This window comes from Zingiber officinale, chromosome 9B (genome assembly GCF_018446385.1).
Source record: "Zingiber officinale cultivar Zhangliang chromosome 9B, Zo_v1.1, whole genome shotgun sequence".
NCBI lineage: Eukaryota > Viridiplantae > Streptophyta > Magnoliopsida > Zingiberales > Zingiberaceae > Zingiber > Zingiber officinale.
The window spans coordinates 42,641,531-42,713,619 of NC_056003.1; the positions used below are offsets into that span (position 1 = coordinate 42,641,531).

Sequence of the window (72,089 nt, forward strand, 5' to 3'; positions counted from 1 at the left end):
ATATACTCTATATATTTTCCGTATCAAATCAAAAATTATTTAACCAATAAATAAACTACATCAAAATTAGTACAAGAATAATGGTAACTTATCCTATACCAACAAGAACTAGTTGACAAAAATAATAGCCAAATCAGAGATATGTTGCAAGAGTTATAGTTCTCAGAATCCAGATTGTATCCATTCACCTTCCAATTCCATCAAAGTTTGGCTCTTATTCACTGAATTATAAGTGAAATAAATTTCCCAGAGTATCGGTCCAGTTATACTTACTATAAACAGGCTAAAATGTTTACTATCCTTCTTGACAGACATTTTTATTCGTCAAGGATATTATGCTCGTCAAACAGTAGATTTTTCAAATATTTATTTCGAATATTACTCGTTGCAAAATCCCAAATTGAGCTCTTTAAACACCAAAGTAGCAGCAATAGTGTCATCGGGAATGGTGTTTACTGGCAGAGATTTCTATGGATACCATTCCACGACAATTGGAAACAAGGCAATATATCGCATAAATAATACACAATATAAAAAAGGGATATGACACTAACCATGTCTCCGCAATGGCAGCGAACTTAGCGACCTCGGTCGGGTTCAGAGAAGAGCGGAAAGAAGCGGTTTTGCTACTTGTGCTACCACCGATCCCAGACTCAGGGGCGGCATTTTCCTGGGATCTGCTCTGAAGAGATGAAAAATAGGGCGAGGAGGCCGCCGGCGGGCGAAGAAGAGGAGACGAAGAATTGAGGCCTCGCGGGACAAGGGCTCTGCGGAGTCCACGGTGGATCCACCAGGTCATCGCTTGTTTACAAGAGAGCGCCGAGAGAGTACGCAAGGGTAAATGAAAGGGCTATGGAGAGGGGAGACAAAGGCGATTTAGGGCACTAGTGCCGGCGCAGGCAGTTGTATAGGAAGGCAGCGGAATGGGAAGGGGAAAGAGAAAGGAGACGAAGGTAGCGAATCGGGTCGTGCCCGGGATCCTGCCACACCAGGCCTGGTTTGGACAGTGCCAAGCCAGACCGGACCGAGTTGATCAGATCTGGCTCCGTGTCGGACTGGGCAGAAATGGCTTAGCCCGATATCTGCCGTACAAAGCACACGTCATCAAACTGGGGCGAGCTTGGACCTGGGCAAGGACCCAGATTGAGCCCATTCCACAAGTAGAGCCCAATCTAAACATTAAAAAATAAATTTTAAAATTAAAAATTAAAAATTAAAAATTATTTAAAACATAGACTTGGTTTTGAGCATTGATAATTTTGAACATAGACTTAGTTTGTATTAAATTATATTAAAACCTAAGTATTTAAGGAAATTATTTTTCTTAGGTTCATATCATATAAATAAAGATTTTTTAAGTCTTCATAATATTATTTTTTTAATTTAGGATTTTGAGTTTTCCAAGTTTTGATCAATTAAATTTTCACCTTGGTCACTTAGACGGTCAAAGATGTTGTGCTTGGTCATAGAATATTTTTCTCTCCATTGGTTGATCGAATAATTTATCTTAATCAACTAAATGTAAACTCTTAGTCAATGAAAGACATCAATCTTAGGCACAAATATTTTTTCCTCTCATCTAGTTAGCTGATTAAACATACATAATGACTTACCTAGTTGAACAAAGACCAACCTTTGGTCATCTAAAGTCATGGTGTACCTAGTTGAATAAATACCAACCTTTGGTCATCTAAAGTCATGGTGCACAAGCATAGAATGATTTTCTCTCTCCACTAAACAAAGATCTTTGATGTTTAGAGTCTGGTACAATGGTAAAATATTTAAATAAATAAATAAGAGGAATAAAGTTCAAATCTTAATAGGATGAATATTTTAAATTTCGACCTCTAAATATATATAAGTTATGTTCTAGTTTTACTAAGTAAATGAACTAGAAGAAAGGTTATCTATCTTCAAGATTAATCCGGCAAAACTTAGACACCTCGATTAAAAAAACCCCCCTAGAATATATGGTTAACCAAAAGTGGTGGGTATATAAACTTATACTAGAGTTTGACCAATCATTCACTTAACCTTTTCCTCATTGATTACTTTCCTTCTCCTTCTCGATCATAACCTCTCTTCCAATCCTCTCTAACCCCTAGAGAGACCAATAACATTAGGATATTCAAATCTCTCTTCTTCCTCTCTTATGGTGGAATTTTGATATTTTCATACTAATCAAATTATTATTATTGTTATTGTTGTTTTTGTTATTATTTACAGTTTGATTATCATTATATCATTTTCATATATAATTATCATTCATGACTTTAACTTGTATCTAAGGACATATGCCCTCAGAGAGTGTCATATCATGTGACATCTTAATGCAATCTGTGCTTAGATGGTCTTATGTTGAAGCTTTTTAACATTTTATCAATGTACACTATAAAATTTGATAGATAGTAATATTGGAATATTATTTCCAATAAAATAAGATCGTTGATATAGAAGATCTAACCTTCTTTACACATGATGTGGATATGTCTTGAGGGTAAAGGAGAAATTAGGAGAGTGAGGAGAGGTAATTTTGTGAGGACACTGTTTAGGGCTTAAGAGGGGAGAGGAGGCGCAAGGGCAGGGGGAGGCTTCATTTTCTTCGGTCCGCCGCCACCACAAGCCAGGCAAGGGACACATCTCTCTCTAACACATGTCGTCGCCATCGTCATCTTCTCCCTCATCGTCGACGAGCCACCGCTCCCCTCCTCTCCTCTCTCCTTCTCCTTCTCCTCTCTAACGCCAGACGCCTCCAGTCGCTGCCTCTGCCAGGCATGCCAACGCCACCTTCGCAAGGGCGCTAGCCACCACCCCCCTTCTCCTCCTCACGCTGTCGCTGCCATCGGACGGACTCGACACAACCTTCATCACATAGCTGCCTCACCTCTCGTCGATCTCTAACGCTAGCTGCCTCCCACGCCGGTCGCCTCTCCTTCAATAGCCAAGCGCCGCCCCCCGTCATGCGTCCGGCAGCCCACGCGCTGCCTCCAGCAGACCCCCACACCGTCGACAATCCACAATGTCGTAGCCACCTCTTGTCGGACAACGCCACAACTTCCATGTGGCATTCGGCACTGTTGTCGTCTCCTCATGGGCACGTCGGCAATCCACGCATCATCTCTCTTCTCTCGACACGCTGGTAGCCCGTGCATTGCTGCCGGTACCCTCGTCGTCGGATCCGACTATTCGACACTCTCGCCTTTCGATCTAGTGATCCAGCTCTCGATCTGTATTGTTGTATGCTTTCACCGTCGATCAGGCCTCCAAATCCTAGTTAATGTGCACCTTGTTATGTTCCTCTCTGTCCTATTGATCTGACACCCCATTCAGCCCGGTCTATTTTGAGTCGGCACTTTTGATCTAGCCTATCTCTAGCCTTTGAGCTGATACTATGTTTTCAGCCTTCGAGCCAAGGCTATATTCTAGTTTTATTGTATCCCGGCCTGCGTGGCGCGCGCGAGGTCCCAGCCTATATGTCATCTTCCGGATCCAGGTCGCGCTCGACTAGGTGTCGTCAGATGTAACTCTTCATCCTGCTCAGAGTCATCTGCTCTTTCGGATCACGACAACTCGAGCAGCATCTCGACCAGCTCACTGATCCACAGATGGGGACCCCTGGACTAGGGTACGTTATCGTACCCACTCTACATTCATTTTATCATTTACTATTAGTCTGTTCCTTATATATTCGTTGGATATGCCTCGAGCATTGGGGTACCAGAGACCGGGCGACCCGATCGCTGGCTGTAGGTAGCGTTGACCAGAAGACTTCTAACATCAACATAAAAGTCATCTCAACATACCTCCCTCCGGACCATAGCGATTCGGTTAACATTCTAACCACCTCACCTAACGGTCCATTTGACTCAGTTTTCGGACAACATCAACACACATTTATCTTCAACCCTTGTTTTTTTAATATAAAAAGTCAAACTCTTGATCATTCATCAAAATGGAGATTGTGGCTTCTACATGTAATTGTAGTGTATACATGGACCTTTGCAACTTGAAAAACACTTATTTTCATGTTATAGCTCGGATCTACAAAGTAATGAGCTTATGACATATATACACACATCCTCTGTTAGGATCTTGTTAAGGAACGAATCTATCTTATATATCACATATAATGATCATATACAATTATGGGTGACACCTAATCTACAATCCACATCTAAAAATGTTAACTTGTTGTTTTATTTTTTATGGAGTCATGGGTTGATTCGCCTAATCCATAACTCATGAATTGATTCGCCTAATCCATAACTCATGAATTGGATTGGAAATTTTCCTGTTCATCCGGTTGATAAGCCGAATTGGTTGGAAGGAACATAGTGCTACCATGCCAAGAATATACAAGTGATGCTAGCCTATGAATGGTTTAGAAAACTTCTTTTATTAAACGCGAAGCTATTTGCTACCGGTGAAGCAAACCAAATTGATCTTTATTCTGATCTCGAGATGGTGAAAAGTGGAAACGCCCAAGCAAATGTTTTAGTTATTATCCTTCCAAAAGAGTCGAGTTAAGAAACATTGTTGTGAAGATTTCGAAAAGCATTCACTTAATGATGTCTTAGGTTTGTGAAACTTCTAATGACTGGGTGGTTATTAGCTCTAGCCTCTAGTGTGTTATCACTTCAATCCACACAGCCTTCCAAGTTTCCTAAGCATGCATATTGATAGAAAATCAAAAGAAAAGAGTCCCCCGCATCAATGGAGTGACAACCTTGCTAGATATTAGTCCTTCATTAACTCCAAGAAAGCCCGTACTCAGGAGCTTCTAGTGCACAGTGCTATGCTTCCAGTGAATATGTAAGTAGCTAAACCTGATAAAAAGGTTAAATGTGAAGGATTAAGGGAGCGTTTGATTTAAGGAAATAGGAGTGGGGGAATGGGAATGAAAATGGGAATTATTGATTGTCATTGTTAATGTTTGGATTATAGGAATAGGAATACAAATAAGAGAATGAATCCTTGAAATTGGGTAATAACTCATTCTCATGTATCTCTCCTTCAATGAGTCATTACTCTATTTTCATCAATCAAAATATTTCCTTATTCCAAAAATACCCTTGACCTAAAACTAAAATTTTCTTCCTTAATATCAAATATCAAAATTTATTTATTTATTTTTTCTTTCATATCACTTCTCTCTCCTTGTTCTCTCTCATCATATTTTCTTTCTCATCATTTTATCACACACATTCTCTCTCCTTAATCTCTCCTATCACACTCTCTTTCCTCTTTTTTCTCATTACACTTTCTCTCTCATCATACTTTCTCTCTCCTCAATCTCTTCCATCGCACTCTCTTCCTTATTTTTTTCTCATCATACTTTCTCTCTCATCACACTTTCTCTCTACTCAATCTCTCCCATCACACTCTCTTTTATCTTTTTTTCTCATCACATTTTCACTCTCATCACACTTTCTCTCTCCTCAATCTCTCTTGTCACACTCCCTCCTTTTTTTTCCTCAACACACTTTCTCTCTCATCATACTTTCTCCATCATCATACTTTCTCTCTCTTCAATCTCTCCCATCACACTCACTGCTCTCTTTTTTTCTAATTACACTTTCTCTCTCATCATACTTTCTCTCTCACATACTTTCTCTCTCCTCAATCTCTCTCATCACACTCTCTCTCCTTATTTTTTTCCATTATATTTTCTCTCTCTTCATCCTCTCCCATTATACTTTCTCTCACATCATATTTTCTCTCTCATATTCTCTCATCATGCTCTCTCCTATCACACTCTCTTTTCTCATTTTCTCTCATCACACTTTCTCTCTCTTCTTTCTCTCTCATAATACTTTCTCTCTCATCATTCTCTTTCATCATATTTTTCTCTCACATTCATCTTTCTCTCACATCTATTTTTTTCTCTTATTTTCCTTTAAAGGTAAAAAAGAAAATTTTGATTTATTCCGATAAAAAATATGCAACTAACCAAACATTGCTTTTAAGAGTGATATCTATGTTCATACTTATTCTCATTCCACAATACAATAATTCTCATTCCGATTCCTATTCCTAGGAAAGAACTAAACAGTACCCCCTAAGTTTCCTGGCTAACACGTGATTTTTCCACATGCACACAACAATTCCCATTAAGGAATTAAACAATTAAATGATCTAAATTAATATTTGGAATATAAAAATAGAAATATAAATAAGGGAATGAATCTTTATAATTAAACAATAATTCATTCCTCTCCCCCCTCAATCAGTCATCGCTTTATTTTCAATAATCAAAATATTCCTTTATTTCAAAAGTACCCTTGACTTAATACTAATTTTCCCCCTTAATACCAAATATTCTCGTGCCCCCTTCATCTGCATCCCTCCGTGCTGCAGCCCCATCTCCTTCGTCAGCCGGCAAAGTGGAAGCTAGTTAGAGTAGCTCCGACGAAGGAAATCCAACGTCTGAGTCAAGTACACCATGCTACTTGCTGCCTTCGGCAGCAACAATCGTCACCTGCAAAGTTGTTCCCAGACAGTTGCGTCGTCTCCTACTCCCTCTCTCCCACGGCCACTTCCCCATCCTCCCGACCAATGAACTCATCCAAATGATGCGAAACGGACGACAACTCGAAGAACCTAGACGCCATCAGATCTCCCAAGGCCATCCAGTTAAAGGTCCTCCAACCAGGCCGCAGCTTTCACCTCTTAAACATAAACCACTGCTCAACAACCACCCCGGCTCATCTACCTGTCCCCGATCGATGAATAAAGGACTCACAGCCTAATTGACAAAGTCGTCATCCACCGACCCATAGAGATCTGGAGGAGGAAGCAGAAGCAATCTAGCTTTATTGTGATGCTCGCCAGTGTTGGTTGCTACTCGGAATATCGTACTGGTTCCACTGTACAAAAATTTTGTACAAGTGCCGAACCTTTCCTAACAACCTATTATATTCTTTAGAAATTAAACTTGGAACTGCAAACAGAACTTAACATTATTGATTCCAAGTTCAACTTATTTGTTCTTAGAGGTTTAGACTTGGATCGCAAACGATGCTTAATATTATTAATCCAAATCCGCCCATGTTACAAAGTTGATTAAATATTTATTTCAAAGATCGGCTTCCAGGTTAAACATGACGAGGCACTAGGCCTTCTTGGGTATGAGATCATCCACCACTTCATAGACAAAGTCTTTCAATGAAATTCAATATTTAATCTCCTTATATTAACCCTAGGTTTAACCACTAAGAACAATCGAATCACAAGATCGAAAAACAAAAGAAACACAAAATCGAAACATAAAATCGATTGCTTAAAACCGATAGTCTCTTATATTTGGTATTTCAAGATCCATATAAAGAAAACTAGTATGATGCATAATAAGACAACTAGTTATACCTTTCTTTGTAGCTAAAAACTTCTTGATATTCTGTTGTATTCCTCACCTCCTCTTGGACGTCGTGTGGGTGATGATCTACCAAGATGAATTCCACCGGGACCACTTCTTCTTCTCCAAAACTCTTGAGCCATCAAGGGATGCCAAAATAGAAAATTTCCTTCTTCTTCTTCTCCTTCAAGCAACCGACCACCAAGTGCTTCTCCTCTTCTTCTTCTTCCTCTCCAAGCAATCGGCCACAAGGATATAGCAACCGTTGATGCCGCCAGTCCTAAGGAAGCAAAAGAGGTAACAAGATGAAGGTGGTGTCGCCGGCCACAAGAAAGAAGAAAGGAAAGGAGCATGACCGACTACCAAGGAAATAGAGAGGGAATAAGAATAGGTTGTCTATCCATGAGGCACCCTCACCCCCTCTTTTATAATCCTTGGTCTTGGTAAAAAAGGAAAGTTTAATTAAAACTTCCTTTTAATCTTCTTATGGCCGGCCACATCATGGTATACTAAAAAGGAAAAATTTTTACAACAAAAATTAAAGCTTCATTTTAAACCATGATGTTTACAAAAGGGAAAATTTTAAACATAATTAAAACTTCCTTATTTGTTGTCTGCCTCTAAAAGAGGAAATTTTAATAACAATTAAAGTCTCTCTTTTAAATTTCCTATTGTACATGGTAATAAAGGAAAGTTTTAAAAATTAATCTCACTCTTTTGAAACATATAGATAACTACAAAAAAGGAAAGATTATTAAAACTTCTCTTTTTAAATCATGGTTATATAAAAGGAAAGTTTTATCAAAAATTAAAATCTTTCTTTTAAACATTATAGACAACTACAAATAAGAAAAGATTTTAACAAAATTAAAATCTCTCTTTAATCTTTTGTAGATAGCTATAAAATAAAAAATTTTAAAATCTAAAACTCTCTTTTTAAAACCATGAGGATGACTATAAAAGGAAATTTTAAAAATAAAATTTCTCTTTTAAATTCCTTTCATGAATGGCTATAAAAGGAAAAAATTTAACAAAAATTAAAATCTCCTTTAATCCTATGTGGTCGGCCCCATGCTTGGACACCAAGCATGATTTGGCCGGCCACTACTTGGGTTCCAAGCCTATACTTGGTTGGCCCCTTGCTCCAAGCAAGGTTGTGTCCGGCCCATTACTTGGATAAGAAGTGGACTTAGTGGATACAAGGTTTTATAGAGGCTATAACAGGGACCGAGAGGAGAAATTTGTTTTGGTCTCCCGATGAGCTTGAGCTTCCTGTATTCGCCCCGAACATCCAACTCAAGTTCATCAATAATAACTCATATCACTAAAGAGTTATTATTGAACTGCCGCACCAATCCCAAATTACATTATGAGTTTCTTCTTATTATGAGTGCATTAATCTCCCTGTGTTTAAGATATAGAATGTCCACTAATTAAATGAGTTACTGACAACTCACTTAATTAATATCTAGCTCCAAGAGTAGTATCACTCAACTTCATTGTCATGCCGAACTAGGTCCACCTGCAGGGTTTACATGACAATCCTTATGAGCTCCTTAAGGGGACATCATCAACCTAGATTACTAGGACACAGTTTCATTCTATAATCAACAACACACCATATAAATAATATCATTTCCCAACTTATCGGGCATATTGATTTAACGAGCTAAATCACACCCTTTGATAAATTAAAGAAATAAATATTAAATATACGTGCTTGTTATTATATCATAATTAAAAGCACGTACTTCCTTAATAACAGAGGTTTTGTTTTCTTATATAGTCAGTATAAAAGAAACTACCTCAAATGGCCATGCTCAATACACTTATAGTATACTAGTGTAATTTTATAGTCTAGATAAACTAATACCAAATTACACTACAACCACTCCAATGGTTTGTCCATTCCATCTTGGTTGTGAGCTACTATTTATAATTTATAAGGATCTGATAACATGATCTTCTGTATGTCTCCTCACACCATGTTATCTACAATATAAATTAAATGGACAACTACACTTAGTATAAATGTAGACATTTGACCAATGTGATTCTTATTTCTAAATAAATGTTTATACAAAAAGCTAGGCTTTTAGTATACATTCCAACAATCTCCTACTTATACTAAAAGACTATGCTGCAATATACCCTGTCATACATCTGATTCTTAACCCCTCAATATGTCCATCAAAAGCTCTTGTCTTAAGGGCCTTAGTGAAAGGATCTTCCAGGTTATCATCTGATGCAATCTAGGCGACAACAACTTCTCCTCGTTTATACGATATCTCGTATTAGGTGGTACTTGCGCTCAATGTATTTACTTGCCTTATGGACTCATGGTTTCTTCAAGTTTGCTACTACACCACTATTATCACAATAAACTGTAATAATTTTTGGGCAAACCAAGAATCATATCTAAGTCCATCATGAAGTTTCTGAGCCATATAGCTTCTATGACTGCCTCAGAGGCTGTCATATACTCAGCTTCTATAGTAGAGTCCGGAAAAACACCTATGCTTAACACTCCTCCATAGTTATAGCTTCACCTCCTAAAGTAAACACAAAAACCCTAAGGCTTACTTACTATCATCCCTATCAGATTGGAAATCTGAATCCGTGTAACCCATAGGGAGCAAATCGTCTGCCTTGTAAGCTAGCATATAATCTCTAGTTCCTCTCAGGTACTTTAATATATGCTTTACGACAGTCCAATATCCTTGTCTTGGGTTACTTTGATATCTACTAACCATGCCCACGGTAAAACAGATATCCGGTCTCGTACATAGCATCACATACATTAGGCTTCCTATAGCATAAGAAACTGCCTTCATTTCCTCTATCTCTTTTGATGTTTTAGGAGACATCTCTTTAGATAAAGATACTCCATGCCGAAAAGGTAGAAAACCTTTCTTGGAGTCTTTCATGTTAAAACGAGCTAGGATACTTTCGATATATGAAGCTTGGGATAAGGACAACATTCTTTTCTTGCGATCCCTTATTACTTTGATCCCAAGAATATGTCCACATTCTCCCAAGTCCTTCATATCGAATTGCTTGGACAACCATACCCTTACTTCTGACAGCACTTTAATATTGTTGTCAACTATCAAAATGTCATCTACGTATAGTACAAGAAATACCACCATATTTCTGTCACACTTTTTATATACACAAGACTTATCCGGACACTGAATGAATCCATAAGACTTGGATAATTTCATTAAACCGGATGTTCCAAGATCTCGAACCTTGCTTCAGTCCATAAATAGACCAATTGAGCTCACATATAAGATGCTCCTTTCCCTTTGCAATGAATCCCTCTGGTTGCTACATATGGATGTTTTCTTCAAGACTTCCATTAAGGAAAGCTGTCTTGACATCCATTTGCCAAATCTCATAATCCATATGAGAAGCAATAGATAAAAGTATCCGGATAGACTTAAGCATAGCTACCGGTGAAAATGTTTCCTCATAATCGATTCCCTCTTTTTGAGTATACCCCTTCGCAACAAGCCTTGCTTTGAAGGTTTCCACCTTCCCGTCTGTCCCTCTTTTTCTTTTGTAGATCTATTCACACACAATGGCTTTTACACCATTTGGTGGCTCTACAAGCTCCCAGACTTGATTAGAATACATAGATTCTATTTCTGTATTCATTGCTCTTTGCCAAGATGTTGCATCTTTATCTTGGAGTGCTTTGTCATATATCCAGGGATTAGGTTCATGTTCACCAGGGATCAAGTCCAAAGACTCTCCCAAAACATGAATCTTTCAGGTTGCCTAACAACCCTCCCACTACGACGAGGTATTATCTGTAATTGTGCATCATTTATGACACGTGTTGTAATTTCTTGTGGTATCTCATCTTGAACTATTGGTACTAGATTAGACGTGTCCTTTATTATTTCCTTAAGAACAATTTTACTCATGGACTTGTGGTTCATAACATAGTCCTCTTCTAAAAATCGGGCATTGGTGCCAACAATGACCTTCTGATCTTTAAGACTATAAATAAATGTTTATACAAAAAGCTAGGCTTTTAGTATACATTCCAACAGCCAGCACAGCTAATGCAAATCATAAGTTTAGGTTCTTTTACCTTAGTGAGGGGGGAGCAAAATGGCAAGAGGAAAAAGAGATGTGCCGATGAAAGAAGGAAAAAGAAAAAAAAAGTAAAAGCGCTAAAATTATTGATAAAAAAAAATTTATATTGTAGTTATTTTTTAAGCCAAAACAAGTAAAATCTTATATTATAGTTATTTAAAATAAAAAAAACTCAAATCATTTTTTAATGCATTAACTAATAAGGATAAAATTGAAAATTTATTTGATTCCTATTACTGACGTTGATTTAAACCAAACACCGATAATGCAATCTTGATTTTCATTTCTATTGGCCCCATAATCAAATTCATTACCATTCCGATTCACAAATCTAAACCCAACGGCCCCTAATATTTGATGCACGAAGGGGGATTTATGTTATTGGATATAGATTAAGTGTGTAGATCTAATAATCCAGTTTATTAATATTGATGAACTGTTAATGATTATGGTCTTTGTGTTAATAGTCGTATAGGATGACATTTTGTACAAAAGGAGAAGTCAAAATCAATTACGCATGTTCTGATTTCTTAACTCTTCTTCTTCCTTCACTCTTTCCCATTGAGATCGAGATCCCGTTGTTGTCCAAATCCCGTAGAAGACTTCTGCTACATTTGCAAGAATTGCTCTGGTGACAAGGGATAATGACTCTTACGATGGATCCAAGTCAGCTTTCACTTGCCATTGCATTCAATTTTTCAATGCATCCTATTTTTGACAATTTGATATATATACATCGATTTAGCATTCAATTCCATTTGGAAGAGTGAATCAATGTATATCCATTGAATAGAGAATTGGAAAACCCTAGGATACAACCTAGATTTCGAGTTTTTTTTGCATCATCCGCGAAGAACATGAATAACAATGAAAATTTAGGTCTTTTCTAGTTGAAAAATCATGTGTAGAAATCAATTTTTCTAATATCAATCGACCGATAAAATTCACCAATTGATTAAATAGCATAAAATTAGACACGGAATGAGATGGAATTGATTGAGTAGTTTGACTGGTGTTCACTAGTCAATTGTTATAAGGACTAATCCATTTATAGTCCCAGAGATGCATACAGAGCATGTCAGAATCGATTGGATAGTTCAACTGGTAATAACTAGTATTTTGACATATTATTCTGTTCTTATACTTAACGTTCTTAATCCTTTCGTATGTTTAAATCATTCATGATATCATATTTTAAAAGTAGGATTTATCTTGAATTCATTATGATATTTCTCTACATTGATGACATTAATTCTTAAAATATGAACTTTGTTTTGTAAGATATTGAGATGAGCCATAGACTCAAGTCAAACCGAATTAATTTTAGCCCAAGGAGTTCTTCAAGAAGAAGTTCGGTTCATTTTGATCCGATTCAGTCCAAACCATTCAATGGTTCATCTCCACTACAAAAAAGGACATTTGCGACTAATTTTATTAAAAAATTCATCACAAAAAAATTGCAACGAAAAGTTTTTCATCAGAAATAAGTTGTCACCAAATTCTATGATAAAAGAATACAACTTCGTCACATATTTGGCAATAGACTTGTTTTTCATCGCAAAATTCATTATAATTTTGTGATTAAAATAAAATTTGTCACACAATTCACATCGAAATTCAACTCGTCCCAAATGCAAATCTGTGATGAAAAAAAACTCATCGTAGATTTACAATGTAAATGGATTCGCCACAGATTTGAGACAAAAATTGATTTGTCGCAAATTTATGATGAAATTAGTTTTAGTCGCAAATCGACAACGAATCCATTTTCGTCACAAATTTGCGAAAAAAATAAATTTTGTCATAGATTTGTGATAAATTACTACAGTTATAATAATTCTATAACGAAATTTGTTTGTCGTAAAATTTATTACAAAACTCAATTTTTTTTTTCACAGAATCAGTCCATTTCTACATTCTATCATGTGTATAAAGACAAACATGTATATTTCAAATAAGATACACAATTCCAATTCAAACATACACATATACAACAAACATATGCATTGACACATCCCACGAGTAAGGTTGTCCGACGAGAATCAGACAGCGCGTCCCTTGTAGCAGTGACAAATGAAATATGTATACATTGCCCCAAGGCTACTCACAAGCCAACAACAGCCCACACGACTAGATATAAAATATAACCATGCAGTTATATACACTGCTCACATGGCTGGAACAAAAAGAATATAACCACGCAGTTTTATAGTAAGCATCCCATATAGCTGTAGCAAAACACAACTGAAGTCACAAAATAACAAATGCAAAATCACAATACAACTAACTGCGAGTCAACCCGGCTTGATACGACAACATCAAACCAAATACCAGATAACATAAAGCTAAACTCTATACAAAAGATACATATACACGAACAAGTCTAAAGCCAATAATGTGAATAGAAGCAATAACAGAAGAAGTCGCTCGATGTGACATGGGACTGGCAGACATGATCTCCAAGCAACTCAAATTCTTTACCTGATAACTAGCTAAAGAAAACTAGTTTATGGGGCGATGAGTGCTGGGACTCAGCGGGTAATAAACAAATAGTGCATGAACATAATAAAGAACTAGAGATACAAAGGTATATAGCCTCATAGGGAAAATAATAGATAATATAGTGATATAATAATAAATGTCCATACCTGAAACCATATCCTAGGCTAGTAATAGAAGGTCAAGACTAGTAAAGATCAGCTACAATACTGCTCATAACTACAAAGATAACATGTGAGGTATATACATACTACTAACAAGTAAGGCAGTGTTGAGCCACATGCGACAGGTATATAACTCAACATATGTAAACATATCACATGGATACAATAAAATAACTGCATAAGTAAGCAATCAATAACATATGCAGGTATAATAATAACAACGTATGCACGGATGGTCACCCCGCTCACCCCTCTGCACCACGACCTATGTATGGTTGAGAGGTCGGATCAATGACAATTGTACAACACTCACAGACCGTCACTACTCTTGAGTGACTGAGTGAACAGATGCTGAGTAGCTAACTAGCTACATAGCGAAAGAGGGCCCATGTTGCTTGCATCTCCAGCTACCACTACCCATGAGTGGCCGAGTAGAATCACTATAGAACAAGTGGTATCTCCTCCAGCTATCACTACCCATGAGTGGCCAAGTGTGCGGCGCTAAAACTGACTGACGACTCTCTCACACCATAAGAGAGACAATAGTCATCAGTATGCATGCAATGATATGCTACAGAAATCAGGTATACTATGTAGGTGCAGTGGAGGCTGGCAAGAGGGGGTGAATTGCCTGCACAAATTAAAACTACGCTCCTCGGATCTTTCAACTCAAAAATAAAGCAACTATAATAAAATTAAAAACAGAAATAAAAAGAGACAGAATTTTAACTTGGTTACAACCAAGACGGTTGTTAATCCAAGGCAGTCGAAGATCGCACTAGCAGAGTCTCCTTCACTGTAGGCGGAGAAGCCTTTTTACACACTTAAAATGCTCACTTGTTTCTAGGAATGACTACAGAGTTGATTGCTTGAGTTGTTGAATATTTTCTAGCTCCAGAAGCCTTTATATAGCTTCTGGAAAGTCTATCCCGAGGGTCGAAGGTGCCTCCAATAAGGTTCAAGGCACCTCTAGCTCAGTCTGCGGATAAAACTTTATCCGCAGCGCAAACGGTCACTTCTGCCAGGTCCGAGGCGCCTCCAACAGGCATTGAAGGCGCCTTCAAGCTGGAGGTGCCTCCAAGCCTGATAGAGGTGCCTCCAAGCTGGCTGGCAGCTTTTTCCAGCTTGATTGCTTCTTTGTTTCGTCTTCCGAAGTTCCGTTCTTTTGGGTGATTCCGGCCAACCGAAATAGGGCTCACCCGAACTCAATTTCCGTCCTTCTCCTCGAGCAGGCTTCCGTCCGGCTTCTCGTCCCTCGAACGCCGCACACGTTCTTCTCGTCCACCGGAGTACTCTTCGGCAGCTCTCTCGTTCTTCGGACGCACCGAGCCCGTCGGCTTCCTTCCCGTGCCGTCCTTCTCGCTAGCTGCGTCTTCCGCTCGACTTCCTGCGCTCCTAAGCTCCTGCACACTCAGACACAGGGATCAAACACAAAGCAGGACCTAACCAACTTGGTTGATCACATCAAAACACCCACGGGGACCAACAATCTCCCCCTTTTTGATGTGCATCAACCCAAATTCAAGTTAGGGTTAAAATAGACAGAAAAGTAATTTTAAAAGAAAATTACTAAACTAACATATTAAGCATCAGTTTGCAATAAATAAAATTGCAACTACTAAATTACAAGTTAACCAGAAAAAATATTTTTAATTTTAAAAAATTCTCTCCCCTTAAACATGTACTTCTCTAAACTTGTACCTTTCTCTCCTCCTTTGATCACAGCAAAAACGGGGTAACAGAAAAAAATTTTAGCAAAAAATTTTTAAGTTAGAAAAATTTCTAATTTAAGATGAAAAAATGTCTAAGTAAACTGAATTTATAGAATTTTCAAAAATAGAAATTTCAAAAAAAAATTCTAAGTAAAATGAAATTTTTGGAATTTTAAAAAAATTCTAAGTAAAATTTCTAAGTGACAATAGAATTCTAACTAAAATGATTTGTTTGAATTTTTTAAAATAATTTCTAAGTCAAAAAAATTAATTTTTAGAATTAAAAAAAATTCTAAGTAAAACTTTCAAGAGACATTTTTCTAGATAATTAAAAAAATGAATTTCTAAGGAAATGTTTAAAAACTTTTCAAAGCATTATTTAATTCTAATTTTAATGATTTTATCAGAAAGTTAATTAAACATTTTTATTTTGATATTTCGGCTTCCAGGTCGTGGCGAGACACTAGGCCTTCTTCGTTATTGAAGCAACAACCACTTCCTTAGACAAAGCTTCCATAAAGAAACTCAAAGTTTAATTTTCTCACTGTAAATTTTAATTAAATAAATTAATTTAGCACAGAATTTGGAACCCAATAGAGGTTCCTTCCTACAGGGTTATTCAAAAATTTAGGGGGTACATAGTTCTTGGACACTCTTCTAAGTTGACCCTGATGATTTCTAATGTACCAATTCAATTTTCCATAAATTCTAACTTTTGATTTTGGAAATCTATTTAAGCATGCATCAGTTTTTAAATTCTTAATTTCTAATTTTAGATTATCATTTTCTGATTTTAGATTATCGTACATCTCAAGTGGATATGCTTTTGCTCATTTCATTTTCAATTCAGTATTTTCTTTTTCTAATTTGAATAAGTCTTTAGAAAGAGACTTAATAAAGCGAAAAGACTGAGTCGGGGTTAGATTACGTACCTTACTTACCTGACTTGGTGAGGCTCCCCCTTCACTGTAGCTTTCCTCTTCTAATGTTCCTCCCCCTTCATCTATGCTCATCTCTGAGCTTGACTCTTCTTCTATCTAATGGTTAGCCATTAGCGCTAACCCCGAGAAGGCTTCGATGTTTGATTCGGAAGACGACAAGTCTGACCAAGTGGCCTTCAGGTTCTTGTTCTTGGAGGATTATGGCTTCTTGTACTTGACCCTTTCCTTTTCTTTCTACTTGCTCTTTAATTTCGGACAGTCATCCTTGATGTGCCCTTCTTCATTGCAGTTGTAGCAACGAACCGTTCTCCTTTTTCGCTCATGCTTCTGCGATCTAAATTTGTTAGATTTAAAAAACTTATTAAATCGTCTTACCATTAATGCAGCTTCGGATTCGTCGATCGAGGCTTCGGAGTCAGAATCGTTTGTTCTTGCCTTCAAGGCAATGTTCTGACTTGCTTTCTCCACTTTAATGGGCTCTGCAATCCGAGATTCGTGAAGTTTAAATGTAGAAAATAAACTTTCTAAAGTACTTACCTCGAAGTCCTTAGAGATGTAGTACGCATCTACTAAGGAAGCCCACTTTGGAGTTCTGGGGAAGGCGTTGAGCGCGTACCGGATTGAGTCCCGGTTCGTTACTTCTTCTCCAAGGTTGGTTAGTTGAGTTATTAACTCCTTGATTCTTGCTTGGAGTTGCGCTACCTTCTCGCCGTTGTTCATCCGAAAGTTCGTTAACTGGGTCCGGAGGATGTCGCGCCTCGCTAGCTTAGCTTCCGAGGTACCTTCGTGAAGCTCCAGGAATTTTTCCCCGAGGTCTTTCACGGAGGAGTAGCTTCCGATTCGACTTACCTCTTGTGGTGGCAGCACGCTCAGTGGGTGGAATTCTGCCTTTCCGTTGGCAACAAACTCGGCCTGCTCCTTCTTGCTCCACTGATGCTCTTCTTTGTCTTTCGAAACTTCAAAACCATATTTCATAGTTATTAAAATATCGAAGTCGGTTTTAAAGAATACCTCCATCCGGCGTTTCCACGTCGCGAAGTCTCCGTCGAACTTCGGGGGATGAATATTTGCTCCGGCCATCGTCTTGATCATTGTACTTCAATCGGCGGTTAGTCCTTCTGAGGCGGTCTGGCTCTGATACCAATTGTAGGTGCAGCGAAGGCCGGCAAGAGGAGGGTGAATTGCTTGCACAAATTAAAACTACCCTCCTCGGATCTTTCAACTCAAAAATAAAAGCAACTATAATAAAATTAAAAGCAGAAATAAAAAGAGACAGAATTTTAACTTGATTACAACTAAGACGGTTGTTAATCCAAGGCAGTCGAAGATCGCACTAGCAGAGTCTCCTTCACTGTAGGCGGAGAAGCCTTTTTACACACTTAAAACGTTCACTAGTTGCTAGGAATGACTACAGAGTTGATTGCTTGAGTTGTTGAATATTTCTTAGCTCTAGAAGCCTTTATATAGCTCTTGAAAAGTCTATCCCGAGAGTCCAAGGCGCCTCCAACAAGGCTCAAGGCGCCTCCAGCTCAGTCTGCGGATAAAACTTTATCCACAGCGCAAATGGTCACTTTTGCCAGGTCCGAGGCACCTCCAACAGGCATTGAAGGCGCCTTCAAGCTGGAGGCGCCTCCAAGCTGGCTGGCAGCTTTTTCCAGCTTGCTTGCTTCTTTGTTTCGTCTTCCGAAGTTCCGTTCTTTTGGGTGATTCCGGCCAACCGAAATAGGGCTCACCTGAACTTAATTTCCGTCCTTCTCCTCGAGTAGGCTTCCGTCCGGCTTCTCGTCCCTCGAACGCCGTGCACGTTCTTCTCGTCCACCGGAGTACTCTTCGGCAGCTCTCTCGTCCTTCGGACGCACCGAACCCGTCAGCTTCCTTCCCGTGCCGTCCTTCTCGCTAGTTGCATCTTTCGCTTGACTTCCTGCGCTCCTAAGCTCCTGCACACTAGACACAGGGATCAAACACAAAGCAGGACCTAACCAACTTGGTTGATCATATCAAAACACCCACGGGGACCAACATACTACAGTAAGCCAACATGCTTAATAAGGTATGTAAATAAACAACAAACAAAGTAAGTAAACATGGTATCTAGTATCTGCTAAATATCATGGATGGTAAACAAAAGACTGTATAGATACGGATCCGATCAGCTCAAATATCATGTGGATAAGTAACAAGCTCAGAAAAAATATGAGTGGAGTCAAGGTAAATACAGTTACTATCCAAATATAGCTCATGCACTAAAGTCAAAGAACTAAATGTTGGAGATCTTCTATGGTCGGCTAGAAGGAGGGTTGAATAAACAATGCCCCCAAATCAATCACTTCTTATGTATTTGTTAGCACAACGGAATACAAACAATACAAACACAAATACATAAGCTAAAGATAAAGAAGAAACAAGCAAACCACTACACGTTGTTTAAGGTGGTTCAGAGATAAGACTTATACTCCACGGTTGTCCGTAAGGTGGGCGATCTCGATCCGTCGGTGAATGACTCCTCGGCAAACTCCGGCTAGTTCACGTAGCTTCTTGTGGGTGGAGAAATCTCACCACAACTCTCACAATAACACTTGAGATGCTAGGGCATAGGTAGACTACTAATAGGGGTTAACCACCTCTATTTCGTCAACCTTAACCAACCTTCCAAACCTTGGTTATATAGGCCACGGGTTGGAAAATCTCACCTATCAGTCGACTGGTGAAAGTGTCAGTTGACTGCCCTATGTGGATATTTGACCGTTACAATCCAACGACTCGATACCAGCTGCTCCAGTCAACTATACCAATCGACTATACCAATTGACTGACATTTCCATCAGTCGACTGATACCCCTAGTACAGCCTCTCAGCACTCAGACCCTTATTCTTACGACTCACTTGACTCTTCGTTACAACCTTGACCTCTTGCTTTCAAGCCTACTTCCTTTAGCTCTCGCCCCTCGAATGCAATCAAGCTTGCGGCTCGTCCCCAATGTTATCCTTTATGTATGCCTCGAAGTTACTTCCCTTGGCCCTTGTCCTTACTGTCTTGTCCACGGTCCCTCGGATGCTCCATCCTTCACCGGACCCGAAGTCATCAAGCTGAGTCATATGTGTATCCTACACATATCAAATACAAGGGTGAACCTAACTTAAACTCTTTGCCCAAACACTAAAATACATGGTCGCATGGATCATTAGGATTGCTCCAACACTAAACAATCAAGGTAAGAAGTACCCGCCTTTATCTGTCGATCGTTCTAAGTAATCTCACGTCGAGATACCCATCTTGAATCAAAGTCCTGAAAATCACATAATGTATAGTTTAGCTAATCACACTATATATCAACTAGCTAAACTTAGTTCCCAAAACTGATAAGATTGTTAGGACCAAAAGTAGCTAGAGGGGGGGTGAATAGCTCGTCGCGTTCGCTCGGTGCGCTTCGTTGCTTGGCGTTGCTTGTTTCTTCTTGGATGTGCAGCGGAAAATACAGAAACAAACACAAAACGCTAACACTAGGATTTTACTTGGTATCCACCTCACAAGAGGTGACTAATCCAAGGATCCACACCAACGCACACACCCTCCACTATGAATAACATTCCTTTATGGTAACTACCAAAGGTGGAGAAGCCCTACAACACTCTCAATACAAGAAGAAGAAAGGGAAATACAAGTTAAGTAAAAGCTTACAAGATGTGCAGTAAAAACCCTAACCCTAACTTCTTCCTCTTGCAATAGATCCGCCTCTTGACTTGGAAAGCCTCCAAGAACCTTCAAGAACTGGCGATCACGTGCTTGTAGAGAGCTGTGGAGGAGCTGGAATGAATCTGAGAAGAGCTCGTAAAAGGGATGCCGAAGACCACGCTCGCCTGCGGCTTTAAACCCGACGCAACGGTCGGATCCCGATCGATTCGAATGTTCCGAATCGATCGGGGAGGCTTTGGATCGATCCACGGATCGATCCAGAGCGCCTGAGTTCAGACCTGCCGATCGATCCACGGATCGATCCGGCGCTATCGCGCGAAGCACCCGATCGATCGGCTGATCGATCGGGACCTCGATCGATCCACGGATCGATCCGTAGTCTCCACGAAGAACTGATCGATCTCGATCGATCCACACCCGAATCGATCAATGGATCGATCCAAGACTTGGTTTTGCCCAAAACCAAGTCCCAAACCTCTAACCAACATCCGGTCAACCTTGACCTGTTGGTACATCATGCCTCGCATCCGGTCACCCTTGACCTGCCAGACTCCCACCAGTGTCCGGTCAATCCCTTTGACCCACTTGGACTTTTACTCATCGTGCCAAGTATCCAGTCACTCCATTGACCTACTTGGACTTCCACCAGATGTCTGGTCAACCTTGACCCATCTGGACTTCCTTCCTTGCCAAGTATCCAGTCAATCCTTTGACCTACTTGGACTTCCCAACACCAGATGTCCGATCATCCTTGATCAATCTGGATTTCCTTCCTTGCCTGGCTTCACTCACCAGGACTTTCACCTAGCTTCACTCACTAGGGTTTTCCATCTGCCTAGCTTCACTCACTAGGACTTTCACCTGGCTTCACTCACCGGGACTTTCTATCTGCCTAGCTTCACTCACTAGGGTTTTCACCTAGCTTCACTCACTAGGACTTCCACCGGCTTCACTCACCAGGATTTCCTTCTGCCTAGCTTCACTCACTAGGACTTTCACCTGACTTCACTCACCAGGATTTTCACCTGCCTAACATGCCAATTAGGACTTCCCAGTCAAGTATCCGGTCAACCTTAACCTACTTGACTCTTCTTCGATCAATATCTTATTGTCAAACATCTAAACCCAAACCAAGACTCAGCTTGGTTAACCAGGTCAACCTTGACCTGAGGGATGTTGCACCAACAATCTCCCCCTTTTTGATGTTTGACAATACCACAATAACACTTACAATCCCACATGTAAGTTAGGCTAATCCTATAGCCTCCTTCTTCACTCACCAGGACTTTCACCTAGCTTCACTCACTAGGGTTTTCCATCTGCCTAGCTTCACTCACTAGGACTTTCACCTGGCTTCACTCACCAGGACTTTCACCTAGCTTCACTCAGTAGGGTTTTCCATCTGCCTAGCTTCACTCACTAGGACTTTCACCTGGCTTCACTCACCAGGATTTCCTTCTGCCTAGCTTCACTCACTAGGACTTTCACCTGGCTTCACTCACCAGGATTTTCACCTGCCTAACATGCCAGTTAGGACTTCCCAGTCAAGTATCCGGTCAACCTTGACCTACTTGACTCTTCTTCGATCAATATCTTATTGTCAAACATCTAAACCCAAACCAAGACTCAGCTTGGTTAACCAGGTCAACCTTGACCCGAGGGATGTTGCACCAACAATTCTCCTTTGATGTGATAATACCACAATAACACTTACAATCCCACATGTAAGTTAGGCTAATCCTATAGCCTCCTTCTTCATGCCACTAGGTAATGAACCCATAAATTAAGCTTTTCATTCTCCCCCTAAGAGGGCAAACTCCCTCTAGGTAATGAAAACCTAACTTACTTCCTTTCATTCTCCCCCTATTGGCACACATCAACCTCCTACTAATAAAACACATCAACCCGTCTTTGGACACACATCAACCTATGCTCCAATTTTGGGCACACTTCAACAACTCCATTTGTTGAAGACTCTCCCCTCGAAGAGTTGCTCATCGTGATCACAATTTCACTCATTGTGATCAACTCAATATTGAAGGTCCCATACCCTTCATTATCCTTAACTTCTCCCTCACTGTTGACAAATACCCAACCTTGAGCATTTTCAACCACTTGAGTTGCCACTTGAAATGATGAGGATATCCACTCCCCATTTATCCCCATTTCAAGTTTAAATGCTCAACCTTGAGCAAGTTCACAATGGATACCACCTTCCACGCTGTTCATGAATTTTCATGTCTTTAAAGAGTCCCTCCCCCTAAAGACATGGTGGAAACTTCTGTCATTGCACCAACAATGACTTGGAATCCCTAAACCTTTAGGAAACCCAGATTTAGAAGTTTTGAGGTTCAAATGTTCAAAATTTGAAACAAACCTCAACCTAAACTTCAATTTAGCCTTCCTTTACCATTCCATCCTTGTTTTCAACACGAAAACACCCTTTTTATGTATACAAATGTATTTTAAGGGTTTGGAATGATTGCCTAGACTAAAATAGGTTCAAAGTGCTGAAATCAGGCTTTCCCAGCCAAAATCAGCAACTTGGATCGATTGGAGTTGAGTTCCAATCGATTGAACCTTTCTGAATCGATCCACTGATCGATTCAGACTACTTGGATCGATCGGCTGATCGATCCAGCGAGCTACTGCTCGCGAGATTTGCCTTCTGAATCGATCCATGGATCGATTCAGGCACTCCAATCGATCCATGGATCGATCGGAGCTCTGATAGTTGCTGAAATTCCATTTCAGTCAACTTCAGAAACCCCTAGAAAATTCTACAAAAATCCAAAAATTATGAAATTTCGTGTAGACATTGTTTAGGGCATATATTATCAAGGAAAAATAGTTTTCTATGAAAATACATCATATTTTCAAAGATTGATACAAACTTGAAAACTTGCAAAAACTTTAGTGTTTTCTTCAAGTTTGTGTCTAACTATTCAATGGTGATTACTATCAAAAGGTAGCCTTCACCAAGGTTTTCCAAAATCATTTTGAAAACTTTTTCAAACCAATATCCCACCATATTCCTTGGGCTTAATGCACATGACTTGTACATTAGCTTTCCCAATGATGGGAAAACACATATCTATGTGTTTTGATGAAACTAAAACTCAAAAGAATGCACTAAATCAACATCTTGAGTTTTGTTCATCATCCTAACATCTCACTTGTATCTAATGTGCACTAAAACACATACAAGTCATCTTATAGGTCTTTGTGAGATGTAGAGATTGGTTTTGCCCTATTCTAGAGATCATGCATATCTATCTAGGCATTTTAGATATATACTAGACATCCACCAAGGATGTCACTTGTTAATAATTGTTGTTAAATGCCTTTTGTCCTTAATTACAAGGAATTAAACTAATGCATGATAATGTTATGGCATACATCAAAATAAAATAACTTTCAAAAGAAATACTCCTATAACTACATGATGTATGCATGACATGACATGGTATTTTTGTATTTTTCATAATAAGTCATGAATGCAAAAGTAGACATGATGTCATGGCATATGATGGGCAAACAATCATGGCAAGATTTAGCATAAATAAAATATACCTAGATTAGCTATCTAAGTATCCTTAAAACCTTAGCTAAACTTACAACTTAAACCTAGATTGCCCTTAAGTGCGTCAAGAAAACGCCAAAACCTAAATTGACATTTCTAATTCCCTTGATTAATTTATGCCAATTGAAATTAAGCATATTCCTCAAATGTTGGCATATTTCATTTTTCCACAAGAGTAGCACTTTAAAGTTAAGGCCCGGATTGCCTTAAATTTCCTAAGAACATACCAAAATCCCAACTTGGTAGCTCTTATGAATTTCCCAATATGTGCCTTTTAAGATTAAAATCAACTTTTCACCACTAGGCACATTTTACTCTTTCAAGGAGTAAATAATAGTTCCATTTCATTTTCAAAGGTTAACAAAAACCTTGAAAATGCTCCTTGAGTGTCAATTTCCTCAAAGTTGGGTTAACTACCCTTCTAATCGGAGTTGACACTCTCTAACCCATTTATGGGGTAGAGAAAATGCTCCTAGGAACCCAACACCTATTGGTGCTCCTTGGATGCTCTAGGTACTCACTAGGGATAACTTCCCTAGATACCTTCCTAGTGACCTTGTTGGGCTTCTTAGAAGCCTTGGTCACATTTTCTAGGTCAACCCTAGGGATAGCCTCCCTTGTGACCTTGTTAGTGACTTTCTTAGACTTCTTAGAAGTCTTAGTCACTTTGGTTGCAAAAATACTCTTAGGGATGACTTCCCTAGTATTCTTGACTTGACCACTAAACCTAGGGTTTGTTCCATAACTATATGGAACCCTATGATAACTAGGCACATCCTTCTTAGCCTTTGGTTTGTATCCTAAACCTCTATGGCTATTTGATGGCTTTGACTTTCCTAGCCCTAGGTTTTGCTCATTTTGCCCTTTTAGGATATTTTCCATCCTTTTTAGGGTCTTTTCCATTTTATCAAGTCTTGATCTCAAGACTTGATTTTCTATCATTAAATCCTTAGAATTTGGTTTTTCATTTAGTCCATGAGCATTTTTGTTTCTAGGCTTGTATCTAAAATCCTTGGAGTTATTGCCTAGACTTTTACCTACATTCCTAACCCTAGGAGTGATAGTCTTTGCATGTAGGGCCACATGCTTTTCCTTAAAGCCCTCATGCTTTCTATTCTTATGGTAAATTGCATTGAAATGATAAAAGTTAGACCTATCATGCTTTTTACCATAATGTAAAGGAGTAGGCTCAATAAATGGTACCTTCCTCTTTACCTCAGAGGCTCCCCCTTCACTACTGCCTCCTTGAGCCTTCACCCTCTTCTTCCCCTTGGGGCATTGACTACGATAATGCCCCTTTTGATTGCAAGAGAAGCATATAATGTGCTCCTTGCTCTTCTTTGTGTTGGGGATGGTCTCCTTGGGCTTCACCTTGCCTAGTTGTGCCCCTTGGCCCTTCTTCTTGGCTAATTTAGGGCACTTGCTCTTGTAGTGCCCATGTTCCCTACATTCAAAGCATATAATATGATTTTTATTATTAATTGAAATATTTATACCTTTGCTTGTAGGAGTGGCATCCTTTTCTTTGGATCCGGAGGTAGAAGCTTCCTCTTGATCGGACCTTGATTCTCCTCCATTTGATTTTTCTTGACTTGTGGAGGTAGAAGCTTCTTCCTCCTCTTCGTCTCTTGACCCGGATGTAGAAGCTTCTCCTTCTTCTTGATCCGGCGTCACCAAGGATTGCTCCCCCTCAATCCTAGAGGTGGAGGCTTCATCATCTTGAATATGAAACAAAGAGTATGCTCCCTCCTTGTTCCCTTCGTTGCATTCCCTTGAGGATGAAGCTTCTTGGATTTCCTCTTCTTCGGAGGTTGAGCATCTCTCAACCTCGGAGTCCTCCTCTTGGTCTTGCTCCAAAGAGTCACCCTCTCTGGATACTTCTTGCTCTTGTACAGTGGAGGGGATCTCTTCATGAAGCTTGGCCAATTTGCTCCATAAGTCCTTTGCATCTTCAAATTCTCCAATTTTGCAAAGGATGGTGCTTGGCAATAAATTGACCAAAAGTTTGGTCACTTTTTCATTGGCCTCGCACCTTTGGATTTTCTCCGAGCTCCATTTGCTTTTCTTGAGAAGCTTGCCCTTGGAGTTTGTTGGAGCTTTGAAGCCTTCCATTAGAGCAAACCATTGCTCTATCTCCATCATAAGGAAAGTTTCGATTCTTGATTTCCAAGAATCGAAGCTTGTGGATGTGTATGGTGGAGCCACCCTTGTGTCAAATCCAAGTCCATCTTGGAATTGCATCTTGAAGTTGAGCTTGATAAAATCTTGAACTTGAAGAATTTGCTCCAACTTCTTCACCCTCTAGCTTTTCTTGATATGCTTGACCCTTCCGGTGAAGAGCGGCCTTGCTCGATACCACTTGTTAGGACCAAAAGTAGCTAGAGGGGGTGAATAGCTCGTCGCGTTCGCTCGTTGCTCGGCGTTGCTTGTTTCTTCTTGGATGTGCAGTGGAAAATACGAAACAAACACAAAACGCTAACACTAGGATTTTACTTGGTATCCACCTCACAAGAGGTGACTAATCCAAGGATCCACACCAACGCACACACCCTCCACTATGAATAACATTCCTTTATGGTAACTACCAAAGGTGGAGAAGCCCTACAACACTCTCAATACAAGAAGAAGAAAGGGAAATACAAGTTAAGTAAAAGCTTACAAGATGTGCAGTAAAAACCCTAACCCTAACTTCTTCCTCTTGCAATAGATCCGCCTCTTGACTTGGAAAGCCTCCAAGAACCTTCAAGAACTGGCGATCACGTGCTTGTAGAGAGCTGTGGAGGAGCTGGAATGAATCTGAGAAGAGCTCGTAAAAGGGATGCCGAAGACCACGCTCGCCGGCTTTAACCCGCGCAGCGGTCGGATCCCGATCGATTCGAATGTTCCGAATCGATCGGAGGCTGGATCGATCCACGGATCGATCCGGAGCGCCTGCGGGGACTCACCGGATCGATCCACGGATCGATCCAACGCTTATCGCGCGCGATTTCCCGATCGATCTACCGATCGATCGGGGACCTGATCGATCCACGGATCGATCCAAGCTTTTCCAGAGAGAACAGATGCATCGATCCAGATCCCCGAATCGATCAATGGATCGATCCGGATAGTTTTGCCCAAAACCAAGTCCCAAACCTCCTAACCAACATCCGGTCAACCTTGACTGTTGGTACATCATGCCTCGCATCTGGTCACTCCCTTGACCTGCCAGGACTCCCCACCAAGTGTCCGGTCAATCCCTTTGACCCACTTGGACTTTTACTCATCGTGCCAAGTATCCAGTCACTCCATTGACCTACTTGGACTTCCACCAGATGTCTGGTCAACCTTGACCCATCTGGACTTCCTTCCTTGCCAAGTATCCAGTCAATCCTTTGACCTACTTGGACTTCCCAACACCAGATGTCCGATCATCCTTGATCAATCTGGATTTCCTTCCTTGCCTGGCTTCACTCACCAGGACTTTCACCTAGCTTCACTCACTAGGGTTTTCCATCTGCCTAGCTTCACTCACTAGGACTTTCACCTGGCTTCACTCACCAGGACTTTCACCTAGCTTCACTCACTAGGGTTTTCCATCTGCCTAGCTTCACTCACTAGGACTTTCACCTGGCTTCACTCACCAGGATTTCCTTCTGCCTAGCTTCACTCACTAGGACTTTCACCTGACTTCACTCACCAGGATTTTCACCTGCCTAACATGCCAATTAGGACTTCCCAGTCAAGTATCCGGTCAACCTTAACCTACTTGACTCTTCTTCGATCAATATCTTATTGTCAAACATCTAAACCCAAACCAAGACTCAGCTTGGTTAACCAGGTCAACCTTGACCTGAGGGATGTTGCACCAACAATCTCCCCCTTTTTGATGTTTGACAATACCACAATAACACTTACAATCCCACATGTAAGTTAGGCTAATCCTATAGCCTCCTTCTTCACTCACCAGGACTTTCACCTAGCTTCACTCACTAGGGTTTTCCATCTGCCTAGCTTCACTCACTAGGACTTTCACCTGGCTTCACTCACCAGGACTTTCACCTAGCTTCACTCAGTAGGGTTTTCCATCTGCCTAGCTTCACTCACTAGGACTTTCACCTGACTTCACTCACCAGGATTTCCTTCTGCCTAGCTTCACTCACTAGGACTTTCACCTGGCTTCACTCACCAGGATTTTCACCTGCCTAACATGCCAGTTAGGACTTCCCAGTCAAGTATCCGGTCAACCTTGACCTACTTGACTCTTCTTCGATCAATATCTTATTGTCAAACATCTAAACCCAAACCAAGACTCAGCTTGGTTAACCAGGTCAACCTTGACCTGAGGGATGTTGCACCAACAATCTCCCCCTTTTTGATGTTTGACAATACCACAATAACACTTACAATCCCACATGTAAGTTAGGCTAATCCTATAGCCTCCTTCTTCATGCCACTAGGTAATGAACCCATAAATTAAGCTTTTCATTCTCCCCCTAAGAGGGCAAACTCCCTCTAGGTAAAGAAAACCTAACTTACTTCCTTTCATTCTCCCCCTATTGGCACACATCAACCTCCTACTAATAAAACACATCAACCCGTCTTTGGACACACATCAACCTATGCTCCAATTTTGGGCACACTTCAACAACTCCATTTGTTGAAGACTCTCCCCCTGAAGAGTTGCTCATCGTGATCACAATTTCACTCATTGTGATCAACTCAATATTGAAGGTCCCATACCCTTCATTATCCTTAACTTCTCCCTCACTGTTGACAAATACCCAACCTTGAGCATTTTCAACCACTTGAGTTGCCACTTGAAATGATGAGGATATCCACTCCCCATTTATCCCCATTTCAAGTTTAAATGCTCAACCTTGAGCAAGTTCACAATGGATAACCACCTTCCAAGCTGTTCATGATCATGTCTTTAAAGAGTCCTCCCCTAAAGACAGGAAACTTGTCATTGCACCAACAATGACTTGGAATCCCTAAACCTTTAGGAAACCCAGATTTAGAAGTTTTGAGGTTCAAATGTTCAAAATTTGAAACAAACCTCAACCTAAACTTCAATTTAGCCTTCCTTAACCATTCCATCCTTGTTTTCAACACGAAAACACCCTTTTTATGTATACAAATGTATTTTAAGGGTTTGGAATGATTGCCTAGACTAAAATAGGTTCAAAGATGCTGAAATCAGGCTTTCCCAGCCAAAATCAAGAACTTGGATCGATTGAGTTGAGTTCCAATCGATTGAACCTTTCCGAATCGATCCACCGATCGATTCAGACTACCTGGATCGATCGGCTGATCGATCCAGCGAGCTACCGTCGTGAGATTTGCCTTCCGAATCGATCCATGGATCGATTCAGGCACTCCAATCGATCCATGGATCGATCGGAGCTCTGATAGTTGCTGAAATTCCATTTCAGTCAACTTCAGAAACCCCTAGAAAATTCTACAAAAATCCAAAAATTATGAAATTTCGTGTAGACATTGTTTAGGGCATATATTATCAAGGAAAAATAGTTTTCTATGAAAATACATCATATTTTCAAAGATTGATACAAACTTGAAAACTTGCAAAAACTTTAGTGTTTTCTTCAAGTTTGTGTCTAACTATTCAATGGTGATTACTATCAAAAGGTAGCCTTCACCAAGGTTTTCCAAAATCATTTTGAAAACTTTTTCAAACCAATATCCCACCATATTCCTTGGGCTTAATGCACATGACTTGTACATTAGCTTTCCCAATGATGGGAAAACACATATCTATGTGTTTTGATGAAACTAAAACTCAAAAGAATGCACTAAATCAACATCTTGAGTTTTGTTCATCATCCTAACATCTCACTTGTATCTAATGTGCACTAAAACACATACAAGTCATCTTATAGGTCTTTGTGAGATGTAGAGATTGGTTTTGCCCTATTCTAGAGATCATGCATATCTATCTAGGCATTTTAGATATATACTAGACATCCACCAAGGATGTCACTTGTTAATAATTGTTGTTAAATGCCTTTTGTCCTTAATTACAAGGAATTAAACTAATGCATGATAATGTTATGGCATACATCAAAATAAAATAACTTTCAAAAGAAATATTCCTATAACTACATGATGTATGCATGACATGACATGATATTTTTGTATTTTTCATGATACATCATGAATGCAAAAGTAGACATGATGTCATGGCATATGATGGGCAAACAATCATGGCAAGATTTAGCATAAATAAAATATACCTAGATTAGCTATCTAAGTATCCTTAAAACCTTAGCTAAACTTACAACTTAAACCTAGATTGCCCTTAAGTGCGTCAAGAAAAACGCCAAAATCTAAATTGGCATTTCTAATTCCCTTGATTAATTTATGCCAATTGAAATTAAGTATATTCCTCAAATGTTGGCATATTTCATTTTTCCACAAGAGTAGCACTTTAAAGTTAAGGCCCGGATTGCCTTAAATTTCCTAAGAACATACCAAAATCCCAACTTGGTAGCTCTTATGAATTTCCCAATATGTGCCTTTTAAGATTAAAATCAACTTTTCACCACTAGGCACATTTTACTCTTTCAAGGAGTAAATAATAGTTCCATTTCATTTTCAAAGGTTAACAAAAACCTTGAAAATGCTCCTTGAGTGTCAATTTCCTCAAAGTTGGGTTAACTACCCTTCTAATTGGAGTTGACACTCTCTAACCCATTTATGGGGTAGAGAAGATGCTCCTAGGAACCCAACACCTATTGGTGCTCCTTGGATGCTCTAGGTACTCACTAGGGATAACTTCCCTAGATACCTTCCTAGTGACCTTGTTGGGCTTCTTAGAAGCCTTGGTCACATTTTCTAGGTCAACCCTAGGATAGCCTCCTTGTGACCTTGTTAGTGACTTTCTTAGACTTCTTAGAAGTCTTAGTCACTTGGTTGCAAAAATACTCTTAGGGATGACTTCCTAGTATTCTTGACTTGACCACTAAACCTAGGGTTTGTTCCATAACTATATGGAACCCTATGATAACTAGGCACATCCTTCTTAGCCTTTGGTTTGTATCCTAAACCTCTATGGCTATTTGATGGCTTTGACTTTCCTAGCCCTAGGTTTTGCTCATTTTGCCCTTTTAGGATATTTTCCATCCTTTTTAGGGTCTTTTCCATTTTATCAAGTCTTGATCTCAAGACTTGATTTTCTATCATTAAATCCTTAGAATTTGGTTTTTCATTTAGTCCATGAGCATTTTTGTTTCTAGGCTTGTATCTAAAATCCTTGGAGTTATTGCCTAGACTTTTACCTACATTCCTAACCCTAGGAGTGATAGTCTTTGCATGTAGGGCCACATGCTTTTCCTTAAAGCCCTCATGCTTTCTATTCTTATGGTAAATTGCATTGAAATGATAAAAGTTAGACCTATCATGCTTTTTACCATAATGTAAAGGAGTAGGCTCAATAAATGTTACCTTCTTCTTTACCTTAGAGGCTCCCCCTTGACTAGTGCCTCCTTGAGCCTTGACCCTTTTCTTCCCCTTGGGGCATTGACTACGATAATGCCCCTTTTGATTGCAAGAGAAGCATATAATGTGCTCCTTGCTCTTCTTTGTGTTGGGGATGGTCTCCTTGGGCTTCACCTTGCCTAGTTGTGCCCCTTGGCCCTTCTTCTTGGCTAATTTAGGGCACTTGCTCTTGTAGTGCCCATGTTCCCTACATTCAAAGCATATAATATGATTTTTATTATTAATTGAAATATTTATACCTTTGCTTGTAGGAGTGGCATCCTTTTCTTTGGATCCGGAGGTAGAAGCTTCCTCTTGATCGGACCTTGATTCTCCTCCATTTGATTTTTCTTGACTTGTGGAGGTAGAAGCTTCTTCCTCCTCTTCGTCTCTTGACCCGGATGTAGAAGCTTCTCCTTCTTCTTGATCCGGCGTCACCAAGGATTGCTCCCCCTCAATCCTAGAGGTGGAGGCTTCATCATCTTGAATATGAAACAAAGAGTATGCTCCCTCCTTGTTCCCTTCGTTGCATTCCCTTGAGGATGAAGCTTCTTGGATTTCCTCTTCTTCGGAGGTTGAGCATCTCTCAACCTCGGAATCCTCCTCTTGGTCTTGCTCCAAAGAGTCACCCTCTCTGGATTCTGCTTGCTCTTGTACAGTGGAGGGGATCTCTTCATGAAGCTTGGCCAATTTGCTCCATAAGTCCTTTGCATCTTCAAATTCTCCAATTTTGCAAAGGATGGTGCTTGGCAATAAATTGACCAAAAGTTTGGTCACTTTTTCATTGGCCTCGCACCTTTGGATTTTCTCCGAGCTCCATTTGCTTTTCTTGAGAAGCTTGCCCTTGGAGTTTGTTGGAGCTTCGAAGCCTTCCATTAGAGCAAACCATTGCTCTATCTCCATCATAAGAAAGGTTTCGATTCTTGATTTCCAAGAATCGAAGCTTGTGGATGTGTATGGTGGAGCCACCCTTGTGTCAAATCCAAGTCCATCTTGGAATTGCATCTTGAAGTTGAGCTTGATAAAATCTTGAACTTGAAGAATTTGCTCCAACTTCTTCACCCTCTAGCTTTTCTTGATATGCTTGACCCTTCCGGCGATGATTCCGGTGAAGAGCGGCCTTGCTCTGATACCACTTGTTAGGACCAAAAGTAGCTAGAGGGGGTGAATAGCTCGTCGCGTTCGCTCGGTGCGCTTCGTTGCTTGGCGTTGCTTGTTTCTTCTTGGATGTGCAGTGGAAAATAACAGAAACAAACACAAAACGCTAACACTAGGATTTTACTTGGTATCCACCTCACAAGAGGTGACTAATCCAAGGATCCACACCAACGCACACACCCTCCACTATGAATAACATTCCTTTATGGTAACTACCAAAGGTGGAGAAGCCCTACAACACTCTCAATACAAGAAGAAGAAAGGGAAATACAAGTTAAGTAAAAGCTTACAAGATGTGCAGTAAAAACCCTAACCCTAACTTCTTCCTCTTGCAATAGATCCGCCTCTTGACTTGGAAAGCCTCCAAGAACCTTCAAGAACTGGCGATCACGTGCTTGTAGAGAGCTGTGGAGGAGCTGGAATGAATCTGAGAAGAGCTCGTAAAAGGGATGCCGAAGACCACGCTCGCCTGCGGCTTTAAACCCGACGCAACGGTCGATCGATTCGAATGTTCCGAATCGATCGGAGGCTGGATCGATCCACGGATCGATCCAGAGCGATAAGCGCTGGATCGATCCACGGATCGATCCGGCTATTCCAATCGATCCGTCGATCGGCTGATCGATCGGGACCTCTGAATCGATCCACGGATCGATCCGAGCTTCTGATTGGGAAGAATGGATCGATCTACCGATCGATCCACACCTGAATCGATCAATGGATCGATCCGACGCAGTTTTTGCCCAAAACCAAGTCCCAAACCTCCTAACCAACATCCGGTCAACCTTGACTGTTGGTACATCATGCCTCGCATCCGGTCACTCCCTTGACCGGCTCCCCACCAAGTGTCGGTCAATCCCTTTGACCCACTTGGACTTTTACTCGTCGTGCCAGTATCCATCCCATTGACCTACTTGGACTTCCACCAGATGTCCGGTCAACCTTGACCCATCTGGACTTCCTTCCTTGCCAAGTATCCAACAATCCTTTGACCTACTTGGACTTCCCAACACCGGATGTCCGATCATCCTTGATCAATCTGGATTTTTCCTTTGCTTACATTCATCTCACCACGAGGTTTCCATCACTAACTCACTCTTAGGACTATACTACTCACTCACCATGCTTTACCCAGCTTCACTCACTAGGGTTTTCCATCTGCCTAGCTTCACTCACTAGGACTTTCACCTGGCTTCACTCACCAGGATTTCCTTCTGCCTAGCTTCACTCACTAGGACTTTCACCTGGCTTCACTCACCAGGATTTTCACCTGCCTAACATGCCAGTTAGGACTTCCCAGTCAAGTATCCGGTCAACCTTGACCTACTTGACTCTTCTTCGATCAATATCTTATTGTCAAACATCTAAACCCAAACCAAGACTCAGCTTGGTTAACCAGGTCAACCTTGACCTGAGGGATGTTGCACCAACAATCTCCCCCTTTTTGATGTTTGACAATACCACAATAACACTTACAATCCCACATGTAAGTTAGGCTAATCCTATAGCCTCCTTCTTCACTCACCAGGACTTTCACCTAGCTTCACTCACTAGGGTTTTCCATCTGCCTAGCTTCACTCACTAGGACTTTCACCTGGCTTCACTCACCAGGACTTTCACCTAGCTTCACTCACTAGGGTTTTCCATCTGCCTAGCTTCACTCACTAGGACTTTCACCTGGCTTCACTCACCAGGATTTCCTTCTGCCTAGCTTCACTCACTAGGACTTTCACCTGGCTTCACTCACCAGGATTTTCACCTGCCTAACATGCCAGTTAGGACTTCCCAGTCAAGTATCCGGTCAACCTTGACCTACTTGACTCTTCTTCGATCAATATCTTATTGTCAAACATCTAAACCCAAACCAAGACTCAGCTTGGTTAACCAGGTCAACCTTGACCTGAGGGATGTTGCACCAACAAAGATAACCCACCATTTGCAATAATTATTAGTCAACCCTAATCATTGGTTTACCTCAATTAATCCAATTGATGAATCCTTAATTACAATTCATTCAATGCTACCAACCAGAAATCGTATAAATTCAACCCATCACCACTAATCACAATATCAATCTAATGATTCTGATAACAATTATGTATACTTCTAAATCAACCAATCCACTAATCAATCCAACTAATCCATTATCTCTTATCACCATAATTAATTCCGATTCCATAATCAATCACAACAGACTTAAACTAATCATCCAACATCCTATTTAATTTCTTAATCTAACCTAATATAGAATGTAATCAATCTATACCAAGCAAAACTTACCCAAATCAGATCTGCAACATCTCAATGAAGAACCCAGGAACAGTTGTACAGAAATGGATCTCCCCCTTTGAATCGCTAATGTTGCACTCCTTGAACAATTTGACCAAAACCTTCTCCTCGGAACAGAAGGTAGGATCAAGCATCAGTCACAAGGAGGAAGGTAGAGATAAAAGAACTCACCGTACCCTTTGTGGATCAAGAAACGCGTCTAGTGGCTACGATTTAGGGGATTCACATCGAAGCAGGGGGTGCAATTTGATGGTCAGAGACGCAATGCACAAACGTGCAACAACGAGATATCAAGGCTGGGGCTGGGATCTCCCCTCTTAGCCGAAGATCAACGACTCGAAGAGAGCCACGGCTAGACGGAACTCAGCGATCAGAGGAAAAGAAAGCAGCTAAGCCGGCGGTAGATCAGGGCAAGATGAGCTTGCGATTGGAGCAGGAGAAGAGAGGTTCGGTCGGCTGTGGCAAAACTAGGGCACAACCCTCCGGCGATGGATGAGCTCAGTGGCGATCGAGAATAGGCTTTGATGTGGATCTATGCCAAAGATGAAGAAAGGAGGCTGGCTCTCATGGTCGTCGACGTCGTCAGTCGGTGGCCGACGATCGACGGATCGAAGCGATGCTAGTCACTCGATGGGGGAAGACAACGATCGGGAGAGAATAAGATGAGTCAACGATGAAGAGATGGGGAAGAGGGCGTCGGTGAGATGGGAGAAGGAAGAGATTCAACGATAAAAGATTTGGGAGAGAAGGCACAGTAAATAATGAGCATATATACTTTTGTGAAATTTTATTAAACTCTACTTTAACTCCTAAATTAACTCCCACGTAATATAGTTATTTCAAATTGGCTTTATCAGTCTAATAGCTTTATCCCTTAAACGTATCATATGGACTCCGTCTAACTCTAGAAAATTTTTTAAAAATTTCTGACAAATCCAATAAGATTATTCCTTTGATAATTGAGATGAAAATTGATTTGTCACAAATTTATGATGAAATTAGTTTTCGTCACAAATCGACAACGAATTTATTTTCGCCACAAATCTGTGACAAAAACAAATTTGGTCGTAGATTTGTGATAAATTATTGTAGTTATGATAATTCTATGACGAAATTTGTTCATCGTAAAATTTACCGCAAAACTCTTTTTTTTTTCTTCATAGAATCGGTCCATTTCTACATTCTATCACGTGTATACAAACAAACCTATATATTTCAAATAAGATACACAATTCTAATTCAAACATACACATATACAACAGATATATGCATACAACATAAAAGATCCATATCAAATGATCCAATAACCAAGTTTAACAAGTCACCGTATACAAAATATTCAATAACCAAATTCAACAAGTCACCATATCCAAAATATCCCATAATAAACAATCTCAAAATGAGGGGAGAATACAAATAAAAATCATCATCCTCTTCTTCCTCGGTAGACACTTCCTTCTCTTTCCATGCTTCCTCTTCTTCTTTTCCTACACCAAAAAATAAACAAACAAAAAGTATCATTCTTGACAAGAAAAAAAATCCTATAAACTAACACAAAACTAAATATGTAAAAACTTGCTTCTTCCGACATGGTTTCAATTTCCACCATCTTCCTTGGCCTCACCAACCCTATTCAAAATAAATTAACAATACTAATAAAAAATACAATCAAATAACAAATGTTCAAAAACATTAATTCTGAGACAAATAGCATGCATACACAATAATTCAATCAGCACAATCACCACCACCACCACCATCATTATCATTGTCACCATCATCACTAGAACCGGGAAGAATCTAATTTAGAGCGGAGCTTAACTAAAGATGTTGCATTATAAAGTTCTATTGTTGGCACAATTCACTAATTTCTTGATCTCTTTGCCTCATTTCCTGATCCCTTTGTAATATTATCCCCTTTAAATTATTAACTTATTCAGTCAAGTTATTTGTTTGTGCCTTTACTGCTAGTGTAGTGGAAGAAGATGTATCAGTTACAAGTTTTGCTCAAAGAACTCATTCCCAATATTCTTCTCCCATTTGATCTACCACTCGCCTCTAGCCATATACTCATATTATTACCAACAGAGGGCGTAGATATGTCATTATCATCACTAGCACTCAAACTTCTCTATGCTAACTCTAGTTCATCAAATCTCTCTTGTATCATCATGAGAAAAATTAAAATAAATTTATAATAACAATATAGCTGAGTAATCCAATGTAGTTAATGTTGTTGCAGGAAGCACCAGATGATTAAACCTAAGTTTTGATTATGGCAAAAGGTTCAAAGTTAAGGTTTCTTATTATTGTAACATGTTTGATTGAGTATGCAGGAAAATCCTAGGTGATCTTAGGAAAGGTGAAAGTCCTAGTTGAGGCTAGGCAAAGAAAGTCCTAGTGGATACTAGGTAGGTGGAAAGTCCTAGCTGTGGTTAGGCAACGAAGTTCTGGTCTAGGGACTGAGAAAAGTCTTAGCAGGTCGAGGATGTCAGAAAAAATCCTAGGGTCAAGGACACTAGGTGGAAGTCCTGAGGGTCGCAGACAGAGGCAAAAGATTGGACGGGTCAGGGTTAGGATGTCCATTGGAAAGCCCTGAGGTATCAGATGCTGAGCAAAAGTTCAGACGATTTGGAGGATCGATCTAGCAAAAAGTAATCTCTCCTAAGAGGAATAGGTGAGGACGTGCTCCTCGAAAAGGAAATAGTAGGCGTTGGCCTGACTTAGAGTTTCAGCGAAAGTCAAAGTTAGGATCAAACAATCCAAAGTCTATAAAAACTTATTCTTTATATATATTGTTATCTCGACCAACTCTTTTTTTACAGGAAAGACAAAATTAGAAAAAGGTGGTTCGGGCTCCCAGAGTTGCTCTAGGCACCTAGGTAAGCTTTGATAAGGGAACACCCCCAGGCGGGTGCCTGGCCAGGCACCCTGGCAGTCCGGGCGCCCAGATAGGAAAAATATCATCTTCACATTGAGTTGGAGCTCGATGATTAGCCAATCCACGTCGGCGGTCCAGGCTCCTAGAGGGGGTCCGGGCTCCCGGACGTGGATAAACTTCTAGATGAAGTTTCGATGAGAGCTCACCTCGTCAGCATAGTCCAGGTACTCGGGAGGGGGTCCAGGTGCCCGAACAAGGCTATAAAAGGAGGCTTCGACCAGTAGCTCAAGCACATCAATTCTAAGAAGTTTCTCTCCTGCGCGCTGTTCAAAAAATACTTCTACGAGGCCTAAACGCTGCTATGACGACCATAGGCTTTAAAATTGTTGGTATAATTTTGTGTTGGAGCAATCCCAATGGTCCGTGCGACCATGTATTTTGATGTTTGGGCAAAGGGTTTAAGTTAGGTTCACTCTTGTATTTGATATGTGTATGTGAGTGTGAAGGTTTACAGGATACACATGTGACTCAGGTTGACAGCTTTGGGTCCGGTGAAGGATGGAGCATCCGAGGGACCGTGGATAAGGCAGCAAGGACAAGAGCCGAGGGAAGCGACTTCGAGGCATACGCGAAGGATGACATTGGGGATGAGCCACAGGCTTGTATGCATCCGAGGCACGAGAGCCAAAGGAAGTAGGCTTGAAGGCAAGAGGTCAGGTGAGTCTAAGGGTGAGGGTCCGAGTGCTGAGAGATTGTACCCGGGGTAAAATCCTAGGTTTAGGATTTTATTGTAGCAGTCACTATAGCAATTACTGTAGCAGTTACTGTATCAGTCGATTGATGTTTTCATCAGTCGACTGGTGCAGTTGACCGGGCAGTCGACTGGGAGCGAACAGAATACTTCTGTTCGCTCGACCAGTATGGAGTAGTCGACTGCTAGTTTTAGCAATCGACTGGTATCGACCCGTTAGGATGTAACGGTCGAATTTCCACAGAGGGCAGTCGACTGATGATTTTAGCAGTCGATTGGTAGGCGGGGTTTTCCAACCCGTGGCTTATATAACCAAAGCTTGGGAGCTTGGTTATAGTTGATGAAATTAGTGGTGGTAAATCCTAATTAGTAGTCTACTTGTTCTCAAGTGTTTGTGATGGTTGTGGTGAGGTTTCTCTACCCACAAGGAGTTACTTGAGATAGCCGGAGTTTGTCGGGGGCTAATCCATCGATGGATCAGGATCGTCCACCTCAAAGACACGCCGTGGAGTAGGAGCCCTAATCTCCGAACCACGTTAAACGAACTTGTTAGCGGTTTGGTTTGCTTTCTTGTCTTTAGTTTAACTTTCTACTTGCTTTGTTTGCATTTCCGCTTGCGCACTAATATTATAGAAAGAAGCGATCAATTTGGGGGTGTCGTCTATCTAATCCCCCTTCAAGTCGGCCACCGATCCCCCTCACAAGTGGTATCAGAGCGAGACCGCTCTCCATCGGACTAACCGCCGAGGAAGCTAAGAAGATGACTGGCTTAATAAATCCGCCGAAGTTCAAAAGAGGAAGCTTATGGGACATCACCTTTTGGATGGTGAAGATGAAGAACTTCTTCGAGACGGATTGGGACACAATGATGGTCATTGAAGAGTCATTTGAAGTCCTGAAAGACAAGAAGGGAAAGAAGCTCCGACCACGACATTGGACGGAGGAGTAAACCTCACAATCAAAGGCAAACGATAAGGTAATATCAATTTTGGTAGATATTTTGCCTCCTAACGTGTTAAGTGATGTAGGTGAATACAAGAATGCCCACGATTTGTGGAGCAAAGTAAAGAAAGTTCTAGGTAAAGAACTTATGCCTACACAAGATGAAGAAAAATCCGAAGAAACGGATGAAGAAGCTCAAGTAGAGGAGGAGCAACCGGAAGGTGACGAGCACTCAACTTCCGAGGAGGAGAAAGATGAAGAAATGTCATCCACTAGTGTGGATGAGGAAACATCCTCAAGAGTTGAAGAAGAATCCAAGACAAGTGAAGAGGATGAAAAAGGGGTCTTGGAAGTGGTCAACCTAGAAAGCACCTCCACCGAAGTCAAGTCAAAGGACCACATTGTGTACTTCGGGTGCAATAAGAAGGGACACTACAAGAGTAGATGTCCTATGGGTAAGAAAGAGGTATCTCCTAAACTCAATTCAATTCATTTTAAATCTAATTTGAATTGTAGGAAGAAGAAGAAATGGCACATAGTGTGCTTCACGTGTGGTGAGTGGGGTCATTACCACACAAAATACCCAAAGAAGAAAGAAATCAAGAAGTTGGCGCATTTGAAGGAGGAGAAGAAGTGGAGGAAGAATGGAGACTCAAGTCAAAGGGGAGCTCCAAAGGAAAAGAGTAAGGTAAACCTTAGTTTAAATTTGAAATCAAATTTAAATTCCTCCATGCATGCTAGAAATAATTGCTATTATTTACCCATACATAATTTTGACTTTAGATATCATGATAGAAATAGGGTAATTATAGATCATAACCCTAGGAGACCAATTCATGATAAATCTAGAAATGGTAGACCTAAGGAGAACCATGACATTAATCCTAAGAAGGGGAGACATATGCCTAGAAAGGGTAGGTCTAGGAATGTCCATTGTGGACATGTTGATTATAGGTTTAGGAACCTAGAAAGGGAAAATCAAGCTTTGAAGGCAAAGCTTGATCGTTTAGGGAAAACCCTAAAAAGATTTAATGTTGGATCTAAGGGTTTGGACATGGTGTTGGGTAGTCAAAGACCCAACAATGATAGATCGAGTCTAGGATACCGATCTAGTGTCTCCAATGCTAAGGGAAAGTCTTATGCTAGGGTTGCATATGACTATAGCAAGGAGAAGTCAATAAATGACAAGAGAAAGCCATTTAAAGATAAGGAGAAATTAACCAAGGACAAGGTGTCCAAGTTTAAGAAAGTTAGGTTTGTAGGCCAAGTGTCACCGAAGGTGCACCGATGTGGCCTAGCCATTGTGAATAAGTCACCTAGGGAGGTGGCTAAGGCTAAGAGCTCTAGGGGGAGCTCAAAGAGTCAATTTGGGACCCATGGCAAATGGATCTCAAGTGGATTTTACTTGGGAGCATAGATTGGGTCATGAAATGTGCCAAGTGGTTTGGAGACGGACTTGAGTCTCAAACCTAGGGTTTTGGCATAATTGAGTTATGTTTCATGCTTAGAAATATGACATTGAGGTCATATAGCATGATAATTGATTTTAGATGTATAGATGCCATATTAACCAATGCTAGGGATTTATTGTGGGTTAGTATGGGCAAATACATCAAGAGGAAGCCAAAACTAGGATTTTATGTCAAGGTTCAATTGAACTTTTTAGCTAGTTTAGAATTTTGTGTCAATATTGAGATTTGTGATAACTATACTTTTATATATATTTTTCCCAAGTAGACATTGATATAATAGACCTCTCCACAAAATTTGAGAATTTTTGGAGGTTTGTGAAATTTCTGGTGCATTTCTGAAGTTGGTCAGAAAAGGTTGATTTTTCAAAAATAGCGTACCAGTCGACTGGTACAGTTAGCAGTCGACTGGTAATAGTATTTTTTTAGCACAGAATGTCTCTGTAAGCTCATTTCGATAAGGGCAGTCAACTGGTACTTCTCGCAGTCAACTGATACTAGACTGAAACTATTTTTCAGCGCTGTTCTTGACCGTGTCAACACATTTAGATGTATGAGATTCATGGGGGATAAATACACGAGTTTAGGGTCAGTTGGATGATAAGTTTTCAACAATTGGGATATTGTTCGAAAGTTTTTTGGATGTTGGGCAAAGGGGGAGAAGTAAGGTTTAGTTGGGAAAACCTTAGTGTCTTTGCATATGGGGAGCCTTGTGATAGGTTCTTAAATATCCCTGTTGGAAATTCCTAGCTCATTAGGGAGCATAGGTGTAGGGGGAGCCTTAGAATATATTCAAATGTATGTTGCATTATTTTTCATTCGACAGTGTAAGTCCAAGTGTGTAGCCTTGGTAACGTAAGTCCATTCAGTAGTGTAAGTCCAAGTGTGTAGCCTTGGCAACGTAAGTCCATTCAGCGGTGTAAGTCCAATTGTGTAGCCTTGGCAATGCAAGTCCATTATTTTTAGCATGTTTATTTTCTATTTGTTTTCCCTAACTTAAATGTATTGCCAAACATCAAAAAGGGGGAGATTGTTGGAGCAATCTCAATGGTCCGTGCGACCATGTGTTTTGGTGTTTGGGCAAAAGATTTAAGTTAGGTTCACCCTTGTATTTGATATGTGTATGTGAATGTGCAAGTTTGTAGGATGCACATGTGACTCAGGTTGACGACTTTGGGTTCGGTGAAGGAAGGAGCATCTGAGGGACTGTGGACAAGGCAGCAAGGACAAGGGTCGAGGGAAGCGACTTCGAGGCATACACGAAGGATGACATTGGGGATGAGCCGCAGACTTGTATGTATCCGAGGGACGAGAGCCAAAGGAAGTAGGCTTGAAGGCAAGAGGTCAAGGTTGCAAAGAAACGTCAAGTGAGTCTAAGGGTGAGGGTCCGAGTAATGAGAGATTGTACTCGGGGTAAAATCCTAGGTTTAGGATTTTACTGTAGCAATCACTGTAGCAGTTACTGTATCAGTCGACTGATGTTTTCATCAGTCGACTGGTGCTTTCATCAGTCGACTGGTGCAGTCAACCGGGCAGTCGACTGGGAGCGAACAAAATGCTTCTGTTCGCTCGATCAGTGTGGAGCAATCGACTGCTAGTTTTAGCAGTCGACTGGTATCGAGTCGTTGGGATGTAAAGGTCGAATTTCCACAGAGAGCAGTCGACTGATGGTTTTAGCAGTCGACTGGTAGGCGGAGTTTTCCAACCCATGGCCTATATAACCAAAGCTTGGGAGCTTGGTTATAGTTAATGAAATTAGTGGTGGTAAACCCTAATTAGTAGTTTACTCGTTCTCAAGTGTTTGTGAGTGTTGTGGTGAGGTTTCTCCACCCACAAGGAGCTACTTGAGATAGCCGGAGTTTGTCGGGGGCTAATCCACCGACGGATCGAGATCGTCCACCTCAAGGACATGCCGTGGAGTAGGAGCCCTAATCTCCGAACCACGTTAAACGAACGTGTTAGCGGTTTGATTTGCTTTCTTGTCTTTAGTTTAACTTTCTACTTGCCTTGTTTGCATTTCCGCTTGCGCACTCGCATTATAGAAAGAAGCGATCGATTTGGGGGTGCCGTCTATCCAACCCCCCTTCAAGCCAGCCACCAATCCCCCAATATTTTGTTTTCTGTTTCTAAATCATTATAGTTCTTATACTCAATTCTTGTAACATTTTTTGAACTACTAGTAGATTGACCATCGAAAGCACTCAAAGAGTGCGGGCCTTGGAGTAGGAGTCATCACAGACTTCGAACCAAGTAAAACTAACTTATGTCATTGTTTTCTTTATTTGTTTTTTAATTTCGCTATGTTTATTCGCTCGTGTTTTTCAAAAAGTGAAAAAGCCATGAGCGCTTTCGATCCTACAGTTAAGTTCATAAATCTAAACCTTAATTGTTTTAGCTCTATCCCCTCTCCATGTCTTGTCCTTTTTTTAAAAAAAATGTGCATGCAAAATTGTCGATGAATAATGGATCCTTCCCCATTTTCTTAGTCTAAAAAAACACTGTTATAAATAATGAAATAGTATAAAATAGATTAAAAAATTAGTGCTTGAGAAAAATTACCAATCTGTGTGTATATTAATCGATATTGATTGAACTTCCCATATATGTCATAGATGAGTCTCTAGAATTATAAGCTTAATTTATTTTATTCTGTTGATTCCTTTGTTTGCTCTCATCGGTTTCCTAAAAATTGGAGATTCTGGCCCAATTTTCCTTAGTGATGTAGGGTGACTTTTTTCCCCTAGTTTTTGCATGAAAGATTATGTTAGATGTGATCACCATATTTTTTTATTAAAATTCCTACTTATTTCGAACTCTCTAATTGGCCCCAAGTGAATGTCCATTGCAATGGGGAAAAAAATAATTATATATTAACTTTAATTTCATATATAAACTAAAGGTAATAGCTACCTTAAACTCGTTTCACCAGAGCTTTTTTGTGGGTTCTTAAGTACTTGTTTAAGTCATTGAAGTCTCTCTCGAATAGTTATTCACTATTCTATTAATCTCATGAATAACATGTATATAATTTATAAATCTAACATAAGATTACAAATAAATAATGTTAAATAATTAAGATAGTTGATAAAATATAATATTTTATAAAAAAAAAAATAACAATACATTTAAAATTTAATCTTTAGTACTTATAAATCTCCATAAGGGACTATAGACTCTCAACTATCTTTCCTCTCAGCAAATGAGTGTTTAGGCGAAGGAACTGGCAAAGGTACATGGGAAGGTCATGCAACTGAAGAGGAGGGCATAGGTACAGTACTAGGTGCTGAAGTAGACTGACTAAGAACACTTCATCTATGGCCACCACGTTGAGACTGTCAACCAAAATTGTTATGATAAAGTAAATAAAATTTGATGTATAATGAAGAACATGAAAAAACTTACCATATTTAATAATAGATTAGAGAGTGTGTGAAACAAAATACCAAGATGTCACTTCTAATAACCTATAAAAAGAATACAGTGCATTAATAGATAATGTAGGATTAGAGAAGCTCTAGAGGAGGAGGGGGTGAATATCGCTCATTGCTTTTTCACTTTTTTACAAAACTGACTTAGATAATGTAGGATCAGAGAAGCTCTAGAGGAGGAGGGGGTGAATATCGCTCATTGCTTTTCCACTTTTTTACAAAACTGACTTGAGTTATAGCAGTGAAAATAAGAGAGAGAGAGAGAGAGAGAGAAACAAGCTAACACCTTTTTTTTACTTAGTGCATAGTCCAACGACTGCTAGTCCAAGGCTCGTGATCATTGATTGCTTTTGTTGGAAAATCTACTATCAATTCATTTAAGTACCAAAAGCTTAGTACAAATAAATACAAAAACTAATAATACCGATAACAAGAATTAAGTGTAGGCTTGATCGTAGTTGTCTGTGCAGTACTTCGGCATTATAGTAGACTTTAAGAGTAGTGTAGGAGTCATTCAGCATAGAAGATTGATGATCTGAGTTTCTTGTCGAATGTTTCTTTTATAAGGCATTCTAAGCACCTGAATACCTTTCGGGCGCTTAGAGTTGATTTGATTTGATCTAACTCTGTCAGCCATTATCCACCTCTAGACGCCTTGATCCCTTCCTAGCATTTGGATTGCTAATGTGGCTACTGTTAGTATCCCAAGGTAATTTTGATGTGATCAATCAAGTCAGGTTAGGTCATGTTGTGGTTTAACCTTTGTGTCTACGTGTGCAAGAACTTAGGAGCATAGGAAGTCAAGTGAAAGACCCAACTAGCGAGAAGGACGACACGAGAGAGAGACGACAGGCTTGTTGCATCCGAGGGACGTGGTGCTGGGAAAGAGTACGTGGGCGGACGAGAAGGAGGCGCGCGACATTTCCGAGGGATGAGAAGTCGGAGCAGAAGGTTGCTCGAGAAGGTTGGAAAATGGATTCAGGTCAGCCCTAGTCCAGATGGCTGAAATCACCTAAGTGAGCAGAACTGGAGTAGAAGACCATACCCAAACAAGTGGAACCAGAGCGGAAGACTCGGACCAAAAAGTCAACTAGAAGTTGACTTTACTGGTCAAGGCGCCCAAACTCCGGGCGCCCAGAACCCTTCCGAGCGCTCGAACTAGTAATTTTATCCAAACATGACGTGGCGAGTTCCGTTGTGACGGGGACAAAAGTTTATCCCCCTCCAGGTGCCTGGAACCCTTCCAGGCACCCCGGTCAGGGCTATAAATATAGCCTTGGTCCCAGAAGGTCAGAATAATACTTGTAATTGATTCCTCTTTAGCTTTGCTCTGTAATTGAGTCCTTCAACTCCTGTAAGAGGCTTCTCCGCCTAAAGGAGATTGTTTAGTGAACTTCAACTTCCTTGGATTAGCAATCCCCTGATTGCAAGTCAAGTAACCCTTTTGTGCCTCTTCTTGTTCAGTCTCTTATTTTTTTGTATGCAAGTATTAGACTAATAAAGCTGTAAAGTTTGAGAAGAGATTTTGTTTATTTTTATTGTGCAGGCTATTCACTCCCCTCTAGTCGATCATCAAAGAACCAACAACTGCATCTTGGCAAAGCTTTATCCTAGTCAAGTCTATCACATTTCAGGTGTCTGGATACCTTCCAAGTACTTGGATACTGACATGCACCGATAAATCAAAGATTGCCACCTCATGCTACTATGAGTTGAGGTGATCAGGGCACCTAGATCCTTTCTAGGTGCTTGGATCATCTTAGATCACCTGGATCCCTTCCAGGCGCCTAGGTCAGTACTTCCAAGCTTTTAACTTTTGCATCATGGAGTTAGCACAAAAAAATAATATGGAAATATAATAGTTTGACAGTCTTTGGACTATCCAATCATGACTTTTAGATTTTGCTAAAATCCTAGGTTGGACCGACGCCTACTATTCCCTCAATAGGGAATACGTCCTCACCTACTCCTCTTAAGAGAGTTTACTTATTGCCAAACATCCAGTCCTCTTGACCTCTTTGAATATTTGCTCAGCATCTGATCATGACCTTTGGGACTCCTTGCTAGACGTCTAATCCTTAACCCACAAAGACTTCTGCCTGGTGTCTGCAACCCCTAGGGCTTCCCGCCTAATGTCCTTGACCCTCCTGTCCAATGTATTTTATCTGTCAAGATTTCTATCCAGACCACTCAACCAGGACTTCTTTGCCCAATCCACTCGATCAGAACTTTTTTCCCAATCTACTTGACCAGAACTTCTTTGCCTAGTCTCAACTAGAACTTTCCTATACACTTAGTTAAGCTCGTTAGATCACAATAACCTTTAACTTTGAACCTTTGTCAATATTAAAACACAAGTTTGATTAGTTATTACTTCCAACATCAGCAACCATCCATTTTTTTTTATTTATGACAACCTAGTTCAAATTTAAGTAAAACATAACATTTTTAAGATAAATTAAACACAGAAAAACTTTTCAAAGTAAAATAAGGAATTGAGTTTTCAAGACATGCTCCCCTCAATTTAACACTCTTCCCCTAAAGAATTTTGAAAATATACTTTTGACAAGTTTGCATTTTTTTATTTTCAAAAATACTTTAACTTTATCTTATTTCTCCCCCTTTATATATATATATATATATAGAGAGAGGATTGAAATGCTGCGCGCCTGCACTGTGCGCGCGCAGCATATCAATCGGCGTTTTTATATTTTTTTTATTAGTTTTTAAATTAAAAAATAATTAAAAAATTTCATATTTCCTTATATAAATTTATAATACCTTAATATATCCCCTTAACATATTACAATACTCAATAAATGCTTAAATTAATTTTATTTTATTTTTTTTTAAAACCAAACATTATAACCTAATTGGGAAGCCTAAACCCCAGAGGTAAAATCAAAAAAAAAAAATAGCTTTAACACTATAACCAAAGCCTGAACCCTAGAAATAAACTCTTAAAAAAATCTTTTATTTTTTAATTTTTTTTAATTCATAAATTAAAAAAAAAAAAAATTGAAAACAGTTTTTATCCTGCGCGGCGCGCACAGTCGTGCACTGTGACATCGCGCAGGATAACAAATCCTTTTATATATATATATATATATATAATCTATTTAAAAAAATTAGACTTTGAAAATTTTTATAAGTTTAGAAAAAAATTTGCTCAAGTTTTTGTAAAATGGGGATAACTTTGCAAAAATATTTTCCAAAGAATGTTTAAACATAGACAAGTTTTTGAAAACATTTTTCAAGGCAACTTTTAAAAACGATAAATATTTTTCAAGATTTTTCACGATGAATATTCCAATCCAAGTAACAAGATTGAACAATAATTCACTGTATTTCAATTTAAGCAAAAAATATTAAGCAAGATTTTCTTATAGTCCAGACATACAAAAAAATTAAGTAAGATTAATGTTTTCGTTATAGTACAAGCATACATTATATTAAATATAAATCATCTAGGAAATTGTCTTTATTAAAGTGTCTAACTTTGTTAATTATCAACCACAGATTTTAATTTAGTTTATTGAATTTCAAATTATATTTAGTTAGAGTTTCAATTAATCAATTTAAAGTTTCAATTGATTTTTATTAATTAATTTAAGTAGGTTAATTAATTAGTTTAGATTTAATTGATTAAATTGGTTTTAATAGATTAAGTTAGATTAATTAAATGAATTTGATTAATCAAGTTTTAATTGATTAATTAGGTTAAGTTGATTAAAATTTTGAGTTAGATTTAATTAATAAAATTTTAATTTAATTAAATAATTGAGTTGGATTTAATTAAATTAATTTGATTAATTAAGTTTTAATTTAATTAATTTATTGAGTTAGTAATTTAGATTAATTTAAATTAATTGATTAGAATTTAATTCAATTTCAGGTTTAACCCAGTATAATTAATTATTTAGTTTAGTATTAATTAATTAACTTCGATTAATTACATGAATTTTTGATTAATTTTAAAAAATAGAATTTGATTCATTAAGTAAATTTCAGATTAATTAATTGAATAGGTGTTAACTAAGTTTTAATTAAGTTATTTAAGTTGAATAAATTAGATTAATTAGGTTGCATTTGACTGATTAATTAAGTTTGATTAATCATTTCAATTAAATTAATTAAGTTTAATTAAAAATTTTAATTAGATTAATTAATTTTGATTAAGAGTTTTAATTTATTAATTTGAGTTTGATTAATTAGTTTAGGTTTGATTAATTTAATACTCAATTTAGCTTAAATCCATCTTACCCTTTCCTAGATTTTTAAACCGGGAACATTTTAGGTTTTTGTGAAATGATTATTAATCTAATCTTTATTAAGTTAATTTAAAATCTAAGGATGGATTGATATTTGAGTTAAATTCATGTTTAACTATCAGTTAGTTAAATACACATTTTAAAAATTAGCTTCTAAGTTGTGGTGAGGCATAGGGAGCTTCTTGGGTATCAGAGCAACGACCACTTCTAGACAAAGTTTTTTTAGAAAATTATATTTAGTTTTCTTATTGAAAAACCTTGGTCTAACTAGTTTAGGATGTGGCAAGGTAACTTTAGTTAGTTCCATTTAGCTAAGTAGACAAATAAGGTATGTCTTATCCTACTTAACTCCTAGATCAAACTTTCCTAACGTACTATCATTTTATCCCACCCTGGTACTAAGTTGAGAAGTCTTAATTAAGCCTAAGTCTATATCTAATCATTCTAATTTAAACTAAACATGCAAGGCAAAATAGTAAATCAAATCAAACATGCATACCAAGAAAAGATAGTTTTCTATTAGCCCCCATGATTTCTATTTCAATTTAAATTGACAAGTAATATTTAAATCGAGTGTTAACTTTATATCCTAGTCCGGATTGATTGAATACGACCCTTTATTTTCTAAGTATCATATCAAGATACTTGGAGCCCTCAGTAAACTGTTCCAATGATTTTCCAAGTTCTTTGACTTGAATTTTTAAGGTAGAATTTGTTAGGATCGATGATCGCGGCTAGAGAGAGGGGGTGTGAATAGCCGCCCCAAATTCTTCGTTTCTTCCTACGATTAGGGTTAGCGCAGCGGAAATAACTAAATAGAAACGTAAAGGAAAAAGACAAACCTCAAACTCGATGGATGTAACGAGGTTCGGAGATGAAACTCCTACTCCTCGGCGTGTCCGTAAGGTGAACGAAGCCTATCAATCCGTCGGTGGATGAGTCCCCGGAAACCCGGCTAATAATCACTCCTTCTGGGTGGAGAAACCTCGCCACAATGTCTTGCAACAGCAAGATAAACAGGAGTACAAGAATACAGCAAGAAACTAAGTACAATACAAAAATGTAATAACCCTAGCTTGCCTTCTTGTCGACTGGATGAAGCAGCAGCTTCAAACGATGCCTACAACAGCAGGAACCCAGCCGATGAAGCTCACACGAAGCTTCAAGCAGAAGCGAGCTCAGCAAAGCTCAAATCACAATAGTGAAGAAGAACAGCAGCTCGAGGAGGAAGAAGAAGAGTTGTAGTCAGCAGCCCTCGATCTCTTCTTATAACCTCTGATATCCTGAGCCAACCTGCGAACCTGCAAGCAAAAAGAACAGAACACAGAAGCCCGAAATAACCTAGCCGTTGTCACTCACAACGGCTAGTCCTGGACCGATCAGGCTCCAACCTGATCGGTCCACACTATCCCTGATCGGTCTTGGGGACCGATCAGGCTAAGCCTGGACCGATCAGGCTATGTCCTGATCGGTCCAGGAGGAGTCTGATCGGTCCCTTGGACCGATCAGCCTTTCTCCTTCTTCTCTTCTGTTTGCTTCCTGATCGGTCTTCAGACCGATCAGATAATCCACAGAAGCATTCTGTTTGATTACTGATCGGTCACCAGACCGATCAACCGTATCACTGGATCGGTCCCCAAATCGATCCAGAGCTTGATTTTTGCCCAAACCAAGTCCCAAACCTTCCAAACCAACATCCAGTCAACCTTGACCTGTTGGTACATCATGCTTAGCATCCGGTCACTCTCTTGACCTGCTAAGACTCCCTACCAAGTGTCCGGTCAATCCCTTTGACCCACTTGGACTTTTCTCTTCGTGTCAAGTATCCGATCACTCCCTTGACCTACTTGACCTTCTCAACACCAGATATCCGATCACCCTAGATCCATCTGGATTTTCCCTTGCCCGGCTTCACTCACCAGGACTTTCACCTAGCTTCACTCACTAAGGTTTTCACCTGGCTTCACTCACCAGGATTTCCAATCTGCCCGGCTTCACTCACCAGGACTTTCCAACTGCTTGGCTTCACTCACCAGGACTTTCACCTAGCTTCACTCACTAGGGTTTATCCGTCTGCCTGGCTTCACTCACCAGGACTTTCCACATCCGGTCCAGAGACCGAGCTACCGAGCCCTCTCTGACCACAGTTCGAAGAACGAGCTACCGAGCCCTCTCCGACTTCCATCCGGTCCAGAGAACGAGCTCCCGAGCCCTCTCTGACCACAGTCCGGAGAACGAGCTACCGAGCCCTCTCCGACTTCCCATGTGCCAAGCTTCCATACTTGGACTTCTCCGTGCCAAGTCTCCATACTTGGACTTTTCCTGTGCCAAGCTCCCTGCTTGGACTTTTCACCATGCCAAACTCCCTGCTTGGACTTTTCCCGTGCCAAGCTCCCTGCTTGGACTTTTCCGAGTCAGGTCAACTTACCTCGGGTCAACCAGGTCAACCTTGACCACGGGTTGCACCCACAATCTCCCAAGCTTGTTCTCGTCAAACATCAAAATATAACTCGAGTCAAGTCAACTCAAGTCTGGTCAACCAGGTCAACCTTGACCTAAGGTTGCACCAACAATCTCCCATCATGTTCTCGTCAAACATCAAAATACAACTCGAGTCAGGTCAACTCGAGTCGGGTCAACCAGGTCAACCTTGACCTAAGGTTGCACCAACAATCTCCCCCTTTTTGATGTTTGACAAAACTCATAATCAAACCCATAATCAAGTTAGGTTAACCCGATAACCTAACTTAGGTTTTCTAATGTTCTTCCTTGAACATTCTCCCCAAACCTACACTCTCCCCCTTTTTGACACACATCAAAAAGAGTGAATCAAGGTCAAGAGTTTCTTCCTAATGAAAGTCTCATACCTTTCATTGAAACTCTTAATTTCCCCCTTGATACTAAGTTCAACAATTAACTTAGTGATAATCTCATATCACTCAAGTCTTTAGGAGTAAAACTCCCCCTAAAAGTCAACTCCCCCTTGACTAATAGGTAAAACTCCCCCTAAGGATCAACTCTCCCTTGACTATTGCACCAACAATGTCTTGGAGAGTTTCAATCCTTTAGAAATCCAAAACACCAACTTCATTGCTGAAATTTCAGAAATTTCAGACAGCACAGTCGAAACTGGCACGCCCTGATCGGTCACCAGACCGATCAGGTCTTCCCTGGATCGGTCACAGTGACCGATCCACGCACCCCTGGACCGATCAGAATCCTCTCTGATCGGTCCACAACTCTGATTTCTGATTTCTGATTTCTCTCCACGAAATTCAGAAACCTCTAGAAAATTATAGAAAATTCCAAAAATTGTGAAATTTTGAGGATACATTCCTCATAACATATACTATCATGGAAAAATAGTTTTCTATGAAAATAAGTTCCATTTTCAAATCTTGATACAAAGTTCAAAAGTCTTTGAAATAGCTCAAAGTTAACTCATCTTTGTATCACTTTGCTCAATGATGAATGCTATCACTAGAAAAGCTTCATCAAGGTTTTTCAAATCAATTTTGAAATGATTTTAAACCATTTAATTTAGGACCACAATCTTTGGGCTAAATGTACATGACTTGTACATAAGCTTTCCCTATGATCCCCAATTTTGAATTAGGCTCATCTAGGTACAAGAACTATGCACCTTGTTCCTAACTCATCATCCTAATATCTCACACACATCTAAGGTGTATCAAAAACACATCCAAGTCAATTTTGATGTGAGATATGGGTTTAGATTATCTTAGGCTAAGGTCTCATGCATTTTCTAAACATCAATTTGATCTCCATATCAAATTGTGTTTTTAACCTTAAATCAATTTCATTGATTATAAATGCAAGAAATGATGACATGGCATAAAATGATATCATAAGTAATAACATGTGCCAATGTCATGATGTCATGACATAAAGTATGAAACTTAAATAAAGCATGACATATAAATAACCTAAGCATTATCATGACATTTCAAATGATCATAAATTAAATATGATGTCATGACATGACATATGGCAAACAATACATGGCAAATAGCATGTAAAGGTATAGAAAATACCTAATTCTAGCCTTCGTTGCCATTTTTGATAGTTTTGATCATTTTGTCATAAGTTCTATATTCCTAAATGTAATAGACCTAAAATCAAATATAAAAGATTTTTAAATCACTATGTGCCAATTAGATTGACTCTAGACAACTCCTCAAATTTGATTGGCACATTCTAATCACCTTAGGAATAATTCTTAATTTCATTTTCAAGGCTTGATTACACCTTGAAAATTCCTAAAGTGCCACCTTTTGCCATGATTAGGTTAACTACCTATTCAAGTAAGGTTGGCACACCCTAACTCATCTAGCGTAATGAAATCACGCTCCTAGGAACCCAATACCTATTTGAGCTCATTGGGTTCACTAAATATTCACTAGGGATGACTTCCCTAGCAACCCTCCTAATGACCCTCTTAGGCTTTAAAGCCTTGGCCATTTGGGACTCATCAAGATCAACTCTAGGGGTGACTCCCCTTGTGACCTTGGTGATGGTCTTCCTAGCCCTAGATTTTGTTCCATAATCGAATGGAACATTGTGATAAGTGGGCTTGACCATTTGGGACTTAGGTTTGTGACCCAAACCTCTCTTGTCCTTTGTCTTTGGTTTTTGACCCTTAGACCCTAGAGTTGACTTCTCTAAATTTTTAAGGGTCTTTTCTAAAGTGTCAAGTCTTGACCTCAAGACTTGATTCTCCTTTTCTAATACCTCAAGTTTTAATTTGTCATTTTTCTTTGAGGTATTCCTAGGCATATGTCTAGTTGTTTTGGGATTTCTACCTAGGTTCTCCTTAACCTTAGATGAGTTGATCCTAGGGTTGGCTTTCCTAGTGTTATCCTTATCTAGGCTCACATGTTTGGCACCTAAGCATGTGTATCGATTTCTATAATTATCATGCTTATCATTATTGTCAATTGCAATCAAACTACTAGCATGCATCTTACTAGTATTGCAATAATGTGCCTTAGAGATTACCTTAGGGTTTTCCTTAGCTCCCCCTATCGATGTGCTCGGTCTCTTGTCCTTGTGAGATTACCTCCCCCTCGGACATTGGCTCCGATAATGTCCCCTTCGCTTGCATTGGAAGCACACCACATGCTCTTTGCCTTTGCGTATCGGGACTCCGACTTTCTTGACCTTTGGCGCCGGTGGAGTCTTTATAATCCTCTTTGGACACTTACTCTTGTAATGTCCATACTCCCTACACTCAAACCACATTATGTGTAATTTATTTGAAATTGAAATGCTTGAGTTACCTAGGGTTGAGGGTGGATGAAGACTCTCTCCTTCATCCCTTCCGGAGGTAGAAGTTTCTTCTTCTTGCTCCGAACTTGAAGAAGAACTCTCCTCCTCTTCTTCTTTAGATGTTGAGTGACCCTCAACTTCTAAATCCATTCCTCCATGAAGTGAACTCCTTGGCTCACTTGACTCCTCTTCATGGCTTGAAGTGGAGTTCCCCTCATGGAACTTAGCCAAGTTGTTCCACAACTCCTTGGCATTGTTGTATCCACCTATCTTACATAGAATGTCATTAGGTAATGAGAATTCAAATACTTTCATTACCTCATCGTTGATTGTGGAATGGTGGATTTGTTCCCTTGTCCACTTCTTCTTCTCGAGTGGTTTTCCTTCCTTATCCATTGGAGGCTTGAAACCTAATTGAACACAACTCCAATTTTCAAGCTTAGTCATAAGAAAATACCTCATTCTTACCTTCCAATACGTGAAGTCGTCGCGGTCATAGAAAGGTGGAATGGTGATGTCTTCTCCGAGTGGATCCATCTCTAGCTTGTGCTCCCTCGGGTGTTAATCCGGCGAAGAGCGACCTCGCTCTAATACCACTTGTTAGGATCGATGATCGCGGCTAGAGAGGGGGGTGTGAATAGCCGCCCCAAATTCTTCGTTTCTTCCTACGATTAGGGTTAGCGCAGCGGAAATAACTAAATAGAAATGTAAAGGAAAAAGACAAACCTCAAACTCGATGGATGTAACGAGGTTCGGAGATGAAACTCCTACTCCTCGGCGTGTCCGTAAGGTGGACGAAGCCTATCAATCCGTCGGTGGATGAGTCCCCGGAAACCCGGCTAATAATCACTCCTTCTGGGTGGAGAAACCTCACCACAATGTCTTGCAACAGCAAGATAAACATGAGTACAAGAATACAGCAAGAAACTAAGTACATAACAAAAATGTAATAACCCTAGCTTGCCTTCTTGTCGACTGGATGAAGCAGCAGCTTCAAACGACGCCTACAACAGCAGGAACCCAGCCGATGAAGCTCACACGAAGTTTCAAGCAAAAGCGAGCTCAGCAAAGCTCAAATCACAGCAGTGAAGAAGAACAGCAGCTCGAGGAGGAAGAAGAAGAGTTGTAGTCAGCAGCCCTCGATCTCTTCTTATAACCTCTGATATCCTGAGCCAACCTGCGAACCTGCAAGCAAAAAGAATAGAACACAGAAGCCCAAAATAACATAGCCGTTGTCACTCACAACGGCTAGTCCTGGACCGATCAGGCTCCAACCTGATCGGTCCACACTATCCCTGATCGGTCTTGGGGACCGATCAGGCTAAGCCTGGACCGATCAGGCTATGTCCTGATCGGTCCAGGAGGAGTCTGATCGGTCCTTGGGACCGATCAGTCTCCTTCCTTCTCTGTTGCTCCGATCGGTCTTGGACCGATCGGCATAGATTATAGACTTACTTTGAAATGTTCTGGGATCAGAGGTCCGACCATATCGATGCCCGAGCTGAGTTTATAATGAGAATTGACTTAAACATCAACCTTGGTCAATCTTGACCTGTTGGTACATCATGCTTAGCATCCGGTCACTCTCTTGACCTGCTAAGACTCCCTACCAAGTGTCCGGTCAATCCCTTTGACCCACTTGGACTTTTCTCTTCGTGTCAAGTATCCGATCACTCCCTTGACCTACTTGACCTTCTTAACACCAGATGTCCGATCACCCTTGATCCATCTGGATTTTCCCTTGCCCGGCTTCACTCACCAGGACTTTCACCTAGCTTCACTCACTAGGGTTTTCACCTGGCTTCACTCACCAGGATTTCCAATCTGCCCGGCTTCACTCACCAGGACTTTCCAACTGCCTGGCTTCACTCACCAGGACTTTCCCACTGCCTGGCTTCACTCACCAGGATTTTCACCTAGCTTCACTCACTAGGGTTTATCCGTTTGCCTGGCTTCACTCACCAGGACTTTCCACATCCGGTCCAGAGAACGAGCTACCGAGCCCTCTCTGACCACAGTTCGAAGAACGAGCTACCGAGCCCTCTCCGACTTCCATCCGGTCCAGAGAACGAGCTCCCGAGCCCTCTCTGACCACAGTCCGGAGAACTAGCTATCGAGCCCTCTCCGACTTCCCATGTGCCAAGCTTCCATACTTGGACTTCTCCGTGCCAAGCCTCCATACTTGGACTTTTCCCTTGCCAAGCTCCCTGCTTTGACTTTTCACCATGCCAAACTCCCTGCTTGGACTTTTCCCGTGCCAAGCTCCCTGCTTGGACTTTTCCGAGTCAGGTCAACTTACCTCGGGTCAACCATGTCAACCTTGACCACGGGTTGCACCCACAATCTCCCAAGCTTGTTCTTGTTAAACATCAAAATACAACTCGAGTCAAGTCAACTCAAGTCTGGTCAACCAGGTCAACCTTGACCTAAGGTTGCACCAACAATCTCCCATCATGTTCTTATCAAACATCAAAATACAACTCGAGTCAGGTCAACTCGAGTCGGGTCAACCAGGTCAACCTTGACCTAAGGTTGCACCAACAGAATTTTCTTCTTCAAGTTGTTAGACTTGAATTGAAGTTCTACTTTGAACTGGTTTGGCCAAAAGACTTGGGTTAGTCTCCTCCTTAAGGGTTTTTTACTTCCTTTTAGAGCGGATGTTAGACTTAGCTAACTTATGAGTTAAATATGAAATTAAGTTATACAATTTATCTACTAAAGTAGGACTTACAATGGTGTTTGACCTTTCAGAAATGGATATGAATCCATGGCTTGACTCAGACCCAGCTTCTGATTCAGATCCAGGTTCAGGCTCCGTCTCTATCTTGGCCACTTGTACTTGTACCGGTAGTGCCAGAAAACTCGCTTGTTCTTCCTTGTCTGATTTATTAGAGGATTTCATGTCAGAGGTCCCTTCATGTAACTTGATCAGTTTCTCCCATAGATCCTTGGTGCTTGCAATTGGTCTTACTTGGTTTAGATCTTATTTGGTCAAGCTGCATTGTAGGGTTTGAGTCACCTTAGCTTCAACCTCAATCTTCCTCGTCATTGGTTCATCCCATTTGTCGCAAGGGAGGGGTTCTCCATTTTCAATGGGGAGTGTGAATCCAGTCTGAATCATGATCTATATCTTCACCTAAGTTTTAAGTTGGTACTCTATCTGACCCATCCAATACCTAAAATCATCGCTAGAGTAAAAAGGTGGTCGTGCGATACTATAACTTTCTTAATGAAGCATTAAAATATCTTGCATGACAAAAACATAAAAAATATACCAAGACTTAGTCTTGGATTAGTAATGTGAGAGTATAAAGATAAAAAAAAAAATGGCTAGAGTAGTATTGCACTAATTTTGAGCAATTTATGAAAACTAAAAAAATATTATCAAAAGGGGTGATTTCACCAATTCTAACTAAGAACGAAAAACATAAAACGAACGAGAAATGGAAAAAAAACATAAATTTTTTTTTGCTCAAATGGTGGTTTCACCAATTCAAAGTGACACATTCTGATACCAATTATAGAATCTGAGAAGCACTAGAGGAGGGGGGGGGGGGGTGAATAACGCTCATCTCTTTTTCTTTTTTTTTTTATAAAACAAACTCAAGTTATAGTGGTAGAAATAAGAGAGAGAGAGAGAGAGAGAGAGAGAGAGAGAGAGAAGCTAACACGTTTTCTTTTTTTACTTGGTTCACAATCCAATGACTGCTAGTTCAAGGCTCATGATCGTTAATCACTTTCATTGGGCAATCCACTATCAATTCATTTAAGTACAAGAAGTTGAGTATGAATAAATATTGAAATTAATAATAACGATAACAAGAATGAAGTGTAGGCTTGATTGTAATTATCGGAGCAGTACTTTGACGTTGTAGCAAACTTTCGGAGTAGAGCAGGAGTCATTCAACATATAAGATTGATGATCTGAGATGTTGGTCGAAGGCTTCTTTTATAAGGCATTCTGGGCGCTTTGATACTGTTGGTGCAATTGACACCAATGATCAAACCTGAGTTTTGATAAATGACAAGTGGATTAAAGTTAGATGTGTTGTGTGAACCTTTCTACCAAGTGCTGGGTGCTACTTGGAATACCATTCTGTTTCTCCTGTACAAAAAGATTTGTACAAGCATAGAACTTTTTCTAGCAACCCATGTGCTCTTCAAAAGTTAAACTTGGATTGGAAACGAAATTTAACATTTTTACTCCAAGTTCGTTCATCAAAGTTAAACCTAGATTGGAAACGAAACTTAACATTTTTACTCTAAGTTCAACCCTTGCGTTCTTATGAAGTTAAATCATATTACAGAAGTTGATTAAATATTTATTTCAAGAATCGACTTCTAGGTCGTAGGCAAGACACTAGGCCTTCTTGGTTATGGGATCATCTACCACTTCCTAGACAAAGTCTTTCAAAGAAATTAAATATTTAAACTTCTCACAGTAATCTTAGGTTTAACTACAGAGACCTCAATCAAAGCACAAGATTGAAACACAAATCGAAGCACAAAAACGAAAACACAAAATTGCTAGCCTCTTGTGTTGGTATTTCAGGATCCATACAAAGAAAACAAAACTAGTTGTACTGCGGAATAAATAACTAGTTGTACATTTCTTCATAGACAAAGATCTCTTGATCTTTTGGCGTATTCCTCTCCTCTTCTTGGCCGTCGTGTGGGTGACGATCTACCAAGACAAAAAAAAACACCCGAACCCTTTTTGTTTCCAAACCACCTACCACCAAAAGACGCAAAGAAAAGAATGCCTCTTTCTTCTTCTTCTCCTCCAAACTGCCGGCCACCAAGGTGCTTCGTCTCTTCATTTTCTTTTCCTCCAAGCTCCGGCCACCAAGAGAAGATGGGGCGCCATCCCTAGAGGGAAGAAAAGGGAAGAAGAAAAGAAGTGGGGCGCCGATCCTAGAGGAAAGAAAAGAAAGAATGGGGCGTCGACCTTAAGGGAAAGGAGAGGATTTTTAGTTGTGGAGAGAAACTGACCAATTCTTAATTAAATTGTTGATTGTTGTGGCACAACCTCCTCTCCTTTTATAACCCTTTGCCCCAGATAAAAAAAGAAGAAAAAGTAATAAATTTTTGTTTAGAAAAAATCTCTAGAAAAGAATTAACATAATTCTTTTTAGAAAAATTTCTTAAGAAAGAATTACTATAATTCTTTTTAGAAAATTTCTAAGAAAGAATCAACATAATTCTTTTTAGAAAAATCTCTAGAAAAGAACTAATATAATTCTTTTTACAAAATTTTTTTTAAGAAAGAATTAATATAATTCTTTTTAGAAAATTTCTAAGAAAGAATCAACGTAATTCTTTTTAGAAAAATCTCTAATTCTGTTGAGAAAAAAAATCTCTCCTTTTTTTTCTTTTTCTTTTCTTTCTTTTCTTTCCTTTTGGTTTGGCCGACCCCTTGCTTGGGCACCAAGCAAGGCTTGGCCGACCCCTTTCTTGGTTAGGAAGTAAGGCTTGGGCGGCCCCTTGCTTGGGTACCAAGCAAGGATGTGGCCGGCCCCTTTCTTGGGTAGGAAGCAAAATAAAAATGGGTGAATACGAGGCTTTATAGAGGCTACAATAGGGACGGAGAGGAGGAATTGGTTTTGGCCTCCTGATGGACTTGAGCTTCCTGTGTTCGACCCGAACACCCAACTCAAGTTCATCAATAATAACTCATACCACTAAAGTGTTATTATTGAACTACCACACCAATCCCATATTACAATATGGGCTCCTTCTTATCATAAGTGTATTAGTCTCCCTGTGTTTAAGATATTGTATGTCCGTTAATTAAATGAGTTACTGACAACTCACTTAATTAACATCTAGCTCCAAGAGTAGTACCACTCAACCTTATTATCATGTCGGACTAAGTCCACTTGCAGGGTTTACATGATAATCCTTATGAGCTCCTCAAGGGGATATCATCAACCTAGATTACTAGGATACAGTTTCCTTTTATAATTTACAACACACCATATAAATAATATTATTTTCCAACTTATCGGGCCTATTGATTTAATTGAATAAATCTCACCCTTTGATAAATTAAAGAAATAAATACTAAGTATATGTGTTTGCTATTATATCGGGATTAAGAGTACGCACATCCATAATAACAGAGGTTTTGTTCTTTTATGCAGTCAGTATAAAAAGAAACAACCTCAGATGGTCATGCTCAATACACTCATAGTGTACTAGTGTAATTTTATAGTCAAGATAAACTAATACCAAATCACACTACAACCATTCCAATGGTTTGTCCCAATCCATCTTGGTTGTAAGCTACTATTTATAATTTATAAGGAACTGATAACATTATCTTCTGTGTAACACCACACACCATGTTATCTACAATATAAATTAAATGGATAACTACATTTAACTAAATGCAGACATTTGACTAATGTGATTCTCATTTCAAAATAAATGTTCATACAAAAAGCTAGGCTTTTAGTATACATCCTAACATTAAGTGCATAGGACTTGAATAGTCTGATAACAGGCTAAAATCTAGCTAGATTTGGAATACCTAATAGCTGGTGTAGAAGTTCAGATAGGTCAAGGAGTGACCTAATATCTGACAGAAAGTCCGGCTGGGTCCGCGGGACCTAATAGATGGCCGAAGTCTAATTGGTTCTACGGACTTAACAACTGGCGAGAAGACCTAGTGGACTGAGGTAGAGTCAAGTGATTCTATAAGGTAAGTAAGGTAAGTCACTGGAGGAGAATGTGCTAGTAAGGATGAGTCCCAATCTAGGACTTTAGGCGCAGGTCCAATTTAGATCCATTTCTGACTAGATCCTGGTCTTAGGGAGACATGATCTAATTATTATTGCTATTATTGTGCTAATTTTGTTTTGCAAGTTAAATATTTTATGTTGGACTAACATATTTTGCTAGGTAAAAGGAGCACAAAATGCCTTGGGTGAATAGTACTCAATGCGCTTCCCATGCAAAGGCGTCTTGAGCTGGGTGATGGAAGGCGCTTTTGAGAGCTTGAAAGGCGCCTTCTACACTACAAGAAAATTGGGATTCTACAACACTTAAACGACAATGCTTTTTATAAAAAGCGTTGTCTATTTTTTTTTAACAACGCTTTTAGTGAAAAGCGTTGTCTATTTCATTATTTTCTTATTAATAGACAACGCTTTTCTAAAAACCGTTGTCTATTAGTGATTTTTACGGGTCAAAGACAACGCTTCATAAAAAGCGTTGTCTATTAGACTTTGTTTTAGTGTTTACGGCAACGTTTTTTAAAAAGTGTTGTCTATTGTTAAGTTCTCATCTAAATCTTGATTAATACAAACCGTTGGATCTAAGTAAGGAGTAGAAAACCCTTCTCCCTTCTCCCAACTCCTATCTTTCGATCGTTTTTTATCCCGAACCCTTCTCCCAACTCCTCATCTCATGCGGCCTTCTCCATCCAACTCCTCTCCGGCGAACCACTCCTCTGAACTCCTCTCCGTCAAGACCACACCTTCGTCAAGCTGCAGATCCCAGTGCTGAGGTGATCGACCACGACAGATCGACCCATCTCTTTGCCTCCTTCGCCCCCGACGTTGAGGCGGTGACTGGTATAAGGAGGACAAGATGAGCGTGAGTCCAGTGCCGACCTCGGACACCCATGGTAACCTGGACAAGCAGATCGCGCAGCTCAGTGCAAGCCGCTCGTCGTACAGGAGGTTACATCTCGCCCTTTCCCTTGCTTATTTTCGTCCGATCGCTCCTTCGATTTATTCCTTTCTAGTCAAGATGTTTGTTTTGGGGGTTTTCTGCTCGATTCATGCGTATTCTTTACAGATCTGAGGTTGAGTGGGTTTTTTGCTAGAAAAAAAACGTAGCCTGCTAGACGCCTCTCGCCTACGCAACCCTAATGGAGTCCGTCGCGGCATCGGCAGCGATCCCATCGTCGTCGTCTCCCCTCTCCTTCTTCTTGCCCAAGAGAACAACGCCTCGGTGCCAATTTCTTTCACTGATCGCCTCCAAGAGCGGTTCGTGCCCTTTTCCTTCTTTTTTCCCCGTATTTGATTCGGTCGCTGTTTTAATTTTCTGCTTTTGCATCGTTTTAGATCGGGAAGATGAAAAGGATCTTAATTTTGCGTTTGAGAGCACCAAGCTTGTGCCTTTCCTCGGCGGTCGCGGTTCCCTTTCCCACCTTCCCACGGTTTTTCGTTCATTTCAACTGCTTTTCTTCTCTTCCTGTTTCTGGGATGGGGGAAGCTCTCCTTTTTAAAGCTCCTTTTGTGATCTCTTATTAGGATGCGGCGATGGGGTTGGTTTTGAGTGCTGTAGCTGGAAGAGGGAGGACGACGAGATCTGGAATGGAAGGCCCTCCCATCCCAGCTGACGCTGATTCAACTGATCAGACTGTTCTTACCTTCCCATGGTCCTTATACACCAAATCTCCCCGACGTCGGATGCGCGTCTCCTTCACTTGCAACGTCTGTGGCCAGCGAACGACTCGCGCCATCAACCCCCATGCTTACACTGATGGCACCGTCTTTGTTCAGGTACTTTACAAGTCACTTTTCGAACGCAGCAGTTTTCCGTTCGGTCCTATTCCTTGTTAGCAGCAGGGATTTGTTTCCTCTTTCTGATGCAAACTCAACATTTTGGCCAGTCCATATTTCATTCCTGGACTGTAATGATTTTCTTTGTTGGACTATGGGGTGGGTTAGTGTTGCTTGTTAATGAATAATCTGATGATTTATTTATCCGATGTGATTTAATTATTTCTCTTTGATATAATTATAAATGCTTTAATTTGTTAGAGACGATGGGAAATTTCATGATACATGTGTATTTTTAATTTTAAGTGTGGTGTATATATCAATGAATGAATGGCTTCAGTTATTGCAATACATGTGTTATTATACATTCAATGAAATTTGTTATGAATGAATGGCTTCAGTTATTGCGTTGTAGTATAGACCAAAACAAATGTTATTTTTAATTTTAAGTGTGGTGTATATATCACATTTATAACTGAGATACGATACATGTGTATTTTTTTGGTGTGTTCTGGTAGGGATTGTATGATTAATGTGTTATTTTGCTTGTATATTTTTTGAAGGCTTAATTTCATGAGGTATATTTTCTTTTTGTAGCTCTATGATATTTTTGCAGTGGCACTTATTGTATATTTTTTCTTTGTAGTATGAGGTCATATTTGTTCCCTATCATTTATTTGCATGCTCCACGAGTCATTTTATCTGATTGTGATGCTCTCCTAGAGTGCGAAACATTTTTACCATCCATAAGCTACTAACTAGTTCCCATTTCCCATCTTACTCTACATTTCTTTTAGTAAAATTTGAATCAGTCTTAACTGTTTTTTTTATTTAGTATATTAAAGCTGTTAAATGTTGGATCAAGCTTTTTGTACTCATTTCTTTTATTGGCTTGATTGTATCTTATAAATGTTCTAACATTGTCCACAATCTTTCTCAAACATTTGTCACTAAACCTTTCCTACCTTCAACAGCAAAGTTGATTATCATTGCAAACAACTGCCCACCACTCCGTAAGTCTGAGATCGAGTACTATGCAATGCTGGCGAAGGTTGGAGTTCATCATTTCAGTGTAAGTGATATTCATAGTTGTTTGCTTGTTTTTTTATTCGTCATTTGATTTCATCCTCTAGTTGCGTTCCATGTAGTAGATTGAACTAAACTTCAATCACCAGGAACATTAAAAGTTATTTTACTAATTGCTATGCCTTTCTTATTCAAAAATGACTTTTTAAAAATATGTTCTATTTTCCGATATAGAACTCGTTTATTTTGATTGTTTTGTTTCTTTTGAGAGCCATCAGTTATTGCTATGCCTTTCTTTCTGTAGTTTGAAGAAATATTGTATTTCTGCAAGCTTTCTTTCTTTCTTTCTGCAAGCATTTCATTTCTGAGTAATGAGTTTTGGTTCATTTATAGAAAATAGCTAGTAGAAGTAATTTTTTGGTTCAAACTATTGACTATAATTTTTTGTTTATATTTCAGGCCAACTGTTCAATATGTTCAAAGCTCACAAAGATCCTAGACAAAATCCAATTGCTCACAAGATTATTTTGTGCTCTTTTGTTTTATTTGTGAATATCACTATCTACTTTGAAACAGAATTAGTGTTAATTTTGATATTTACTAGCTTCTCATGTAATTAAATATTAATATTACTTCAATGTTAGAATTCTATTATTTTGGTATGAGTTTGAAATCATTAGCTGAGTTGATTATATGTAAAATTCGAATCTAGATATGGTAAAAGAAAAATAATAGTTTCGTAAATATAAAAATAATGATTTTTAAATAATTTTTTTTTATTTTTTTCTTTAAAACGACAACGCTTTTAAAGCGTTGCAAAAGCGTTGTCTTTTCTACCAAAAACAACGCTTTAAAAGCGTTGCAAAAACGTTGTCTTTGCATAAACTGACAACGCTTTTAAAGCGTTGCAAAAGCGTTGTCTTCGCTACAAACGACAACGCTTTAAAAGCGTTGTCGTTGAGCAGACTTTTAACAACAGTGCCTTTAACAACGCTTTTTCAGACACAAAGACAACGCTTTAAAAGCGTTGTCTATTAGCTTTTTTCTTGTAGTGCTATCAGATAAAATTAGACTTCGTCGACGATAAGAGGCAACCTATTTGGGATAAGAGTTGGCGAGTTGAAGGTGCCTCCAGTGCTATAGAAGGTGCCTTCAACACTCAATAAAAGGAGATCTCGCCCAAGACTTCCAGATAACTCATACACACTTCCTCTACGAGCTTTTACGTGTTCGTGCGACATTCTAACTGCTATGACTTCATCCTACTACTCTTCTACTCTATTATGACCGTGCTCGACTACTGTTGAGGAGCCATCCAACACTGAGCTTGATCCGATCATCTACAAGTGTGGGGTAATAAAGTTTCCTTTGTGTACTTAATTATTGCTGAAAAGGAAAATATAGCTTATTGCACTTATCCTATCTTTTTTATTATACTTGTTTTCCTCTTTCGGTAGTTCCAAAAGAGGATTATAGTGAATTGTCCATTGATATGATCTATGAGATCGTGAGTCTTAGAGTAGGAGTCGTCGAAGGCTTTGAACCAAGGTACCAATCGAGTTCTTGCTTTTTTGTTTATATTTCTATCTTTTCCGCTGTGTACTTATTTTGTAAAACTAAAATGACAAGTTTTTTAAAATCATGTGATTCACCCCCTCTCACGTGCATAACAATTCAATAAGTGGTATTAGAGCCCTATTAGCTATGAATTAGTGCAATCACCAATCAAGCAGGGGGTTTATTTGTCTGTTTTTTTGTTTAAATTTTTTACTTTAAGTTTTTTCAAATCAATCTAAACTGGCACTGTTTCCTCTTCAGATAAAATTTTCACTTTAATTTTCTTGAATTACTCAAATTGGTGCAACACCAATTGAATCCTTTTTTTTCTTCACCCGCACTACTAATTCAAGATCAAGTCTTGATACTCTTTTCTAGTTTTCTATTTCAGTAATCACATGGCACAAAACAAAGGTTTCAACATCGCGTGCCTGCCACTCTTCACCAGAAATGACTTCCTGTATTAGAAGAGGAGAATGGAAGTATACCTCAAGATGGACATCGACCAGTGGTTCTCGATCCGACGCGGGTACCAGACATCGGTTAATAAAGCTACCAAAACACTTGTGGATCCAAAGAATTGGAACCTAGTGTAGGATCGAAAGCGCTAGAGGAGGGGGGGGTGAATAGCGCTCGTGGCTTTCACGTCGTTTTAAAACAATCGATCGAAGTAAACGTTACGCAGCGGAATAAAAGAAATAACACACGAGCACACCAAAGAATTACTTGGTTCGGAGTCTGTGGCGAATCCTACTCCAAGGCCCACACTCGTTGAGTGTTTACTTTGGGTAATTCATTATCAATCCAGAAATATTACAAAAGGAGTATTACAATTTAAATGTAATAAATAAAAATATACCAACAACTCAAGAATGGAGAAAGTCGAGCTTGTGGTTGTCGGAGTAGCGTTATGGCTTTGCCGGATTGTTTTGTTAGTAGTGCGCAATTGAAGAATAGTTGAAAATTGTTGTGTAAAAGTATCTGGTCTAGACAGGCTTATATAGCCTGCTGAGGGTGCCTCCAACCCCGCCAAATCCGCAGCGTCAATAAACCTCGCGTCGCCCACTGCTTATCCGCCTGAGGGCACCTCCAAGCTCCATGGAGGGCGCCCTCTGCCCAGTGTCTAGGGCGCCTCCAAGCTCCATGGAGGGCACCCTCTGCCCTGCTGCGTGGAGGTCTTCGACTAGTGCACCCGAGGCACCTCCAAGCTCCATAGAAGGCACCTCGGGTACTGTTCATTCGAGGCTTTACATCTTTTTCACTCCCTACAAGATGTGTTAGTCCAAAATACAAAACATATCATGCAAAGCAGAGTTAAGCATAATAAAATAAGATTAAGATAAATATTTGATAGTCACTAGACTGTTCGGTTCTGACTTTGGATTTCCATCCGAAAATCCTAGGTCGAACCGATGCCTACTGTTCCCTCACCGAGGAACGCGTCCTCACCTACTCCACTTAGGAAAGTTTACCTATTGCCAGACCAGTCCTTCAGACCGACTAGACTTTTGCTCAGTGCCCCAGGCTCTAGGATTTTCTGCTGGACGTTCGCTCTAAGACCCGTCCAGTCTTTTCACCTGGTCCGCGACCACCAGGACTTTCCATCTAGAGTCCTTGACCTTAGGGTTTTTGCCCAAGCCTTCAACCCACCAAGACTTTCCGCCTAGGGTTACCACCCCCTACGACCTAGGGTTACCACCCCCTAGAGTTTTCCACCTGCCTAACTACGGCTAGGACTTTTGTCTAAGTACACTTAGGGCTTTTCTGCAAACTCATTTAAACACGTTAGACCACAAATAACCTAACTTTGAACCCTTTGCAATTATCAAAACTTAGGTTCGATCATCGGATGCTTCCCGCACCAACACCTAAACATGAGGAGGAAAGCTCAGATCAACTCCATAGCGCTAACACCCTCTGGTGCAAACTGACCAAGGAGGAACTCAACCGGGTTTGGTGCATTTGAAAATGTAAAGGAGCTTTGGGATAAGCTAATCAAACTACACAAGGGCACCAGCGATGCAAAGGTAATAAAAAGAGACCTTTTATTAAATTCATTATTTAATATCAAAATACAGGATAGAGAAATGGCAATGCAACTCTATGTGAGGATTAAAGATATCCTCAACGGTCTACACCTCATTGGCCATGAACTTTAAAACCAGGACATTATAAGGCATGCTTTAAATTCATTTCCCTGAAATACATTGTGGGCATCCATAGTGGATGCCTATAAAGTTTCAAGGAATTTAAACAAGTTAAAATTAGATGAATTATTTTGTAAATTTAAACTCCGCGTATAGACTAACTTAAAATGAGTCAAGTAAGGTGTGACTTTTCTTGTAGGTCCATTACAAGAAATGAAGACTAGAACTCGACTCGAGCCTTAGTCAGAAGATAAATCTGATATAGAAACCGACAAAGAAGAACAACAAGTGAACATGGTCAGAAAAATGTTAACTAGAAGGAAGAACAACTTCACAAAGAAAGACTTACAAAAGGTGATCAAATCAACAGCCAACCACGTGAAGGCAAAGATCACCCGCTTCAGATGCAACAAAAAGGGCCACTACAAGCACGAGTGTCCGAACATCAAGGAAGATAAATCCAAGAACCTCAAGAAAAAGAAGGCACTCAAGGCAACTTAAGATGAGTCATCTTCGGTGGAATCGGACAATGATGAACCGAAGCACATCAACTATTTAGCACTGATGGCTGTTAGGATCTTAGATGGCTAGAGGGGGGGTGAATAGCTCCTTTAAAAACTTAAACGAAAACTTCTACACAGATAATCGTTAGCACAGCGGAATTAGACAACTAAAGGAGAGAAAAACACAAGCACACTAACACTAGGATTTACGAGGTTCGGGGATAACTTGCCCCTACTCCTCGGCATGTTCGTAAGGTGGACGACTCCTTGATCTTCGGTAGATCGCACCCCGGATAAACTCCGGCTAGATCCTCCTTCTCGGTGGAGTAACCTCTCCACAAAGATCACCATAGTAGATTTGAAAGTGAAGCACAATTACTTACAGAGTGTGGCTAAAGGATTGAACAGTTTAACTTACAGCCACGAAGCAGAAAAACAAAGACCGAAGCACAGCCTCTTGCTTGAACGACAGAGAGAGTTTTTCCAGAGAGTTGGTGATCCTCTCCACTTCCTCCTTCTTATTTCTCTGCTTTCTTCACTGCGTTTGCCTGCATCGAATCACTGCAAACCAGTAGCGTATCACTGTCGCCAAACCAGGCGTCGCCAATCACGCTTCTTCCTCATCTGAATATCTGAGCTCACACCAATACCATCCTTGGTCTTCACTGGTGTCTCTGAACTCAAACCAATGAGGAAGAGTCAAGCTGATTGCAGCCAGTGAGCCAACTGAACAAGCCAGTGAACGTTGATGCTTCTTTTGCACAATCTGCAGCGATAACCAGTGGAAAAACCATTTTGTTTTATTCCTTTGATAGTCATTGATTTGAATTAAAACATCACCATGGTACCTGCAACCTATTACTCAAAAAGCTCACAAGCAGATGTTAGATCAGACGTATAACAAACGAATCAGAAATCAGCAGAAATTGACAGTGTGTGCAGACAGTGTGGTGGATCGGTCAGCGGACCGATCCACACCTTTGGATTGAACTCTGATCGGTCGTGAAGACCGATCAGGGTACTTGATCGGTCGGCGGACCGATCGAGGTTTAATGGGCGCGTTCCTCGCACTCACGAGATAAATCACTGATCGATGCAGGCCGTCGAGAGATATATTTGATCGGTCCGGGCCGTCGAGGTTCATATGGATCGGTTCACGGACCGATCCACTCCTTTTTCCTTCTCGCGACATCATCTCCTGATCGGTACACTCAGTATCACACTGAGTGTTTCTGATCGGTCTATAGGCCGATCGACACACTCGATGTGCTTCGAGTGTTTCACGATCGATCGCCGGACCGATCAAACTAATTTCACCGGATCGGTGCGTGCCGTCGGAAAACAAAATCCGGATCGGTGCATTGATCGATCCAGCGTATGTGATATTGGGATTGGTCTTGAGAGCGAGCTCACGAGCCCTCTCGACCTAGTCGGGAGAGCGAGCTGAGCCCTCTCCGACTTCGTCGGTCCGGAGAGCGAGCTACAGGCCCTCTCGGCCTAGTCAGGAGGCAGCTACCGAGCCCTCTCCGGCCGTGGGTCCGGAGAGCGAGCTAGAGCCCTCTCTGACCACTCCGTGCCAAGTCTCCATACTTGGACTTTTCCCATGCCAAGCTCCCTGCTTGGACTTTTCACCAGATGTCTGGTCAACCTTGACTCATCTGGATTTCCCTTGCCTGGCTTCACTCACCAGGACTTTCCCTCCCAATGGATCAACCTCGATCAGTAGTCAGTCTGAGTTTGATTAATATCTGATACAAACTTAAATCAGTGTCAACATCAAAACAACAGGCAGGTCAGACTGTATCAACAATCTCCCCCTTTTTGTTGTTTGACAACACGATTTAAGTTTAGATCAGAATTGTTCAAAATTTTCATAATTTTAGGGGAATCAAGATCCTCCCCCTAAGGCGGATACTCCACTATATGAGGGTCTTCAAATTTTCATTCATCTAAACTTAGTTATCTTCTCCCCCTTTGTCAAACACCGAAAAGGTGCGAATACGGTAAGATAACACTGTCTGTTTCGTAAAGCACTTAGAATGCCCTCTAAGTGTATTATAAGACAGTAATAAAGAAATAAAGGACAAACAAGACATGCAAGTGAACAGCATATTAATATCCAATAGAAAATGAAGCATAATAAAGAGCAAGCAAATGAAACGGAGTAGCATAAATACGAGTAGCATCAGTGCAAACATCGGTCGGTCATAAAGACCGACAAATAACATCAAAATACTGACCAACAAACAAACTGTCAATCAACATCCTCACATCAAGAATATCATCATCGGCGGGAGGGTGAAATCACGAGGCACGTTGGAGGATGGATAGCCTGGGTAAATGCGGAGGCGGGTAGCGTGCCATCCATCCGAGTAGCAAGCATGTCACCACGATGATTGCAGATATCATCGGCTGGTCAATATACCCGCAGTCATCATAGCGCTGGTCTATCCGAATACACAAGCCATCCATCTCAGCGGATATCATCTCATCATGCCGATCAAAGCGGCTCTCCGGCTCGGCGATCGCGGTAGCGGATCGGGATCGTCCTCTCCATCGTCGGCGAGAGGAGGAGGCGACAGGAGCAACCTCGTGGAGGTCCCGTGGTAACTCACCCAAAACTCTCCCATCCTTCCACCGAACACCCCATTTGTCCAATGATGCGGACTTGGAAAATGCGCGTTTCCCAAGTCGGCAATCCTGCCTGACCATTTTGACTACCCTACCCTTAGACACATCAACCTGAAGGGTCTCGAGCCAATCAGTAATTATATGCCCATAAGGCATATAAACAGTGGAGCCACTGGGCCGAGAATATGAAATGATCGAAGAGTAGATGCTGGACATAATGTCAAAGTCGAGACGCCAACGTAACCCATAAAGCATCAAACAATGATAGGGTCGGATCTCAGCAAGAGGTTTGGATGTAATTGGAAGAATACAGTTTGTGACTATCTTAAAAAGAATATAGTCAGGGGCAGATAGTCGTAGGGCAGCAAAAGTGGGAAAGTCAACATCCAACTCATCTAGGTCATCTGGTCTAGGATGACCGAAGAAGTACTCATAGATGGAGTCAGGTGAGACATCAAGTGGAGGACGTAATGATTCTGGTAAATCAGGATAAATTGAGAAAAGATCCCCCGTACACATCCGGCAGCCTAGATACCCAAAAAATTCTCTGATGGAGAAATCGATAGATCTTTTAGCGACTCGGGTTTTATAAACACCATCACTGTTCTGATGAAGATTGTTATAGAACTCAGAAACTAGGTCAAGGTTGATGTCCCTCTCTAAGTAGACTACCGAGTCAAGTTTAAAATAGGCTAGGGTTTCGGACACAGAAGGACAAAATTCATCCATATACTTGCGATCCACAGATCGACATGGAAGCAGCTTGAATGTCCTCTGTTGAAATGCTTGCTCAAAATGGCGGTTTGGGAATCTACTAGAACCAGCTGGTTGGGGTCGAGAGGGAGCAGGAGACTTGGATTTCTCAGCTGGGGACTTAGAAGAACTCTCACCGGCTGCTTTCTTCCTAAATAGATAAAGATTTGGACACGGTCGGGGCAAATGGGAGTCCACGGGAGCCACACAGAGAGAACCGAGACAACACACATAGAGAAAATGTGAAAAGAAGCTAAAACGCTAAGAATGAATAAACCTCGGAAGGAAGAAGAGTTACCTGGGCGCCATTGTAACCTTCGGCTTTTAGAAGATGATGGGTCGAGAAGACGGGAGGAAAAGAGGGGCGTCGGCTAGGTTATGAGTCGGTCGGCTAGGGTTTTGAGAAGGAAGAAGATCGGGAAGAGAGTGGGTCGGGAGGTGTTAATGAGGGGATAGTGCACAGTGTGATCTGATCGGACGGTGTCGACGGAGAAATCGACCGATCGGGAAACATCCCGATCGGTCGGTGATCGTCTGATCGATCATGGAGCCGATCGAGGATCTTCCGATCGGTCCTTGGACCGATCAGATGTGGATCGGTGGGCTGCATCCGGTGTCTCTGATCGATCCACGGATCGATCGGAACTCTGATAGATTCATGTCCCGATCGGTCGTGGAGACCGATCGGTATCGTTAAATCTCGATCGGTCGTGAGACCGATCGGGGAACCTCTGATGGGTCCCGGACCGATCGAGGTCGATCGATGGCGAATGAACTCTGCGATCGGTCGTGAGACCGATCGGATATCGGCTGATCGGTCCATGGACCGATCGATGTCGGAATCAGAAATTGATTTCAGTAACTGAAATTTTTGAGCCGTTGTTGATCGAGAATTCTGAGAAGTTCACCAACTAAGAATTCAGAACCTCCCAAATTCATAACCTAGTACCT

At 40.2% G+C, this 72,089-nt stretch overlaps 1 protein-coding gene across 3 annotated transcripts in view; it reads right to left on the reverse strand.

The window, feature by feature from the left end:
* The window catches only part of LOC122024779 (ubiquinone biosynthesis O-methyltransferase, mitochondrial-like), an 8,555-nt gene extending 7,572 nt beyond the window's left edge, over positions 1-983 (reverse strand). Inside the window, exon 1 of one of the 3 annotated variants that reach the window (XM_042583478.1) lies at positions 555-983. In XM_042583478.1, the coding sequence (XP_042439412.1) occupies positions 555-799 (245 nt within the window). In that variant the 5' untranslated portion in view covers positions 800-983. The remainder of the gene's footprint in view (positions 1-554) is intronic. The other 2 variants (XM_042583481.1, XM_042583479.1) reach the window with 2 other exon arrangements.
* Between the last annotated feature and the right edge of the window lie 71,106 nt (positions 984-72,089).